The sequence below is a fragment of the Dendropsophus ebraccatus genome, chromosome 6 (genome assembly GCF_027789765.1).
Source record: "Dendropsophus ebraccatus isolate aDenEbr1 chromosome 6, aDenEbr1.pat, whole genome shotgun sequence".
In the NCBI taxonomy this organism is placed as follows: domain Eukaryota; kingdom Metazoa; phylum Chordata; class Amphibia; order Anura; family Hylidae; genus Dendropsophus; species Dendropsophus ebraccatus.
In genome coordinates, this window is record NC_091459.1 from 147,373,764 (window position 1) to 147,445,590 (window position 71,827).

The 71,827-nt window shown below is 49.0% G+C and overlaps 3 protein-coding genes across 8 annotated transcripts in view; 1 reads left to right on the plus strand and 2 right to left on the minus strand.

Moving 5' to 3' along the window:
* Positions 1–815: 815 nt before the first annotated feature.
* Positions 816–34,810, minus strand: LOC138795149 (adhesion G-protein coupled receptor F3-like). Of its 3 annotated transcripts, XM_069974126.1 has the most exons (19): positions 34,516–34,810; positions 34,085–34,176; positions 33,823–33,991; positions 33,554–33,725; positions 32,125–33,043; positions 30,393–30,434; positions 28,573–28,626; positions 12,330–12,378; positions 10,455–10,601; positions 8,779–8,952; positions 8,352–8,570; positions 7,670–7,885; positions 6,020–6,160; positions 5,700–5,893; positions 4,944–5,135; positions 3,061–4,440; positions 2,776–2,817; positions 2,580–2,666; positions 816–972 (listed from the first exon to the last, which is right to left on the minus strand). In XM_069974126.1, the coding sequence occupies exons 5-19, from the start codon at positions 32,302–32,304 to the stop codon at positions 916–918; spliced, it is 3,174 nt and encodes a 1,057-aa protein (XP_069830227.1). In that variant the 5' UTR covers positions 32,305–33,043; positions 33,554–33,725; positions 33,823–33,991; positions 34,085–34,176; positions 34,516–34,810; the 3' UTR covers positions 816–915. The 3 variants fall into 3 exon arrangements, with proteins under 3 accessions (XP_069830227.1, XP_069830229.1, XP_069830228.1); XM_069974128.1 differs by lacking the exon at positions 8,352–8,570; XM_069974127.1 differs by lacking the exon at positions 8,352–8,570 and having other exon boundaries at positions 8,767–8,952.
* Positions 34,811–51,525: 16,715 nt separating this feature from the next.
* On the plus strand, positions 51,526–59,418 carry LOC138794529 (transcription factor 23-like). The gene is made up of 3 exons (XM_069973221.1): positions 51,526–51,718; positions 56,109–56,387; positions 59,178–59,418. The coding sequence occupies exons 1-3, from the start codon at positions 51,557–51,559 to the stop codon at positions 59,280–59,282; spliced, it is 546 nt and encodes a 181-aa protein (XP_069829322.1). The 5' UTR covers positions 51,526–51,556; the 3' UTR covers positions 59,283–59,418.
* A 4,786-nt stretch (positions 59,419–64,204) lies between these two features.
* The window catches only part of SLC5A6 (solute carrier family 5 member 6), a 17,926-nt gene continuing 10,303 nt past the window's right edge, over positions 64,205–71,827 (minus strand). For 3 of the 4 annotated variants that reach the window (XM_069973222.1, XM_069973223.1, XM_069973224.1), the window contains exons 8-16: positions 71,591–71,720; positions 70,819–70,907; positions 70,626–70,738; positions 68,373–68,440; positions 67,479–67,565; positions 67,204–67,391; positions 67,027–67,130; positions 66,624–66,778; positions 64,205–65,396 (exon numbers count right to left, since the gene is read on the minus strand). In XM_069973222.1, coding sequence (XP_069829323.1) covers positions 65,241–65,396; positions 66,624–66,778; positions 67,027–67,130; positions 67,204–67,391; positions 67,479–67,565; positions 68,373–68,440; positions 70,626–70,738; positions 70,819–70,907; positions 71,591–71,720 — 1,090 coding nt within the window. In that variant the 3' untranslated portion in view covers positions 64,205–65,240. The remainder of the gene's footprint in view (positions 65,397–66,623; positions 66,779–67,026; positions 67,131–67,203; positions 67,392–67,478; positions 67,566–68,372; positions 68,441–70,625; positions 70,739–70,818; positions 70,908–71,590; positions 71,721–71,827) is intronic. The other variant, XM_069973225.1, reaches the window with a different exon arrangement.

A 71,827-nucleotide genomic window follows, 5' to 3' on the forward strand; every position in this document is an offset into this window, starting at 1 on the left:
GGCGAGAAGCGTGCGGGGGTCAGGACAGGCAGGAGGCGAAAAGCGAGCGGGGGTCAGGACAGGCAGGGTGGGGGCAAGAAGCGTGCGGGGGTCAGGACAGGCAGGAGGCGAGAAGCGTGCGGAGGCAGGGGGCAGGCAGGGGGGTGGCGAGCGTGCTGAGGTAAGGACAGGCAGGGGGGTGACGAGCGTGCGGAGGTAAGGACAGGCAAGAGGCGAGAAGCGTGCGGAGGTAAGGACAGGCAGGGGGGTGACGAGCGTGCGGAGGTAAGGACAGGCAGGAGGCGAGAAGCGTGCGGAGGTAAGGACAGGCAGGGGGGGGTGGCGAGCGTGCTGAGGTAAGGACAGGCAGGGGGGGGTGATGAGCGTGCGGAGGTAAGGGCAGGCAGGGGGGTGACGAGCGTGCGGAGGTAAGGGCAGGCAGGGGGGTGATTGAGCGTGCGTAGGTAAGGACAGGCAGGGGGGTGACGAGCGTGCGGAGGTAAGGGCGGGCAACGAGCATGCGGAGGTCAGGACAGGCAGGGGGACTAGTACACCTATGCAGAGTTCTGGAATGACATGGATCTTATTATTCAAACCCAATGAAGAAGAATGAGCAGGGGATAGGAAGATGACCGGAGAGTTTAACGTCAAAAGCATAACCAGCATGCAGGGGATATTTGGGAATGTGGCCCCGAGCAGGGATAGACCTGCACGGCCAAGAACAGTGACCGATTGAGGATCCCACAGTCGGAGACTAGAAGGGTAGTGGGTGTGATTGGAGTAGAAGACATGATGTGGATGAGGGATAGTACAGGTAGTTTATTCTTCACAGATTTGCTATAATACGTGTACAGTGTTTATATGTAGCTTTCTCCTTCGGGACACAGATTCCATATTTTGCAGTAGTGTTGGTCACTTTGTCACGTGGCGGTGGCTCTAGCTGATATCGATTTGTCTGTAAGTCTCAGGAGCTTCTGGTTCACTGGTCTGCTCCTAGAATACAAGAATAGAAAGGTTATGGTTTTGTATGTAGCCGTTGCCAAGAGCGGTTTCTGCGTCACTTGTTTAGACATAAGACTTTATTCTGTGCTTTATCGGTCAGTCAGACTGTCCTGTTGTCCTGCACTGGGTGACCGCACTCTGTTACTTTGGCCAGTCATAGCTCAGGATCTCTGGAACACCGGCTCCTTCAGGACATCACATTTAGGTGAGAGTCCATTTTCCTATATGTGACAGAGACTTTGACTCCTTACCTTCATTTACAGCGACCATTATCTCAGGTTACGGCCATCACTATTGTTCTTTTTAAGACATTACAATTCAGTGTCAAACTGACAAAAAGTACGACAAAACGAACATTCGATGCCTGTAGTCACTAGAGTGCGTCCATCAAAAAGGAATATGAGCTTCATGGATCAGGCCCAGTCGCTGCCTCCTCTACGGAGGATCAGACTGAAGCTCATCATCGGCTGTTTCTCAAGAAGACCCAACGCATTGAAGGAAACCAAAGAGACCTCAAGTCCCAAATAGAATGTAGAGAGGCTGTGATTCTACAAGGGGGTCCAGAAGGATGTGGACGGTGACATCATGTTCATCACTCGGCCTCTGTACTGCATCACAATGGGTGGGAAAGAAGCAGTCAGTATGTCACAGACTCACCTAGCTATATAGAATACCGATGATGCCGATACTTTTGCTAGTCAGTGTCTGAGATTTTCCAGCATTTGCCTAAAGTCTGAAGGTTTCACTCTGTAGACTAAAATATTCATCCTGCTTCACCTGCGTTAGATCTCTGGGCCACCTGTTTATAACTTCCATGAACTGCACTTTGTTGGGATCCTATGCAGGGATGGGGAACCTTTGGTGGGATCCTATGCAGGGATGGGGAACCTTTGGTGGGATCCTATGCAGGGATGGGGAACCTTTGGTGGGATCCTATGCAGGGATGGGGAACCTTTGGTGGGCTCAAATGCAGGGATGGGGAACCTTTGGTGGGCTCAAATGCAGGGATGGGGAATCTTTGGCCCTCCAGCTGTTAAACGCTTTGGCTTTTCAGGCACGATGGGGATTGTAGTTTTGCAACAGTTGGAGGACCGAAGGTTCCCCATCACTGCCCTAGTGCAGATCTTTCATTGCATGGGACTGAGCTGCAATACTAGGTATACTAGTGCTGTGGTCCCATCGATCGGCTGATCAGCGACAGTGCCAGGGGTCAATCCCACCTCCATATCTGACATCGTTTTTGTAGTCCCTGGATATCTTTGGCCATGAAACTACTTATTGGTCAGTTAAACCTATGAAAATGGAGGAACTATATCCAAATGGAATTCCTAAGTGGATGGGCAAGAACTTCAGTCTCATCTCTATCGCTTTGATCCATTGTGATGATGAACAGAAAATAAAGTAGGACATTTGTGTCCTTGTCAAAATACTTCTGGACTCTGGACCAGATGATTAAATGTTGGAAGATCTTATAGCACAGAAAGGGGTAATCAATTAACAAAACTGACATGAAACTAGATGCCGTCAGTGAAGTCTGGAGCATCGTACTCTGACCTGAAGTTTGTGACAATAGTTGTAGCTGGTGATTGTTCTCTTACCACATTGTACGAGTTACATTCGCAGCAGTTCAGGCAGGAGAACAGAGCTAGGAACTTGAGGATCATTTTCCACAGAGCTTCCCGAATCTGAAACCATAAGAAACACTGAATGTCGGAGGACTTGCTGGTATATTTGAGAAACTTGACCTCAACCCATCAATGTACAACGTATCTGTGCAATATTGTTGTCACTTACTCTTTTGTCCAGGAGACAAACGATGATAAAGATGATCACACCCTGAAGAAGGAAGACCTGGTGTTAGCCGGAGAACTTACTAGACAAATACTGCAGTGCTTATGGTGGGGGGGTATACCTTCAAAATTCAACATCCAATGGAACATGGGAATAGTCCTAACAATGAGCTCTGTAGGCTTTGGATTCTTGGAATGATGCTATGTAGGGGATCATTTTTATGGCATTGTGGACTGGGGCTTTAGCTGATACTGCCTGGAGTAATATGACTGATTCTACCAACCTTACCTGGAAAGTATTTATGATCTCAAGGGCAGTATGAACGTCTTCGTGCACTTCATCTATCAGTGCTGCCGTCTCCAGAAACCATATTATCCCAAACACAGATGTTAAAATGGTGAGCCCCTTGGCCACCCAAGCTTTCCTGTCATCCTCCTCTTCTTCCAGCTCTATGGTGTTTGGAGGTTGGAAGGAATTCCAGATTATCGCACCAATCGGGAAGCAGTTCAGCACAACAATCAGAAGAACCGGCCCCGAAAAGGCAAAGACTGCTCCGTCTTCTTGATTGAGGAAGCAGCCTCCCTCCGTAATGTATCCTTCTTTGGGATAATCTATACCTATCGTCACACTGGCAACTATGAATGGACAGATATAGCCGATCCCAACCATGACTGAAATCACAGCAAGCCTGATGAGCTGGTAGGAAGAGAAGAGGAGCTCGTAGAGGAGAATGAGCCCCTGGATCTTCATCCAGAACATTGTGGCAAGATAGAAGTAGTGCTGGAAGAAGGCTGCGGAGATGCACAGCTTGTTGGCGTGGCTACTGTCTCTTATAAAGGTAGATCCTAAGAACCAGAGGTCTGCAATTAACATGGACAGGCTAATGTTGATCAAGGCGACTTGACGATAGAAGGTGATGTCGTCCTTAACCACCCACTTCCACTCTATGATGTAGATTATGAGGGAGATGAGTAGACTCAGAATGGACAAACTAACTCCAACCTGTCTGACGGTCTCCAAGATGTCGTCCTCGGAAACACCGAGTGACATCAAGACTGAGAAGGCCGCCACACGTCTGTATCTGCACACGACACTGTCATTTACATGGATTGTCCGGCATCCTTCTGCTGACCATCCTCCAGCTCCGTCAAATAGGCCATTGTCCCAAAATACACACTGGGCCATAGCAGTCCTGTTAGGGTTCTTTCTATGAGCGAAGATCATATCTAAATTGGCTTGGCTTCTGCTCTGGTTTCTGATCTTAATGGTGTTGACCAGAATATAATTCCCCACAATGTGTCCATGTCCTTTAACACTTTCTCCAATTCTCCGTGGGAGAATCTTAGTGAGGTTCTTAAGGAGCATATTTATCGCAGTAACATTATCACCGTTCCTCATATTCACATACTTTATGACCACAGAAATGCTGGAGTTTCCATTGAAGGATTTGTAGTACTTGGTCCATACCAAGGGGCTCAAGACCACAGTACTCATCTGGGCGTTAGGTCTGATGAACATGAAGGAGTTGGAATCTGGTTCAAAAAGTCTGGATATGTTTTCGACTGACTGTAGGAACATGGACCCCAGGATGGGTTGTCGGATAAGTGCTGGTGTCCAGAAGGTTTCCATATGAAAGTTGAGCAGCCGACTCCACACAGTAACAAGATCCTGCACAGAGAGAAGAAAACTAGTTTGAGGGTATCCAAAACTTTCAACAAAATTGATCCACGCATGCCATCAGCACAGTCTATGGCACAGACTTGTGTGGGGGTTACCTTCACCCTTACTTTGCCAGAGTTCCTAGCAGCCCACACATTCTATAATTTACTCCTAGCATTCGGATCATCCACTAACCCCCACAGCTGCTCCTTCTCCCCTCTCACAGCATACAGTCTCAGAGAAGCTGCATTATAGCTGCTTCTAATAGACAGTAGGAGATTGAAGTCATCCACCCAACCTTTCATACTTTTACCTACAAAACATGGGAAAGCCGCCTCTTCGCAGGTTTTTTGGGGTATAAGGGAACAAGAAGGCTATAAGCACAATATGTAACTACACTGTCTTTGGTGCACCGTATGTATGGTTCCCCGGTCCTCAAGGCTCCCCAATATCTAGATGGCTTTATTTTAGTAAATCTCATAATGAAGACGGAGTTTTGATGACCTCCTTACCGACATAGTAGCAGCATAAAGCTGTATGTTGCTCTCTACTGCTGTCATGGAGAGCACCTTTATGGTTTCCACCACGGTGATGATGTCTGCGGGGTCAGTGATGTAGTTCAGGCTTGGTGAGGTATAGTTCCTTAATCCCTGTATCATCTGAGGGATATCCGACTCTGGTGATCCCAGGCCGCCATTCAGCCTCTGATGGGAGAAATAATCACACAGTATATACATATAGAGGAGGTGCCCCCTGTTTCTGAGTTGTATCCTATACATGTGTCCACCCTCATCTTATCTAGTTATACATGTTGTTAGTATCTTATCACAGCAACTAGAGGCCATGATCTTCTCTAACAAAGTGTGAGCTATGCGAGGGGACACAAATGCCTCTGAGTGCCCTGATAACATGTTGGGATATTGAGGTAAGACTGTAATAAAGAATTCCTTTCCTTATCTAAGAGAAGGGTGAGGCTGGACACATCTGTATACTGGACTCCATTTGCAGGAAAAGCTAAATTTACAATTCTGTAGGCTTCCTACTCTTTGTAATACCACCCCCTGCTAATTCAGTGTCTGTTCGGATTAGGATTGCAGTACATTATGGGATTTCAGCTAAACTGTATATATGATAAAGCTGCAGTCATGCATGCAGCTCTGGATGTGGAGTATAATACAGGATATAAGTCAATATGTGATTTATAAAGTTTCTTAGCATTATATGGAGATGATTTCTATATAAATCAGATGAAGGATAGTTGGGCGGACCTGACTCTGCTCCAGAAGAGCCTGTAGCTTGATGTCCACACAAGAGGTTTGTGGTGTTGCCCACTGACCAGTCATCAAGCAGCTTCTGGTAATTTGTCCACTTTTACCGCTGGCACAGAGGATTTCAGCAGTGTATCCGGCTTTGGTCACCCTCCATCTATCATCTCTGTTATCGGCGCACACCCTCTCTGTGTCTGGAAAGGGAAATCGGAGGATACAAGAGGATAAACCGATCAGAAAGGATTCCCCGACATCCTGATAATCCAGACCTAAAGATGTAACAGGTCGTGGGAACTCCAAGAAAGACACAAATATCTCACCAGTAATAACACCAACGTGGACTCGAGACTCCACCACTGTGTCCAAGTCATCCCGGAAAATACATCTGTAATCCATGTCCTCCCCCGGGACATTACTGATAGAGAGCTGGTAACATAGCGACCTACCTCTGTATACCAGATCTACAGAAGAGAAACACATACAGATAATCATCCACCAGATCTATAGGGGTATTATTATAGTAGTATATTCCTGTATATAGGAGCAGTATTATATATAGTTATATTCTTGTATATAGGAGCAGTATTATAGTAGTATATTCCTGTATATAGGAGCAGTATTATATATAGTTATATTCTTGTATATAGGAGCAGTATTATAGTAGTATATTCCTGTATATAGGAGCAGTATTATATATAGTTATATTCTTGTATATAGGAGCAGTATTATAGTAGTATATTCCTGTATATAGGAGCAGTATTATAGTAGTATATTCCTGTATATAGGAGCAGTATTATAGTAGTTCTATCCCTGTATATAGGAGCAGTATTATAGTAGTTATATCCCTGTATATAGGAGGCAGTATTATAGTTGTTATATCCCTGTATATAGGAGCAGTATTATAGTAGTATATTCCTGTATATAGGAGCAGTATTATAGTAGTTATATCCCTGTATATAGGAGCAGTATTATAGTAGTATATTCCTGTATATAGGAGCAGTATTATAGTAGTTATATTCCTGTATATAGAAGCAGTATTATAGTAGTTATATTCTTGTATATAGGAGCAGTATTAAAGTAGTATATTCCTGTATATAGGAGCAGTATTATAGTAGTTATATTCCTGTATATAGGAGCAGTATTATAGTAGTTATATTCTTGTATATAGGAGCAGTATTAAAGTAGTATATTCCTGTATATAGGAGCAGTATTATAGTAGTTATATTCCTGTATATAGGAGCAGTATTATAGTAGTATATCCCTGTATATAGGAGCAGTATTATAGTAGTTATATTCTTGTATATAGGAGCAGTATTATAGTAGTTATATTCTTGTATATAGGAGCAGTATTAAAGTAGTATATTCCTGTATATAGGAGCAGTATTATAGTAGTTATATTCCTGTATATAGGAGCAGTATTATAGTAGTTATAACCAAGTCGGTAGAGAGCAGAGCCCGCACTAGAGGTGTATAAGGCTATACAGGTGGATAGGTATGTAGACAATATCCAGTGGACCTGGAGCTGGGGTGCAGCGGAGGAAAGAGAGACTATGTATGGCAAAAGCAGGTAGAAGCAGAAATCCAATGCACTCACCAGCAGATGCGGTCTTCAAAGGTTTATTGGATACAAATCACCATCGGGAGGGGAAGAGTGGAACAGGTGCGGGAGCGTAGGCAACACAACAGTTTCACGCCGCAGCGCTTTGTCAAGTTAGAGTAACTCTAACTCTAGAGTACTCTAACTTGACAAAGTGCTGCGGCGTGAAACTGTTGTGTTGCCTACACTCCCGCACCTGTTCCACTCTTCCCCTCCCGATGGTGATTTGTATCCAATAAACCTTTGAAGACCGCATCTGCTGGTGAGTGCATTGGATTTCTGCTTCCACCTGCTTTTGCCATTATAGTAGTTATATTCTTGTAAATAGGGGGCAGTATTATCGTAGTTATATTCTTGTATATAGGGGGCAGACCTGCTATGACATGGCCGGGCTCCCAGTATACATAGTATGATCGTCCATCATCTGGGATGCAGCACTCCACAGTGATCCCTGAGAACACAGTGAGGTTTTTCCAAAGAAAAATGTTGGGTGGATTTGAAGCAATATCCGAGGACCTGAGCGGGAACTCCACCATGTGACTTGCCTGCCAGTGTAAGCTTCGGTAATCGAATCTGCAGACGTAGAGTCCTGGGAGGCAAGAGGCAAGAATGTTATCTAGAACCAGAGGACAATGAAGGGTTTTCAACCTCTGCAAAGTGCTTCCTCGCTCTATTTATACTGTGATATAGCGTTATTTACCCACCACCTGCTAGTAATACCACCTGCCCACCAGAGATTGGGATGCTACCATCCATCAGAGGGAAAGCAGTGGAGATCAGTGACTGTGGATGGAGCTGCTGGCATCGGCAGGTAGTCACCAGGGATCGTACAACTAAACTACTAAGCATCATGAACTGTGTCCTCAGACCAATGGACACCAGAGACTCTGGAGCTAAACCCCCGGATACTGAGACTCTACAAGATTGATAAGTTTCTACATTCTATATAGTGACTTTTTTTTTTTTTTTAGAGGCAGCCATCACTATAGAAGACCACCTTCTGGGTAATTTTGTGTGATAAAAGTAACACCACAACTATGATAAAGTAGCAGTACCTCCCCAGTATCTGGCAATGTTCTTGATGCTCAGCGTTGACTTCCTGCTGGAGGTCTCCACCGTGGCTATAGAGCCATTGTGAACCTCCATGATGATATTCAACAACACGTTGACCAGGAACCACTGTATGTTGGTGACATCATCCACCGAGGAGAACTCCAGGACTACATTGCTCCCCACCATAGCTGGTTTGGGGGATAAGGTCACTTTACCTGGAGCTAAAGAAAGGAGAACAGAGCATATATGTATTATCAGACTTGTACTAAAGCTTAGAAGGAGAACGGTGACATCCCAGCGATGTCCACCCATATATCCACAGCCATAATCCATCGGCTTACTAACCTATCAGGCAGCATAGATACACATAAAGTAGGTTATTACTAAGGAATTGCAGGTAGCTATGTTATATATCACCCCATGACGCACGTGGTGGGGGCTCCTCGCAGTACACAGTGTTGCTTGCGTTCAGACTGGGACAGAAGCAGTACGATTCGATCTCCATTGGGATATAACACGATGTGTGGGATTTGCACTGCTCCATGTTAAACTGGAATCCGGGTTCGCACTGGCACTGCATGCTCCACTCTCTCTTGGTGCATTCTGATGGACACAATAAGACAAGTTAAGCAAATAACACAATGGTCGCTAATATGGTAACATTGGGTCACAAGCTGCAAAGTCACAACAATAGGATTCAATGTGACATGGACGTGAAAGAACATAACCTTCCTTTCCTCTATCCTTAGTAGTTCACCTCTGTTATAGTTATGTTCTTATACATCTTTGGCCATGACGTGAGCCCATGATGTCAGAGTGATGGAAATCTAAAGCCTCAAACAGCAACACCACCAGCTCCCGATCCTAGTCCCTCTTGTCTGTTTTCTGGTCAACATTTGGTGGAGGATGCGGGCAGCTGGTGCACCTTCTCTCGTATTCCCATGTTCACCCGCCCAGACTGTGTGCCTTCTATCTACTGGTCAGGGCAGCTGGGGCACCTTCTCTGGTAATCCCATGTCCACCCACCCTAACTGTGTGCCTTCTATCTACTGGTCAGGGCAGCTGGTGCATCTTCTCTGGTATTCCCATGTCCACCTGCCCAGACTGTGTGCCTTCTATCTACTGGTCAGTGCGGCTGGTGCACCTTATCTCGTATTCCCATGTCCACCTGCCCAGACTGTGTGCCTTCTATCTACTGGTCAGGGCAGCTGGTGCACCTTCTCTGGTATTCCCATGTTCACCCGCCCAGACTGTGTGCCTTCTATCTACTGGTCAGGGCAGCTGGTGCACCTTCTCTCGTATTCCCATGTCCACCTGCCCAGACTGTGTGCCTTCTATCTACTGGTCAGGGCAGCTGGTGCACCTTCTCTGGTATTCCCATGTTCACCCGCCCAGACTGTGTGCCTTCTATCTACTGGTCAGGGCAGCTGGTGCACCTTCTCTCGTATTCCCATGTCCACCCACCCTAACTGTGTGCCTTCTATCTACTGGTCAGGGCAGCTGGTGCACCTTCTCTCGTATTCCCATGTCCACCTGCCCAGACTGTGTGCCTTCTATCTACTGGTCAGGGCAGCTGGTGCACCTTCTCTGGTATTCCCATGTTCACCCGCCCAGACTGTGTGCCTTCTATCTACTGGTCAGGGCAGCTGGTGCACCTTCTCTCGTATTCCCATGTCCACCCACCCTAACTGTGTGCCTTCTATCTACTGGTCAGGGCAGCTGGTGCACCTTCTCTCGTATTCCCATGTCCACCTGCCCAGACTGTGTGCCTTCTATCTACTGGTCAGGGCAGCTGGTGCACCTTCTCTGGTATTCCCATGTTCACCCGCCCAGACTGTGTGCCTTCTATCTACTGGTCAGGGCAGCTGGTGCACCTTCTCTCGTATTCCCATGTCCACCTGCCCAGACTGTGTGCCTTCTATCTACTGGTCAGGGCAGCTGGTGCACCTTCTCTCGTATTCCCATGTCCACCCACCCTAACTGTGTGCCTTCTATCTACTGGTCAGGGCAGCTGGTGCACCTTCTCTCGTATTCCTATGTCCACCCGCCCTGACTGTGTGCCTTACATCTGCTGGTCAAGATAGTAGAACCAGTACGTCTCTGACCTGTGGTTGCCGCTATACTGGTGATTTCAGTCGATGGATCTTTAAATGGGAAATTCCCATTTGTCAAAAGGTTCTTCACGTTATTCAGATCGGCAGCGTCTTCATTCAGGGGGATGACTTGTATATACGCCATTCCAGTTAACCCACCTATAAGTAACAGGAGTCACATGACCATCATATGATATATATGTCCCTTTTGTATATATATATATGTTGCAGTGAAATGATAGATCAGGGATTTGATCAAATCCCGGAAAATAATGAAATGACCACGCCGTTCCATAATTTCCCTAGGGATTTGATCAAATCACTGACCCCTTTCAGGGAAATGACTGAATAAAGGATCGTGGAGTCGCCCGGCTCTATGTTTGGCAGTGGAGGCGGACGGAGGAGCAGAACGGCACACCTCCCCGGCAGGCATATGGCGGCGGGGGCGGACGGGAACTCCCGGCAGGCATATAGCGGCAGGGTGGACGGGGGAGCAGAGCGACACACCTCCCAGTAGGCGTATGGCGGTGGAGGGAGCGGACAGGCCAGGGGAGCAGGAGGCATGTAACGGGAAACGAGCAGAACGGGGAGCAGAGCGACACACCTCCCAGTAGGTGTACGGCGGCGGGGGCAGACGGGGAGCGGACAGGCCAGGGGAATGGAAGCGGCGGCAGCAGACAGCCGCTGTATGCTATGGGCTGCCCGGACAATCTAGCGATCACCCGGGCAGCCCCCCCCCCCCCCCCACCTCCCCACGGCCCCTGAGCTGTTTGCCAGCAGTACTCTCACCTGGACTTTCTTTTCCCGACTTCTTTGGCTAAAAAGCACTGGACTAGACAGGCTGCAGTGTTCTGGGGGAAGGATTTACAGTGCACGACTATAGATTTCATGTGGGGGGAGAAGAGGTGAGTGATGCGCTGACTTTGCAAGATGCTATCCAAGCAGAAAGGAAATCACAGCAACAGGTTACATCACAAAAAGCAGCCCTGGTCAGCAGCAGCTAGCAGCTAACCACTGTGGGTGATGGTGAAGGGATTACATTCAGGAGGCAGCACTGTGCTCATAGTAAGAAGTTTGTTATTGTTTTTTTTTTTTATATACAAGGGAGAGTTATTGAGAACATTGTAAGTGATGAGAGATGAGATGGCAGCCTTGATTTACCTTTCAGGCACAGTGATTAGGGGCAGACGGTCACCTGTGCAGCCGGGTTAGGAGCAGTGAAGGGGGCCGCCAGGCTCGGACTCCAGTAGGACCCTAGCTAGACTGGGCCCCCCACAGCGGTGTCACTTGCAGCTCCCAGTGGATCCTCCCAGGAGACGTCTCCTAATGAGCGTGCTGTGATTGACAGAGCGAGGAGCTATGTGATGCTTACATGGAGAAGGGGTGGTAACTACCAAGGGGGATGTCTAACATGGCGGGAGAGGGGGGGGGTCTATCTAACAGGACAAATGCCTCATATTGAGGATGCTATCTGGTACAGGGTCCCTACTATATTGGGGGATACTCCATACTGGGGGCTAACTGCCAGGGGGATTTCCTAATGTAAGATTACCTACAGGGGGGGATTACGTACGGATGGTGCCTACTGAGGAGGGGGATTACATACAGGGGGGGCCTACTGAGGAGGGGGATTACATACAGGGGGGGCCTACTGAGGAGGGGGGATTACATACAGGGGGGGCTTACTGAGGAGGGGGGATTACATACAGGGGGGGCCTACTGAGGAGGGGGATTCCCTACAGGGGGGACCTACTGAGGAGGGGGATTACCTACAGGAGGTAACACAGTGATCCCACTTCTAGATTCCATGATGTTGCCGCTATTACATTGCTCCCCCTGTAGTCGGCTTTGTACCCGGGTTCCCTCAGACATCATTTAGGCCGTTACCTGAGGATTTCCTTAGTCTCCTCTCAGGCGTCTTCCCAGTGATTTCCACCTGAAAAACAAAAAGTCAAAATTTTTTGGCCACATTAGCACCTGGGGGAGCCTTATATTCCTGTGCAATGTCCTCGGGCATCTGAGATCCCTAATGTAGCCCGGGTGCCAGGGTGGGGAGATGGCGGCCCCTTATACTCAGCGCTCAGCACATGTACAGATGGTGCAGGGGAGGAGAGGAGATGACGGCCCCTTATACCCAGCGCTCAGTACATGTACAGATGGTGCAGGGGAGGAGAGGAGATGACGGCTCCTTATACCCAGCGCTCAGTACATGTACAGATGGTGCAGGGGAGGAGAGGAGATGACGGCTCCTTATACCCAGCGCTCAGTACATGTACAGATGGTGCAGGGGAGGAGAGGAGATGACGGCTCCTTATACCCAGCGCTCAGTACATGTACAGATGGTGCAGGGGAGGAGAGGAGATGACGTGCCCCTTATACCCAGCGCTCAGTACATGTACAGATGGTGCAGGGGAGGAGAGGAGATGACGGCTCCTTATACCCAGCGCTCAGTACATGTACAGATGGTGCAGGGGAGGAGAGGAGATGACGGCTCCTTATACCCAGCGCTCAGTACATGTACAGATGGTGCAGGGGAGGAGAGGAGATGACGGCTCCTTATACCCAGCGCTCAGTACATGTACAGATGGTGCAGGGGAGGAGAGGAGATGACGGCCCCATATACCCAGCGCTCAGCACATGTACAGATGGTGCAGGGGAGGAGAGGAGATGACGGCCCCTTATACCCAGCGCTCAGCACATGTACAGATGGTGCAGGGGAGGAGAGGAGATGACGGCCCCTTATACCCAGCGCTCAGTACATGTAGAGATGGTGCAGGGGAGGAGAGGAGATGACGGCCCCTTATACCCAGCGCTCAGTACATGTACAGATGGTGCAGGGGAGGAGAGGAGATGACGGCCCCATATACCCAGCGCTCAGCACATGTACAGATGGTGCAGGGGAGGAGAGGAGATGACGGCCCCTTATACCCAGCGCTCAGCACATGTACAGATGGTGCAGGGGAGGAGAGGAGATGATAGCCCCTTATACCCAGCGCTCAGCACATGTACAGATGGTGCAGGGGAGGAGAGGAGATGACGGCGCCTTATACCCAGCGCTCAGCACATGTACAGATGGTGCAGGGGAGGAGAGGAGATGACGGCCCCTTATACCCAGCACTCAGCACATGTACAGATGGTGCAGGGGAGGAGAGGAGATGACAGCCCCTTATACCCAGCGCTCAGCACATGTACAGATGGTGCAGGGGAGGAGAGGAGATGACAGCCCCTTATACCCAGCGCTCAGCACATGTACAGATGGTGCAGGGGAGGAGAGGAGATGACGGCGCCTTATACCCAGCGCTCAGCACATGTACAGATGGTGCAGGGGAGGAGAGGAGATGACGGCGCCTTATACCCAGCGCTCAGCACATGTACAGATGGTGCAGGGGAGGAGAGGAGATGACGGCGCCTTATACCCAGCGCTCAGCACATGTACAGATGGTGCAGGGCAGGAGAGGAGATGACAGCCCCTTATACCCAGCACTCAGCACATGTACAGATGGTGCAGGGGAGGAGAGGAGATGACGGCGCCTTATACCCAGCGCTCAGCACATGTACAGATGGTGCAGGGGAGGAGAGGAGATGACGGCCCCTTATACCCAGCGCTCAGCACATGTACAGATGGTGCAGGGGAGGAGAGGAGATGACGGCCCCTTATACCCAGCGCTCAGCACATGTACAGATGGTGCAGGGGAGGAGAGGAGATGACGGCGCCTTATACCCAGCGCTCAGCACATGTACAGATGGTGCAGGGGAGGAGAGGAGATGACGGCGCCTTATACCCAGCGCTCAGCACATGTACAGATGGTGCAGGGCAGGAGAGGAGATGACAGCCCCATATACCCAGCGCTCAGCACATGTACAGATGGTGCAGGGCAGGAGAGGAGATGACGGCCCCATATACCCAGCGCTCAGCACATGTACAGATGGTGCAGGGGAGGAGAGGAGATGACGGCCCCTTATACCCAGCGCTCAGCACATGTACAGATGGTGCAGGGGAGGAGAAGAGATGACGGCCCCATATACCCAGCGCTCAGCACATGTACAGATGGTGCAGGGGAGGAGAGGAGATGACGGCCCCATATACCCAGCGCTCAGCACATGTACAGATGGTGCAGGGGAGGAGAGGAGATGACGGCGCCTTATACCCAGCGCTCAGCACATGTACAGATGGTGCAGGGCAGGAGAGGAGATGACAGCCCCATATACCCAGCGCTCAGCACATGTACAGATGGTGCCGGGCAGGAGAGGAGATGACAGCCCCATATACCCAGCGCTCAGCACATGTACAGATGGTGCAGGGGAGGAGAGGAGATGACGGCGCCTTATACCCAGCGCTCAGCACATGTACAGATGGTGCAGGGCAGGAGAGGAGATGACAGCCCCATATACCCAGCGCTCAGCACATGTACAGATGGTGCAGGGCAGGAGAGGAGATGACGGCCCCATATACCCAGCGCTCAGCACATGTACAGATGGTGCAGGGGAGGAGAGGAGATGACGGCCCCTTATACCCAGCGCTCAGCACATGTACAGATGGTGCAGGGGAGGAGAGGAGATGACGGCCCCATATACCCAGCGCTCAGCACATGTACAGATGGTGCAGGGGAGGAGAGGAGATGACGGCCCCATATACCCAGCGCTCAGCACATGTACAGATGGTGCAGGGGAGGAGAGGAGATGACGGCGCCTTATACCCAGCGCTCAGCACATGTACAGATGGTGCAGGGCAGGAGAGGAGATGACAGCCCCATATACCCAGCGCTCAGCACATGTACAGATGGTGCCGGGCAGGAGAGGAGATGACAGCCCCATATACCCAGCGCTCAGCACATGTACAGATGGTGCAGGGGAGGAGAGGAGATGACGGCCCCATATTCCCAGCGCTCAGCACATGTACAGATGGTGCAGGGGAGGAGAGGAGATGACGGCGCCTTATACCCAGCGCTCAGCACATGTACAGATGGTGCAGGGGAGGAGAGGAGATGACGGCCCCATATACCCAGCGCTCAGCACATGTACAGATGGTGCAGGGGAGGAGAGGAGAGGACGGCCCCTTATACCCAGCGCTCAGCACATATACAGATGGTGCAGGGGAGGAGAGGAGATGACGGCCCCATATACCCAGCGCTCAGCACATGTACAGATGGTGCAGGGCAGGAGAGGAGATGACAGCCCCTTATACCCAGCGCTCAGCACATGTACAGATGGTGCAGGGCAGGAGAGGAGATGACAGCCCCTTATACTCAGCGCTCAGCACATGTACAGATGGTGCAGGGGAGGAGAGGAGATGACGGCCCCTTATACCCAGCGCTCAGCACATGTACAGATGGTGCATGGGAGGAGAGGAGATGACGGCGCCTTATACCCAGCGCTCAGCACATGTACAGATGGTGCAGGGCAGGAGAGGAGATGACAGCCCCATATACCCAGCGCTCAGCACATGTACAGATGGTGCAGGGCAGGAGAGGAGATGACAGCCCCATATTCCCAGCGCTCAGCACATGTACAGATGGTGCAGGGGAGGAGAGGAGATGACGGCCTCTTATACCCAGCGCTCAGCACATGTACAGATGGTGCAGGGGAGGAGAAGAGTTGACGGCCCCATATACCCAGCGCTCAGCACATGTACAGATGGTGCAGGGGAGGAGAGGAGATGACGGCCCCATATACCCAGCGCTCAGCACATGTACAGATGGTGCAGGGGAGGAGAGGAGATGACGGCGCCTTATACCCAGCGCTCAGCACATGTACAGATGGTGCAGGGCAGGAGAGGAGATGACAGCCCCATATACCCAGCGCTCAGCACATGTACAGATGGTGCAGGGCAGGAGAGGAGATGACAGCCCCATATACCCAGCGCTCAGCACATGTACAGATGGTGCAGGGGAGGAGAGGAGATGACGGCCCGTTATACCCAGCGCTCAGCACATGTACAGATGGTGCAGGGGAGGAGAAGAAATGACGGCCCCTTATACCCAGCGCTCAGCACATGTACAGATGGTGCAGGGGAGGAGAGGAGATGACGGCCCCTTATACCCAGCGCTCAGCACATGTACAGATGGTGCAGGGGAGGAGAAGAAATGACGGCCCCTTATAGCCAGCGCTCAGTACATGTACAGATGGTGCTGGGGGTTAGAGGAGATGACAGCCCCATATACCCAGCGCTCAGTACATGTACAGATGGTGCAGGGGAGGAGAGGAGATGACGGCGCCTTATACCCAGCGCTCAGTACATGTACAGATGGTGCAGGGGAGGAGAGGAGATGACGGCCCCTTATACCCAGCGCTCAGCACATGTACAGATGGTGCAGGGGAGGAGAGGAGAGGACGGCCCCTTATACCCAGCGCTCAGCACATGCAGAGATGGTGCAGGGGAGGAGATGACGGCCCCTTATAGCCAGCGCTCAGTACATGTACAGATGGTGCAGGGGAGGAGAGGAGATGACGGCCCCTTATACCCAGCGCTCAGTACATGCAAAGACGGTGCAGGGGAGGAGAGGAGAGGACGGCCCTTATACCCAGGGCTCAGCACATGTACAGATGGTGCAGGGCAGGAGAGATGACGGCCTATATACCCAGCGCTCAGTACATGTACACATGGTGCAGGGGAGGAGAGGAGATGACGGCGCCTTATACCCAGCGCTCAGCACATGTACAGATGGTGCAGGGCAGGAGAGGAGATGACGGCCCCTTATACCCAGCGCTCAGCACATGTACAGATGGTGCAGGGGAGGAGAGGAGATGACGGCCCTTATAGCCAGCGCTCAGCACATGTACAGATGGTGCAGGGGAGGAGAGGAGATGACGGCCCCTTATACCCAGCGCTCAGCACATGTACAGATGTGCAGGGGAGGAGAGGAGATGACGGCCCTTATACCCAGCGCTCAGCAACTGTACAGATGGTGCAGGGCAGGAGAGGAGATGACGGCCCCTTATACCCAGCGCTCAGTACATGTAGAGATGGTGCAGGGGAGGAGAGGAGATGACGGCCCCTTATACCCAGCGCTCAGTACATGTACAGATGGTGCAGGGGAGGAGAGGAGATGACGGCCCTTATACCCAGCGCTCAGTACATGTACAGATGGTGCAGGGGAGGAGAGGAGATGACGGCCCCTTATACCCAGCGATCAGCACATGTACAGATGGTGCAGGGGAGGAGAGGAGATGACGGCCCTTATACCCAGCGCTCAGCACCTGTACAGATGGTGCAGGGGAGGAGAGGAGATGACGGCCCTTATACCCAGCGCTCAGTACATGTACAGATGGTGCAGGGGAGGAGAGGAGATGACGGCCCCTTATACCCAGCGCTCAGCACATGTACAGATGTGCAGGGGAGGAGAGGAGATGACGGCCCCTTATACCCAGCGCTCAGTACATGTACAGATGGTGCAGGGGAGGAGAGGAGATGACGGCCCCTTATACTCAGCGCTCAGCACATGTACAGATGGTGCAGGGGAGGAGAGGAGATGACGGCCCCTTATACTCAGCGCTCAGCACATGTACAGATGGTGCAGGGGAGGAGAGGAGATGACGGCCCCTTATACACACACATAACACACAGTTCCTTGACTTTGATTTACACCTGGGAAATTTCCAGAAACCGGAGACGACTTGTAACCTGCTGATCTGCGGCTGCTGAGGATTTGTATAAATCCTTTTTGTTTACTCCTCACTTCACATCCGAGGAGCATAAGACGTCATTTCCATATGCAAAACAGGTGAATCCCTGAGCTTCATGTATCACACAGGCCTGGTGACCGGCAGGAGGACTGCTCCAAGCTACACCTTCCCAAACTCTACCCCCCCCCCCCCCCCAACATTTTTTTTTATCTTCACTTTTTCTGCCCCTCCTTCCTTTCTCTCTTCTCCTCTAGACTCTTCTGTCTCCCTTTACACCGCCCCCTAGTGGTGGCTTATCTCACTCTGAGTACAGATAATGTAGTAGTCACCTGCAGTCCTATGTAACACCACAGATAACAGTGATATCTCTGAGTACAGATAATGTAGTAGTCACCTGCAGTCCTATGTAACACCACAGATAACAGTGATATCTCTGAGTACAGATAATGTAGTATGACACCTGCAGTCCTATGTAACACCACAGATAACAGTGATATCTCTGAGTACAGATAATGTAGTAGTTACCTGCAGTCCTATGTAACACCACAGATAACAGTGATATCTCTGAGTACAGATAATGTAGTTGTCACCTGCAGTCCTATGTAACACCACAGATAACACAGTGATATCTCTGAGTACAGATAATGTAGTAGATGTCACCTGCAGTCCTATGTAACACCACAGATAACACAGTGATATCTCTGAGTACAGATAATGTAGTAGATGTCCCCTGCAGTCCTATGTAACAGCACAGATAACACAGTGATATCCCTCTGAGTACAGATAATGTAGTAGCTGTCACCTGCAGTCCTATGTAACACCACAGATAACACAGTGATATCCCTGAGTACAGATAATGTAGTAGTCACCTGCAGTCCTATGTAACAGCACAGATAACACAGTGATATCTCTGAGTACAGATAATGTAGTAGTCACCTGCAGTCCTATGTAACACCACAGATAACAGTGATATCTCTGAGTACAGATAATGTAGTAGTCACATGCAGTCCTATGTAACAGCACAGATAACAGTGATATCTCTGAGTACAGATAATGTAGTAGTCCCCTGCAGTCCTATGTAACACCACAGATAACACAGTGATATCCCTGAGTACAGATAATGTAGTAGATGTCACCTGCAGTCCTATGTAACAGCACAGATAACACAGTGATATCTCTGAGTACAGATAATGTAGTAGTCACCTGCAGTCCTATGTAACAGCACAGATAACACAGTGATATCTCTGAGTACAGGTAATGTAGTAGCTGTCCCCTGCAGTCCTATGTAACAGCACAGATAACACAGTGATATCTCTGAGTACAGGTAATGTAGTAGCTGTCCCCTGCAGTCCTATGTAACACCACAGATAACACAGTGATATCTCTGAGTACAGGTAATGTAGTAGCTGTCCCCTGCAGTCCTATGTAACACCACAGATAACACAGTGATATCTCTGAGTACAGGTAATGTAGTAGCTGTCCCCTGCAGTCCTATGTAACACCATGTATGTCACTTACTGTGCGGTGTATGAAGCAGGTGAGGAGGATGAGATGGAGCGGGGATCCTGGCGCCCTCATCCTGGTCAGTGTGCCCGCTGTGTGTTGGTGTCAGGTCGGGTGATGCCAGGACTCAGGATTATTTGAATATTAGAGACCTGGATGACACAATAACAGGAAGGATCCGGTGTCTGTGGTCACAGGAGCGGCACGTTATATCTTCCTTAGGGCTCGTTCCCACTGAGCAAAAGCAGCTGAATTTCTGCGCTGAATCAGCGCAGAAATTTCAGCCGTTAAAATAGGTGCAGAGCTCATTTCCATTGTGTTGAATGGAAATTCTGCTCTGCAGTTCACACAGTGGAATTTCCGCACTGAACTAATCCGCTTTCCGCCAGAAGAATGAACATGTTCATTCTTCCACTAGCGGAAGCCTATACAAATCAATGGGGCTCTGATTTTCTGTTTCAGCGCGGAATACGCGCGGAATACGCGCGGAATACAAGCGGAAATTACTCGCTGAATCAGCGCGGAAATGGGGAAAAGGGTGGGGAGGAGGATTCTAGTATATGTTCTGGTATAGTCTAGTTTACTCGCCAAATACTCACTGAATTTCAGCGCTGAATGCATGCAGATTCAGCGCGGATTCCTCGAGTATTCCGCGCTGAATTTGTCAAGAGCTGATTACGAGCTGAACACTTTCCTAGCGGAATACGCAGGGATTCTGCTTACATTCTGCTTATATTCTGCTCGGAATTCAGCGTCAGTTGATTTCAGGCGGAAATATTTCCTTGCGTAATCCGCTCCTTTTGCTCTGTGTGAACGTAGCCTTACACAGAGGGTCATGGGTTATGGAGGACGATATCCGTGACAGATATCCTACAAGCAACATTCCCATGCGGTGGGACACTGCACAGGTGTCAGCCATTTTGAGGGTGTAAAGTTTAAAGGACAAGTCCGGCCAAAATTTATTTGTTATATGTTATTACTTATGGAAAGTTATACAATTTTCTAATGTACATTAATGATGGGAAATGCTCATATACTGCTATTTCCCTTAATTTAGTGTATCAGGAAGTGTTAGAATTATCTCTGACGTCACGACGAAAGGTGTAATTCCTATGGAGTGTCCAGCAGGGGGCGCTCTACATATAGAAGTCAATGAGTACCATTGACTTCTATATATAGTGCGCCCCTGCTGGACACTCCAGTGGAATTACAATGGATGTGTATGTAAATGTAGTGTACAGTGTTTTTGATTGAATACATTTATGAAATACTTTGGGGAGCAAGTGTCCTTGCTCCCCAAAGTATTCCATAAAAGTAAGCAATCAGTACATAACAGTAAGCCCGCCGAACCGCCGCCGCCCGCCCGCCGCTACCGAATGCCCGCCGCTCTGGACTACTGAACTACTACTCTCCCCACCTGCTCATAGCATGCACAGGTGATGGGAGAGTAGTAGCTGGGTTATATCTGCGAGATCGCCGCCGCCGCTGATGCCACTAATCACTGCAGCCATCATCCCCCTCCGCTCCCCCCTCCTGCTGCTTCCTTACTCTGTCAGAGATATAATCCGGCTACTACTCTCCCTACTACTCATCTCATCATTCATCTACATTTCGGTTCTTGGTTTTACCCAATTTCTTATAGCAGTCACATAAATGTAATACCTGTTAGGGTGAAGGTATCGGCTGACACGGAGAGTGAGTATGGGGGTTGTGGGTGTGGTGTCCCACCACGGGTGTTGCTCATAGTTTTATCCTTTGCAAAAGCCTGTATTCATTGTAGGTAAGTGGTGATGAAGTAGTGTTAAAGTTTCGCCACAAGATGTCGCTATTACAAGTGTATATACTTAGTGATGCACAGCTGTAGAACTGTAAGGGTTATTGTTTATTGGTATGTCACATGGATCTGTAGACCAAAGAGCATGTTCTCTTCTTCCGTTCTATCATTTCTCTCTTTACTTTTTCTGTATGCACTCTTCACCCATTCACAGCGGAAGTCACATGGGTAGAGGAAGTGTAGAGGTCTTTTGTCACTGGGCTCTGAAAAGGAAGGACACAAGCCAGTACGCTCCCTGTAGCAGCCTAGTTGGGCCCTGGCCCTTTGCCAGGTCCCCTCTCAGAAGAAGAACCAGTCCAGAAGAGGTCTTTGTCACTAGACTCCTTAGAGACAAGATTCTCCTCAAGTCACTCCACTCAGCACTATGCAGTGTTAAACCCTTCCTTAGAGAGGACAAGTCAGAGATCATCTTAAACCACACCGTGGACAAGGAGAGTCACAGTGCAGGACAGTATCCACAAAGCAGAAATCTAGGAACTGATCCGGATAGAGCAAAGTTGCTAGAAGCCTATGAACTCTATCTCGCATCGCGGGTGTAAGCAGGGAACCCTCAGCATTCTGCTCATCCCAGGTAACAAGGTCTGGGGCTTGTGTCACCCGCTAGGATGGGTCCTAGTGGACCCATAGAAGACAGTCCTTTACCAACCAGCAGAGAAGACAGCCCTTTAGCAACCAGCAGAGAAGACAGCCCTTTAGCAACCAGCAGAGAAGACAGCCCTTTACCAACCAGCGGAGAAGACAGCCCTTTACCAACCAGCGGAGAAGACAGCCCTTTACCAACCAGCGGAGGAGACAACCCTTTACCAACCAGAGGAGAAGACAGCCCTTTACCAACCAGAGGAGAAGACAGCCCTTTACCAACCAGAGGAGAAGACAGCCCTTTACCAACCAGCGGAGGAGACAGCCCTTTACCAACCAGCAGAAACCAGCAGAGAAGACAGCCCTTTACCAACCAGCAGAGAAGACAGCCCTTTACCAACCAGCGGAGGAGACAGCCCTTTACCAACCAGCGGAGGAGACAGCCCTTTACCAACCAGCAGAGAAGACAGCCCTTTACCAACCAGCGGAGAAGACAACCCTTTACCAACCAGCGGAGGAGACAGCCCTTTACCAACCAGTGGAGATGACAATCCTTTACCAACCAGCAGAGGAGACAGCCCTTTACCAACCAGCAGAGAAGACAGCCCTTTACTCGTCATCAGAGAAGACAGCCCTTTACTTGTCATCAGAGAAGACAGCCCTTTACCAACCAGCAGAGAAGACAGCCCTTTACCAACCAACAGAGAAGACAGCCCTTTAATCGTCATCAGAGAAGACAGCCCTTTACCAACCAGCAGAGGAGACAGCCCTTTACTCGTCATCAGAGAAGACAGCCCTTTACTCGTCATCAGAGAAGACAGCCCTTTACCAACCAGCAGACAGCCCTTTACCAACCAACAGAGAAGACAGCCCTTTACCAACCAGCAGAGAAGACAGCTCTTTACCAACCAGCAGAGAAGACAATCCTTTACCAACCAGAGGAGAAGACAGCCCTTTACCATCCAGCAGAGAAGACAGCCCTTTACCAACCAGCAGAGGAGACAGCCCTTTACTCGTCATCAGAGAAGTTAACCCTTTACCAACCAGCGGAGAAGACAGCCCTTTACCAACCAGCAGAGGAGACAGCCCTTTACTGATCATCAGAGAAGACTATCCTTTACCAACCAGCAGAGAAGACAGCCCTACAGCCCTTTACCAACCAGCGGAGGAGACAGCCCTTTACCAACCAGCGGAGGAGACAGCCCTTTACCAACCAACGGAGAAGACAGCCCATTAACAACCTGCGGAGAAGACAGCCCTTTACCAACCAGCAGAGAAGACAGCCCATTACCAACCAGCAGAGAAGACAGCCCATTACCAACCAGCAGAGAAGACAACCCTTTACTAACCAGCAGAGGAGAAGACAGCCCTTTACCATCCAGCAGAAAAGACAGCCCTTTACCAACCAGCAGAGAAGACAGCCCTTTACCAACCAGCAGAGAAGACAGCCCTTTACCAACCAGCAGAGAAGACAGTCCTTTACTAACCAGCAGAGAAGACAGCCCTTTACCAACCAGCAGAGAAGACAGCCCTTTACCAACCAGCGGAGAAGACAGCCCTTTACCAACCAGCAGAGAAGACAGCCCTTTACCAACCAGCAGAGGAGACAGCCCTTTACCAACCAGCAGAGAAGACAGCCCTTTACACGTCATCAGAGAAGACAGCCCTTTACCAACCAGCAGAGGAGACAGCCCTTTACACGTCATCAGAGAAGACAGCCCTTTACCAACCAGCAGAGAAGACAGCCCTTTACCAACCAGCAGAGGAGACAACCCTTTACCAACCAGCAGAGAAGACAGCCCATTACCAACCAGCAGAGAAGACAACCCTTTACCAACCAGCAGAGGAGACAGCCCTTTACACGTCATCAGAGAAGACAGCCCTTTACCAACCAGCAGAGGAGACAGCCCTTTACCAACCAGCAGAGAAGACAGCCCTTTACCAACCAGCAGAGGAGACAGCCCTTTACCAACCAGCAGAGAGGACAGCCCTTTACCAACCAGCAGAGAAGACAGCCCTTTACCAACCAGCAGAGGAGACAGCCCTTTACTCGTCATCAGAGAAGACAGCCCTTTACTCGTCATCAGAGAAGACAGCCCTTTACCAACCAGCAGACAGCCCTTTACCAACCAACAGAGAAGACAGCCCTTTACCAACCAGCAGAGAAGACAATCCTTTACCAACCAGAGGAGAAGACAGCCCTTTACCATCCAGCAGAGAAGACAGCCCTTTACCAACCAGCAGAGGAGACAGCCCTTTACTCGTCATCAGAGAAGTTAACCCTTTACCAACCAGCGGAGAAGACAGCCCTTTACCAACCAGCAGAGGAGACAGCCCTTTACTGATCATCAGAGAAGACTATCCTTTACCAACCAGCAGAGAAGACAGCCCTACAGCCCTTTACCAACCAGCGGAGGAGACAGCCCTTTACCAACCAGCGGAGGAGACAGCCCTTTACCAACCAACGGAGAAGACAGCCCATTAACAACCTGCGGAGAAGACAGCCCTTTACCAACCAGCAGAGAAGACAGCCCATTACCAACCAGCAGAGAAGACAGCCCATTACCAACCAGCAGAGAAGACAACCCTTTACTAACCAGCAGAGGAGAAGACAGCCCTTTACCATCCAGCAGAAAAGACAGCCCTTTACCAACCAGCAGAGAAGACAGCCCTTTACCAACCAGCAGAGAAGACAGCCCTTTACCAACCAGCAGAGAAGACAGTCCTTTACTAACCAGCAGAGAAGACAGCCCTTTACCAACCAGCAGAGGAGACAGCCCTTTACCAACCAGAGGAGAAGACAGCCCTTTACCAACCAGCAGAGGAGACAACCCTTTACCAACCAGCAGAGAAGACAACCCTTTACCAACCAGCAGAGAAGACAACCCTTTACCAACCAGCAGAGGAGACAACCCTTTACCAACCAGAGGAGAAAACAGCCCTTTACCAACCAGCAGAGGAGAAGACAACCCTTTACCTACCAGCAGAGGAGAAGACAACCCTTTACCTACCAGCAGAGAAGACAGCCCTTTACCAAGCAGCAGAGAAGACAGCCCTTTACCAACCAGCAGAGAAGACAGCCCTTTACCAACCAGCAGAGAAGACAGCCCTTTACCAACCAGCAGAGGAGACAACCCTTTACCAACCAGAGGAGAAAACAGCCCTTTACCAACCAGCAGAGGAGAAGACAACCCTTTACCTACCAGCAGAGGAGAAGACAACCCTTTACCTACCAGCAGAGAAGACAGCCCTTTACCAAGCAGCAGAGAAGACAGCCCTTTACCAACCAGCAGAGAAGACAGCCCTTTACCAACCAGCAGAGGAGACAACCCTTTACCAACCAGAGGAGAAGACAGCCCTTTACCAACCAGCAGAGAAGACAACCCTTTACCGACCAGCAGAGAAGAAAACCCTTTACCGACCAGCAGAGAAGAAAACCCTTTACCGACCAGCAGAGAAGAAAACCCTTTACCAACCAGCAGAGAAGACAGTCCTTTACCAACCAGCAGAGAAGACAGCCCTTTACCAACCAGCAGAGAAGACAGCCCTTTACCAACCAGCAGAGAAGACAGCCCTTTACCAACCAGCAGAGAAGACAGCACTTTAGCAAACAGCAGAGAAGACAGCCCTTTACCAACCAGCAGAGAAGACAACCCTTTACCAACCAGCAGAGAAGACAGCCCTTTACCAACCAGGAGTCCAATCCTGACAGTGCTTGGAATACTGAAGTCTTTTTTTGCTGATATTACTTGGTTATCAGAGGAGCACTGACCATCGGTCGCACTGACCATCCGTCTCCTCCAGAGCCTCATGTACAGTATGGATCACTGATCTGTTGTGTTACATTTTGTCATTATGCTTCTCCTCTGTAGCGTGTTGTGCACTCTCCGCACCGTCATAGCTGACATTAACATCTCACATCAATGCTGCGTTGTGTTCTACAGTTGTCAGGTCACTTATTCACAATTACGCCATTTATCCGCTCACCATACGGAATACCGCCACCCTGGCCTAAAAGCCAATATTTATCCCAACAACTCTTATAAACCTCTCCTGTTACCCATGAGGGATATGTGTGTAGACTATTGCACCCCTTATATACTCACTGAGCCACATGTGACTCGTCGCCAGCAAGAAAGCGGTGATAATAAAGTGACTTTACTGTGTATGATAAATAAATGGCAGAATATTAGAGCAATATATTGTTATATTCTTCTCTAGAACTCACTATCGTATCTGCGGCTATAGGTGAAAGGACAGCTGGTAGTGAGGGTATGTGGTGTCCCACCACTGGTGTTTTTGTCTCTTCTGTGCGCCTGTCAAAAGCCTTTTCTCTCAGGTTAAAGTGGTGATGAGGTATTCTTAAGTTTCACCACTAGGCGTCAGTGTTTTCTATGTGTTACTACTATTGCACAGCTAAAGCCAGTATTGGGATAATGTTTTATGTGTGCCATGTGTTTGTTGCTTACCAATAGGAAGTGCAAGTTAGTTCTAGTCAGATTTTCACAAGGAGAGGATACACAAGACAACAGTTCCTGCTGTAGTTAAGCCAGGGCCTGGCTGCTGCCAGGACCCCTGACAGGAACCGAGCTCAGATGCAGCTAAAGACAGAGATTTCTTCTATGCAAGCAGCTAGTTCTATTATGCAGTGCTAAACAACAGTGAGGGAGAAGAGTCCAAGAACACCCTAGCCCTCGCTAGGAACTCCAGGGCCATTGCTGAGGGACTATTCTTAAAACCCTGTAAGAAACAGGAAGAAAACACTGCAAGAAGCAGGAGGTACATCTTTTCAAATCGCCAGCTGAAGGAACTTACACAAGGCCTTTACTCTCACAGCCTGGTCAGACACAGTCTATACACGAGTACAAGTAACACTTCACTATTGAAGATATCTCCAGGTTCCAGCAGAGTACATCGGTACACTGGGTTAGGGCTCCTCTGGCAAACTCCTCTCCTCTACTCTACAAGCACTGCTACAACTACCTCTCTCTTACTTCTCTACAAGCACTGCTACAACTACCTCTCTCTTACTACTGTCAAGCACAAAGGTCAAACACTCCAGTGTGTAAAGATTTATCTACTTGTGAAACGTGTACTGTTATATGGAAAAGCCTGACAGTAAAGCAGTTCTATTTTTTATACTACCAAGACTCCGTCATCTTCTATCCACACCAGCACCTATACACACAACCGTACACCTTGGGCCATTCTTCCCCTTTCTGTGGGTGGCGGTATCGACAGTCTGGGTGGGTAAGGATTGTCCCACTGTCCCAGCATGACCGGGGGGATGTGGCCGCACCCTGATTCCTCTACAGTCAGTGCTTCCCGCCACCAGGACAGGAGGCTTGTAGAGGAGCAGCCGGTGCCGGTGGCTGCGGATGTGAGCGCCCTCATCCTGACAAGCACCCCCCACACCATACTGTCAGTATTTACTAGGTTTGTTAGTTTTATCTGTGGTGGTGGGGGATCACTGGGGGGGGGGGGCGTATATCTTCATATCTTACTGTATTACTGGATTTCTTGGTGGTCTCTCCCCTCCAAAATGCATTGTTATTGTTGGTGGATGGTGCCGTATGGGCCTCTGTGATGTCATTGGCCCACTTTGCTGCAATATCGGAATGGGCAGATCTAGAGGCCCCCTCTGACCTGGCCGTCACAGAGAGGACATGGCCTATGTCTCTAGGTCGTCCCATTCCAGTGACGGTGCTAAGGGTTAAAGTGTCACTGTCGTGAATTTTTTTTTGCAGAAATCAATAGTCCAGGCGATTTTAAGAAACTTTGTAATTAGGTTTATTAGCCAAAAAAATGCATTTTTATCATGAAAAAGCAGTTTGAAGCTCTCCCCCCTGTCTTCATTGTTCTCCTATGGAGAGAGCTAAAGAAAAGACCAAAACAGGACAACAAAGAGTTAATCCACAAATACCTCACCGTTATCTCCTGGGACAGTCACCACTGACCTCTCTGAGCTCTGATTACAGCTGTCACCCAGCTCCTGCCTGTAATCCTCTGTTATCTGCTTTCTGCTGTCGGCTAACTCCCTCCTTCCTCCTCCCCCCTCCCCTCTCTATAGGAACAGACAGGGTACGTCTGATGCAACAAGTCACAATTTCCTGATTTTTTGCAGTGGATGGAAAAGAGGAAGGAGGGGGGACCTGGGAAAAGGCTTTTTACATGCAGATAATGGCATATTTGGCTAATAAACCCAATTACAAAGTTTCTTAAAATCGCCTGGACTATTGATTTCTGCAAAAAAAAAAAAACAAAAAAACGACAGTGACTCTTTAAGGCCTAAGCGCCAATTATGTCACTGAGGGGGCAGGGCCTACATTGCCGATGTAGGCAGGGAAATGGGGGACGGCGGCTGTGAAGCCTCGCCCATACGGCACTGTCCACCAACAATAACATGCATTTTTGAGGGGAGAGACCACCAAGAAATCCTTTATACAGTAAGATATGAAATGTCCAGGACAACCTGCGGCCCTCCACCAAAACTACAATCTGCTCTCCCTACTATAAGACGTGGACCCCATGAATCCTGGCTGGCCCCTAATACCACAGTATGTGTAGGGGTAGTATTCATATTGTTCTTACTGTACTGCTGAATACACGGCTCTGGGACATCCTCTTCTTTATCACATCCATTACCTGGGATATAACATGTATAGTATTATATTCAGTTATAGTCTATTCCATCCCAGCCTAATCTAATGCAGATCAGTGTCATCCAGTCTAATTTAGTCTCATCTATTCTAATTCAGTTTAGTCTAACTTTGTGTGGTCTAATGTAGACCGGTTTAGTCTAATCTAAAGCAGTTTAATTCACTCACATGTAATCTGGTGAATTACAGTTTTAACCATTTTATTCTATGTCCAACCTATCCTAGCCTAATTAAGTCCAGTCTAACCCTCTGCAGTCCAGGTTTACCTAGTTTTGTACTTTTTATTCATATTGAATCTAGTCTAATTTATCCTAATTCCAATTTTGTCCAGTGTAAGGGGCCTAATACACAGAAAGATTATTGTGCAAAAAATCGTAATATTGCTTGTAGAGATGATCGAACCTGGAGCATGCTAAGTCCATCCGAAACCCGAACTTTCGGCATTGGATTAGTGGTGGCTGCTGAACTTGGATAAAGCTCTAAGGTTGTCTGGAAAACATGGATACAGCCAATGACTATCTCCATGTTTTCCACATAGCGTTAGGGCTTTATCCAACTTCAGCAGCCGCGCTAATCACATGCCAAAAGTTCGGGTTGGGATGGACTCAGCATGCTCCAGGGTCGCTCATCTCTAATCACTTGCATTTAAGCGATCATCCCGTGTGAATGCGGCGATGGTCAAACGACTAACGAAAAATTTGTTCACATGTCGTTGATCGCATCTTTGTTATGTTTTATCTAGTTTTATGCATAGTCTCATCTATTCAGGTTTAGTCTGGTCTAATCTAATTTAGAAAAGTGTAAACTAATGTAGTGTTTAGTGTAATCTGTTTAATGTAGTCCTGTCTAGTTTGGTCTTGGATTATTTAGTGTAATCTAGAATGGTTTAGTCTAATTTAATTATTACATTTTAATTTACTCTAGCCCAATATAATATAGTCTAGTCTTACCTATTCTAATCAACCCTAGTGTAGTCTAGTCTAAACCTAGTGTAGTCTAGTCTAATGTCTTTAGGGTCCGTTTACACAGAAAGATTATTTGCCAAAGATTTGAAGCCAAAGCCAGGAATGGATTTGAAAACAGGAGAAATCTCTGGCTTTCCTTTATGACCTTAGAGTAGTATAGACTAATCTTATCTGGGGGTTATCTAGTGTTTAGTGCAATCTAGTTTAATGTAGTTGTCCTATCTAGTCTAGTTTAGTCCAATGTTTTTGAGAGTAGTGCAGACTAATCTAGAGTTTAGAGTAATTTAATGCATCAAAACACAAATTATATATAAAATCCCTTGCGTATCACTTGCCGAAGGATCCACATCAGGTGATCATAACCCAATTGTCTGACACGTTTTGATTTATTGTCATCTAGTTTAGTGTAGTCTAAATGAATATGGCATAGTTCATTCTAGGCTATAATATATTATATATAATTTATATAATTATCCATATCATTTAGTCTAGCTCAGTATAATTTCATGTAGTTTGTTAGCTGTAAACACATCTATTATAATCCACTCTACAGAAACGTAATAAACTCAAGATTTATATGTGGCTTAGTCTAGCCTAATATTGTGTGTGCCAAAAATAATAAAAAGTGTGTGATGTAGAAACTGCATGGACTGTCATGAGGCTGAGGAGGGTGAGGGGGGTCTTGAGGCTGAGGAGCGATCAGGGGGGCTAAGGATTCACAATGTTCCTCAGCTTCACGAGTACTATGATAATGTCAGTCTCTATATGACAACATGAAGCAGCTCACCTTCTTATCAAGCAGGCAGCCAGAGATGAATAAGAAGAACACCTGGAGGAGAGAAGAAGAAGAGGGTGAAGACATCTAAACACCATAGAGAAGGTCAGTATTTCCTGCACTTGTCCAGCTGACCTGCTGTCCTGGTCTCCTAATAGACTAAGAACACAAGCTTGATGGGACCCCGGATAACCTGTGACAGTGAGGGGACACTACGGCCTACCTTCTGCTCGCACCTTGATTCCTCCAACTCACTGATCTTCTCTTAGCTGAATAAGATTCCATCAATCGGTCACAAACAGAGCGAGCAGGTTCTTCTTGCTGTCTAACCCTCACAATGGCTCATCTGTTCTTATCCAGAACACAGGTCCCTGTTTTTTACCTACAAAGCTCTTCTCAGATCTGCACCCTCCTTCATCGCTTTGTTCATCTCACGTCCTCCATTGTAATCATGAACCAAGACCCCTTCTCCCTTCCCCACTCTAAGACTCCTCCTGTGCTGCACCTATGCATTGGGGCGCTCTTCCTCCATCAATTTAGATTGACCGCTGATGTTTGCTTTTCAGGAGGCTTCGACCCTCTATACACAAAGACATTTGGGTAAAACCAATCCTATTGTCTTCTGCTTAGTCCTTTAAGAGCAGATACCATGGATGGAATATGTATGGGAGGAGATGGGTTTCTATACTTTGAATTCACTATCATTCTTCTATTTTGGCCTATTGTTTGTCCATGTCTTCTCTAAGGTCTATGGGCCACATGTATCATCCGGTGAACGGATGAATTTCGGCGGAAAGTGCCGATTTGCGTATTTTTTTATTCGCAAATGGCCGATTTGCGGATAAAATATTCGCAAATCGGCACTTTCCGCCGAGTACGCCAGGGGGGCGGAAAGGGGGCGTGTAGTGGGCGGAACGGAGGGCGCGGACTCAGAGTCCGCGCGATTTACCATCCGTTCCGCCCACATGTACGCCAAAAACCTACTCCAGTCCTCAGCTGGCGTAGGTTTTCGGCGGTGCGCACGGGATTTATGTAGAGGCAGGTAAAAAACGCCGGACTTAATAAATGCCACCCTATGTCTTCTTTGTTTCTTCTGATCTTCTTACACATCTCTTTATGGGAACTGAGGGGTTTGAGGGTCTTTCTGGAAATGTCACACATTGCTAACCACTAGAGTCTTAAGGGGGTATATAAAGAGTGCACTAAGCAGGGGGGCTCTTTGGAACCCGATTATTGGTATTGGGTGGAACATGGCTCCTCAAGTTCAGCCATGTTCAGAATATATTACCCTCATATCGGGTGTGTGTTGGTTATGGCTTTCTCCCCACCAACCGACAACTGTATTCTTCACTTATAGTTAAGTATATCTTGTCCTTGTTTAGTTCTGTTGATTTTGTATTTGGCTTCTTGTAGTCCTTTTGGTTCTGTCTTTGTATGTTGGTGTGGACCTTATTTTGGTGGGATCTTAAAGCAAAACTTTACAATCCCATAAAACATCTAAAGACCCTAAACTCATTGTCCCATCCCACTTCTCTCATGCCGCACCTGGACTTTGGAATACTCATCCTTGGAGAATAAGATTGTAATTTAATAAAGGGTCTACCTCATCACTATGGTCTATGGATCTACAATATATCTATCAGCACCGGAGGTGACCCACAAATCTCGATATGCCAGTTACCCACAACCCATCGAGTAGGCACATTTATTCCAAACCCAAGAAAGATAAGAGGACAGCACTCACCTGGAGGGGATTGAGGATGACAAACAAATACTGAAACACCACCGAGCTTCCATCTGACATTAAAGGGAGTCCAACAGTCCATGTCAACCCAAACTGGGGTGTACAGAAGACCACAGCCTTCACTAGCTTCTTGATGACCTCCTCATTCTCATTCTCAGCATTGAGTGTAGCCGTGTGCATGTAGTAAGCTACAAGGTTCAAGGGAAACCTCAGGATGTAGACCAGGAAAGTAATACACAACGTAAGGGAAGCTATGGAGATATAAGACCAGCGATGGTGATGTAGTCAAGGATGGAGCTGTTTCTCAAGGCGCTGGGTATGAATTTTGCAATCAGCACAGAAAATGATGTTAGATGATGGCATTAGCAGTGGGTCAGTCCGTCATCGATCTCAGTCATGCAACCCTCTGAAGACTAACTACTAGTCGTGGAATTCCAGAAAACACATATAGCCGTTCCCACTGGAGTGTTGAAAAGTCAAGTTAACATTAGGGTTGTGGAAACTCTTATTACCGATTCGCATGACATTGGTCAAGATATCGGTGTCTACGTGGAACATATAGCTGGAATCTTCTTCTTCTCCTTCATATTCACCAGGAAAGTCCATACTCAGGGTGTTGCAGGACAATAACAAGATGTTGACCAAACAGGCTGGAGGAAAGGTTTGTTGAGTGTCCTCGGGGCCAGAGCTAAGCTAACATGGAGCTCAATCCTTAGGGCATTCTGATCACTCATGTTGGCACAGGGGCAACCAAGCAATGGAACTCAATGTTTTTGTAGGACACTCTAAATGACGCATTTACCATCTCAATTCTTTGTAAGAGATTTTCCAAGCAGTGTACAATCTGTGGGCCGAGTACGGCGTTGGCTTGTCTCTAAAATGTTTCATTGAGGATTTCATTGGTAATGTTCAGGATATCCTCGAAAGAAGAAAGATGAAAACATGAATATCTGTTTTATATAGTAAAGGATGGTAAAACCTCTCCAAGGACCACCCATGTATCCAGACCAGATTTCACCTCATGGAATAGACCACCCCCATAAAGACCAGAATTTAAGTAATTTTGGGTGGTCTTTTCAAGAAATTTTCACTGTATTCACTACTGACAGTGATGCAAGGTGAGGTAAGCTTGGTCAGACAATGGTGTTGAGAGAAAGCAGGAATGGGCATGTTTTGTATTTCTACTGCCTGGTCCTTTTGTCCACTAGGAGATGAGGCACCACCAGAGGAGCCTGGCAGCGGCTCTTTCCCCTCTCCATGGTCACAGTCTTGTGTAGGGGGGCACTGACAAGGAGAGTTGGTTTTCCAGCCAACAGCTATCTTACGTGCATGGCCAGCTGTATTCTGTTGGATCATTCCTAGATTTTACAACATGGTCTCCACCATCCGCCATATTGTAAACATCTTGAGAATAAATTCCTTTACTCACCATCACAGCGCCCACAGGGAAGCTCAGGATATACTGGGCCACAGTTTCTGTTATGTTCCCCAGAATATACAGCTAGTTCCTCCTCATCTCTAAGGAATCCAGAACGACCGATGGAGGAGACATATTTCTGTAGATCTGGAATGAGGCCGAGTCCTTCTTCTGCAGAAAAGTTCTACAAAACCAAAGAAATACCATAATAGCCAAGACCTTTGCCTAAAGCTACACAAGTCCAGGAGAGGGAGCTTACTACATACAGATTATATACTGACCTGAACAATAAGCCTGTATACAATAGACTCCTGAGCTCCCCCTAGTGGTGGCTGCAGGTAATCAGAATTTAACTCTATGTCTACTCTTATTTCAACTCTTTATTTCCAAGACTTCTGGCGTCCATATATGTCCATTATTTTTCAGCAAATATTGCAACGTCCCCAAACACTGCAATGTACGAAAGGAAAATGGAAGTATGGCATACCGTATTCAGGAGAATCAGAAGTAATAACCCACCGTTACCATGTAAAATAAACTCACAATAGATGCTTGGTGTAACCAATCAATCAACTGATTCCAGATGGCGGTGGAATTTTCGGAGGAGGCGGTGAAGGAGGAGGATTCTGTAGAAACTAAATGTTATGGTCACTGATATAGTGGGCACAATCTGCAAGACAGACAGATCAGCCAGTGTCCCAATAGGGGGTCTCCCGTAATCATGGGCCCTCAACTCTACATCTTTACACCTTGACCCAATATCTCCCCAGGAACACCCATAAACACGGCGCTGAGGTCACGGTGCTGAGGTATTGGGTGACATTTGGGTCAGACTCCCTGACCTCCATATTGTCAACCAAGTGTCCACAGAATGTAGCGACAACCCTGGCACAGAGTGTTTCAGGAGAGGATTCTGGTCAGCTTCAGAAGGGAGTAATGTATGGTAGGAAAGATACAGCTGTATATTCACTTACCTGAGCTCAGGATATCTGTGGTCGTCATACGTCCCATGTCTTGTAGATTGGACGAGAGCGGATGAAGGCTGGTATTGGGCTGGTAGGTGTGGGCTGTGGCGTGGGTGGACGTTACGGTTGTGAATGGTGATGGGGACAGTTATGTGGATGGTGATGTGGCGGATGATGTGGGCGATGATGTGGATGTTGATGTGGGCAGTGATGTAGATGTTGATGAGGATGGTGATGCAGACAGTGATGTGGATCGTGATGAGGATGGTGATGTGGACGGTGATGTGGATCGTGATGAGGATGGTGATGCGGACAGTGATGTGGATCATGATGAGGATGGTGATGCGGACGGTGATGTGGACGTTGATGCTGACTGTGATGTAGATGTTGATGAGGATGGTGATGCGGACAGTGATGTGGATCGTGATGAGGATGGTGAGGCGGACGGTGATGTGGACGTTGATGCTGACTGTGATGTAGATGTTGATGAGGATGGTGATGCGGACAGTGATGTGGATCGTGATGAGGATGGTGATGCGGACGGTGATGTGGACGTTGATGCTGACTGTGATGTAGATGTTGATGAGGATGGTGATGCGGACAGTGATGTGGATCGTGATGAGGATGGTGATGCGGATGTGATGGGGACGGTGATGCGGATAGTGACAAGACTCTCCAGCTGACTGTGCTCACAGTGGTAGTGGGTGGGTGTGAGGCCGTACTGGAGGCTGCGGTTGTGCTGGATATTGGCACAGTGGTCACAGACGTTCTTTCTTATAGTAAACTGGATGTGATGGTTCTGCAATCTTCAAAAGAATGCAACAAAAGAAGAAAAAGGGCACAAAAATACAAGGAAGGGAGGGAAAAAGAGAAGGAAGAAGGAAATGAGGAAGGAGGGAAAGAGGGGGAAGAGGGAAAGAGGGAGGAAGAGGGGAAGAAAGAGAGGAAGGAAAAAGGGAGGAAGCAAGGGGGAGGGGGAAGAGGGAAAGAGGTAGGAAGTCTCTCAGTGACATGACATGCCGAGGCTAGTAATGCAGATGGTAATGGGGGGGGGGGGGGGGTTCTATGACAGTACCAACTTCCAGACAGTAGATGCCTTTGCTGTCTCGGTCGTAGTCGGAGGTGATGGCGCACCAGTTGTCCCCCGTGGTATCCAGGATGCACTGTGTACGCAGCACCCCCAGATACTGGAAGGGGAACATATAAATAGCTGTTAGTTACATTAAACATAACATTCGTCAGGGCTGTGGACACTGAACATAACATTATCTTCAGGGTATGGTGGCGAACCAACATGACTACATGACTGTACCAGGTGATCTTCTCATCAGTCATGGAGTCACGGACCTCGTCTGGCGACGTACTGATGACATACGAGAAAAGGTTCTCCGATCCCGCTGCTGGAAATCCCATATTTTATATAACACACGTTGTAATTATTATAAGCTGTGCCCTTATTATAATACTGTGCCCTTCTCTGTAGTCAGGCCCCTCTACTGTACCTCCGCTTTGTGGTTAGCCCCTATACTGTACCCCAGCTTTGTAGTTAGCCCCTATACTGTACCCCCGCTTTGTAGTTAGCCCCTATACTGTACCCCCGCTCTGTAGTTAGCCCCTATACTGTACCCCCGCTCTGTAGTTAGCCCCTATACTGTACCCCCGTTTGTGGTTAGCCCCTATACTGTACCCCCGCTCTGTAGTTAGCCCCTATACTGTACCCCCGCTCTGTAGTTAGCCCCTATACTGTACCCCCACTTTGTAGTTAGCCCCTATACTGTACCCCCGCTCTGTAGTTAGCCCCTATACTGTACCCCCGTTTGTGGTTAGCCCCTATACTGTACCCCCGCTCTGTAGTTAGCCCCTATACTGTACCCCCGCTCTGTAGTTAGCCCCTATACTGTACCCCCACTTTGTAGTTAGCCCCCATCTGTGCTTTGCTTAGTAGTTAGGCCCATAATTTGCCACTGCTTTGTACAGAAATAAGTATTTAATAAGCTTTCAGTTTTCCTAACAACACAGAATGGGGGGAGATTATAATATTTCTGGTCGGTGACATCACCTGTGAGGGACAGAATCTATAGAACATTCCAGATAATCACATTGTAGGATTCATAGATATTCATTCACCATTTTATTCCATGATATAAGGATGTGATACAATAGAAGAAGAGAAGTTCCTATTTGGAGACAGGAGACACCATTAAGATTTTGGCTATTGGGAGCAAAGCCTAATAGGTGCAATCAAGAGAATAATGGTGGACCTCAGGGAGATCAGCCAAACACAGCAGTATTAGGGTTGATCTCTCTGAGGTCCACCAATATTCTCTTGAATATTTGGTGCAGAAACCTTTGTTTGCAGTTATAGAGGTCGGATGGTTCTGGGGGTCTTCACCAGGTTTGCAGACCCTGCAGCAGGGATTGTGTCCCCCTCCTCCATACACATCTTATCCACAGCTTTCAGGTTTCAGGGATTTCACCGGGGGCAACACTGAGTTTCAGCTCCTCCATGGATTCCTATTGGGTTCACGAGACTGGCGGCCGCTCCAGGACCATGAGATGCTTCTTACAGAGCAGCTCCTTAGTTGTCCCAGCTGTGTGTTCCCTCCTTAGTTGTCCCGGCTGTGTGTTTCCTCCTTAGTTGTCCCCGGCTGTGTGTTTCCTCCTTAGTTGTCCCGGCTGTGTGTCTCCTCCTTAGTTGTCCCGGCTGTGTGTCTCCTCCTTAGTTGTCCCGGCTGTGTGTTTCCTCCTTAGTTGTCCCGGCTGGGGGTCTCCTCCTTAGTTGTCCCGGCTGTGGGTTTCCTCCTTAGTTGTCCCGGCTGTGTGTTTCCTCCGTAGTTGTCCTGGCTGAGTGTTTCCTCCTTAGTTGTCCCGGCTGGGGGTTTCCTCCTTAGTTGTCCCGGCTGTGGGTCTCCCCCTTAGTTGTCCCGGCTGTGTGTTTCCTCCTTAGTTGTCCCGGCTGGGGGTCTCCCCCTTAGTTGTCCCGGCTGTGTGTTTCCTCCTTAGTTGTCCCGGCTTTGTGTTCCCTCCTTAGTTGTCCCGGCTGGGGGTTTCCTCCTTAGTTGTCCCGGCTGTGTGTTTCCTCCTTAGTTGTCCCGGCTGTGGGTTTCCTCCTTAGTTGTCCCGGCTGTGTGTTTCCTCCTTAGTTGTCCCGGCTGTGTGTTTCCTCCTTAGTTGTCCCGGCAGTGGGTCTCCTCCTTAGTTGTCCAGGCTGGGGGTTTCCTCCTTAGTTGTCCCGGCTGTGTGTTTCCTCCTTAGTTGTCCCGGCTGTGGGTCTCCTCCTTAGTTGTCCCGGCTGGGGGTTTCCTCCTTAGTTGTCCCGGCTGTGTGTTTCCTCCTTAGTTGTCCCGGCTGGGGGTTTCCTCCTTAGTTGTCCCGGCTGTGGGTCTCCTCCTTAGTTGTCCCGGCTGGGGGTTTCCTCCTTAGTTGTCCCGGCTGGGGGTTTCCTCCTTAGTTGTCCCCGGCTGTGTGTTTCCTCCCTAGTTGTCCCGGCTGTGGGTTTCTTCCTTAGTTGTCCCGGCTGGGGGTTTCCTCCTTAGTTGTCCCGGCTGTGGGTCTCCTCCTTAGTTGTCCCGGCTGGGGGTTTCCTCCTTAGTTGTCCCCGGCTGTGTGTTTCCTCCCTAGTTGTCCCGGCTGGGGGTTTCTTCCTTAGTTGTCCCGGCTGTGTGTTTCCTCCTTAGTTGTCCCGGCTGGGGGTCTCCTCCTTAGTTGTCCCGGCTGTGTGTTTCCTCCTTAGTTGTCCCGGCTGTGGGTCTCCTCCTTAGTTGTCCCGGCTGGGGGTTTCCTCCTTAGTTGTCCCGGCTGGGGGTTTCCTCCTTAGTTGTCCCGGCTGGGGGTCTCCTCCTTAGTTGTCCCGGCTGTGTGTTTCCTCCTTAGTTGTCCCGGCTGGGGGTCTCCTCCTTAGTTGTCCCGGCTGTGTGTCTCCTCCTTAGTTGTCCCCGGCTGTGGGTCTCCTCCTTAGTTGTCCCAGCTGTGTGTCTCCCCCTTAGTTGTCCCGGCTGTGTGTCTCCTCCTTAGTTGTCCCCGGCTGTGGGTCTCCTCCTTAGTTGTCCCAGCTGTGTGTCTCCTCCTTAGTTGTCCCGGCTGGGGGTCTCCTCCTTAGTTGTCCCGGCTGTGTGTCTCCTCCTTAGTTGTGCCATCTGTGTGTCTTCTCCTTAGTTGTCCTGGCTGTGTGTTTCCTCCTTAGTTGTCCCGGCTGTGTTTCCTCCTTAGTTGTCTCGGCTGTGTTTCCTCCTTAGTTGTCCCGGCTGTGTTTCCTCCTTAGTTGTCTCGGCTGTGTGTCTCCTCCTTAGTTGTCCCGGCTGTGTGTCTCCTCCTTAGTTGTCCCAGCTGTGTGTTTCCTCCTTAGTTGTCCTGGGGGTTTCCTCCTTAGTTGTCCCGGCTGTGGGTTTCCTCCTTAGTTGTCCTGGGGGTTTCCTCCTTAGTTGTCCCGGCTGTGGGTTTCCTCCTTAGTTGTCCCGGCTGTGTGTCTCCAATTCCTTTCTTTGTCCCTCCCTTCCTCCCTCCCTTTCTTCCTTTCTTCCTAATAAGCGATCGGTTGTACAGGAAATGTTTCATGTTTTGGTTTAAATGATGATGCTGTGCGCGAAGACATGTACAAACCTTGTCACACAGTTAGTTAATAGTCGCTCTACACTAAGACTAGACGCTCCACAGACAGTCTGATACACTGCGACAAAGCTGCCTCATTATAGTCTAGTCTAAGCTTCTAAGAATCAGTTTTAGTTAAATGCCCCAATGAATAAAAATGGCCAATATCACAGTATCTATGGGCGTCCTAACTCAGAAACCCTAAATGACACATAGACCCTCAGTGTCAGTCCTTACTGCAGATCCGGCATTGTACTCCCTCATCCAGTAGCTTCTACAGACTCCTATAATAAATGTATGCATCTTGTCAAATTCCAACTATAGGAAACAGCACAGAAGGCAAAGAGACCGATAGGTCACAAGTGTGGCAGAAGATTATTATTTGTCTTGGTATCACACTGAACCTTCCTGACATTATATGAAATAAACACAGCGCACAAACAATGGAGCCGCTGCTGTGTGCTCAGCAAATAGAGGTCGTATGTCACCCGCTTACATGGCGGCCTCATTTCCCTGATCTCTATACTCCATAACCACCAGGAGGAATAAACAAATCACATCTACTCTCATAAACAACTGATCAAATACGATGACCTGAAGTCACATGGAACATAACTATAGAACTATAATACTGCTCCTATATACAGGAATATACCTACTATAATACTGACCCTATATACAGGGATATAACTACTATAATACTGCTCCTATATACAGGGATATACTACTATAATACTGCCCCTATATACAGGAATATAACTACTATAATACTGCTCCTATATACAGGAATATAACTACTATAATACTGCTCCTATATACAGGAATATAACTACTATAATACTGCTCCTATATACAGGAATATACCTACTATAATACTGCTCCTATATACAGGGATATACTACTATAATACTGCTCCTATATACAGGAATATAACTACTATAATACTGCTCCTATATACAGGAATATAATTACTATAATATATTCCTGTATATAGGAGCAGTATTATAGTAATTATATTCCTGTATATAGGAATATAACTACTATAATACTGCCCCATATATACAGGAATATACTACTATAATACTGCTCCTATATACAGGGATATACTACTATAATACTGCTCCTATATACAGGAATATAACTACTATAATACTGCTCCTATATACAGGAATATAATTACTATAATACTGCTCCTATATACAGGAATATAACTACTATAATACTGCCCCATATATACAGGAATATAACTACTATAATACTGCTCCTATATACAGGAATATAACTACTATAATACTGCCCCATATATACAGGAATATAACTACTATAATACTGCTCCTATATACAGGAATATAACTACTATAATACTGCTCCTATATACAGGAATATACTACTATAATACTACTCCTATATACAGGAATATAACTACTATAATGGTGTGAGGTGCAGCACTCTTTTTCTTCCCTGAACCGTATTTTGTTTCTCTCTTTTCTCCGTGTTTTGCACTCCTCCTGGTGAGACCCACATGACCGCAATTAGCAGGAGACACCTGAGTGCTCATGGTTTTAATCCCTCCTGTCTGTCCCATTCTATCTGTGATAGCTATGGTGAGTGCAATACCTTATCCAGACTTGTGCTGTTTGGGGGCAGCTTCCTCCGCCGGCGGTGCTGGCCGGGTTCTGGTGTGGTGTTTTTGGGTCTGGTCCTGTGGCATGGGGGTTGCAGGGCCGTTCCATGGCCTCCCTTCCCTGACTGTGCGCGCCTGCGGGGGTGGTGGTCACTGACCGGCACAGTGTGGACTTAGTGTAGGGACCCATGTGTATCAGATACCTGCACGAGGTACATGGGGCAGTGTGGCTTGATCAATTCACATACAGAATTCTGATGTTTTTTATGCAGCCGAGAGGTACTAGTATCAGCCATAGGTGTGAGGTGCAGCACTCTTTTTCTTCCCTGAACCATAACTACTATAATACTGCTCCCTATATACAGGGATATAACTACTATAATACTGCTCCTATATACAGGGATATACTACTATAATACTGCTCCTATATACAGGAATATAACTACTATAATACTGCTCCTATATACAGGAATATAATTACTATAATACTGCTCCTATATACAGGAATATAACTACTATAATACTGCTCCTATATACAGGAATATAACTACTATAATACTGCTCCTATATACAGGAATATAGCTACTATAATACTGTCCCCTATATACAGGAATATACTACTATAATACTGCCCCCTATATACAGGAATATAACTACTATAATACTGCTCCTATATACAGGAATATACTACTATAATACTGCTCCTATATACAGGAATATACTACTATAATACTGCCCCCTATATACAGGAATATAACTACTATAATACTGCTCCTATATACAGGAATATAACTACTATAATACTGCTCCTATATACAGGAATATAGCTACTATAATACTGTCCCCTATATACAAGAATATAACTACTATAATACTGCTCATATATACAGGGATATAACTACTATAATACTGTCCCCTATATACAAGAATATAACTACTATAATACTGCTCATATATACAGGGATATAACTACTATAATACTGTCCCCTATATACAAGAATATAACTACTATAATACTGCTCCTATATACAAGAATATAACTACTATAATACTGCTCCTATATACAGGAATATAACTACTATAATACTGCTCCTATATACAGGAATATAACTACTATAATACTGCTCCTATATACAAGAATATAACTACTATAATACTGCTCCTATATACAGGGATATAACTACTATAATACTGCTCCTATATACAGGAATATAACTACTATAATACTGCTCCCTATATACAGGAATATAACTACTATAATACTGCTCCTATACAGGCCTGTATTTAGAGTTCATGCTGCCCTAGGCACTTTGCATGCCGAGGCGCCCCCCCCCCCCCTTCCCCGGCGAACTAGTGCCCCCTTCCCCTCGGCACTGGCAGGTTACATGCATGGTGTATACCCTGGCACAGCTGGCAGGCCGGCACTCCAGCACCCAGTACTACTGAGCGGCACCCCCTGACTGTCAGTAGTACTGGGGTGCCCTTTTGCTTGATGCCCGCTCTTCTCATCATCAGACGTGACGGAGGAAGGAAGGAGGGCGGGGACTTAATTTGGGGACAGCTTCTGTCCAGTGTCGGACTGGGGCACCTGGGGCCCACCAATATAGAACCAGTGAGACGCGACAGGCTGACCCGCTCCTCTCCTGGATTCATCTGTATCTGTGACAAATCTCAGAACACCCTCCATTTATACAGCTCTCAGGGTATGCTGGGAGTTGTAGTCTCTGAGAGGACAACCCTATAATAAATCACTGTGTGCAGAGTCTCCTGGTGGCTGCAATCTGTGGGTGACAACCATCAGCCCTGAAGGTCCAGCAATACATCTGTCTACAGCCGCAGTTATCATAGGATTGTACTACTGTACTACAACTCCCAGCATATCCTGAGGGCTGCAGACTGTCAGTACATGCTGGGAGTTGTAGTGCATGCAACTGTTAGGTCCTAGGAGGCTTGGTGGAAGATCAGAATACATAGATCTGTGGGGGCTCAGTGCAGGGAAGTGACCCCAGAACATCACTAATAGGGGATAGAACAAAAACATCTCCCCCTATCCCCTATTAGTGATGTTCTGGGGTCACTTCCCTGCACTGAGCCCCCACAGATCTATGTATTCCTATGTGTCGTATAATGCACCTAGGACCCAACTAGAACAGCTGCAGGCACTACAACTCCCAGCATATCCCGAGGGCTGCAGACTCAGTACATGCTGGGAGTTGTAGTGCCTGCAGCTGTTGTAGTTGGGTCCTAGGTGCATCATACACTGGATGATTTGTGGGAGATCAGAATACATAGATCTGTGGGTGCTCAGTGTAGGGAAGTGACCCCAGAACATCACTAATAGGGGATAGGGGGAGATGTTGTTGTTCTATCCCCCATTAGTGATGTTCTGGGGTCACTTCCCTACACTGAGCCCCCACAGATCTATGTATTCTGATCTCCCACAAAGCACCTAGTGTATAGGACCCAACTACAACAGCTGCAGGCACTACAACTCCCAGCATGTACTGAAAGTCTGCAGCCCTCAGGATATGCTGGGAGTTTTAGTACCTGCAGCTGTTGTAGTTGCATTCTAGTTTAAAAGTTTGTGCTAGTGTACTGTAGTGACCGCAGGGCTGTCAGTACACTACCGCAAACCATACACTGACCCATTTAGACCCCAATGGTACACAGGCTCTGCACACTATAGAAGTGATTACAGTGCAGTTACTAATGACTCACAGGTGACGTCTTCTCCGATTGCCATTGCTCACTTTTTTCTTTCTTCTCCATCTGGTGCAGCATCATGATGACTTCTCCGACCACAACTCGTCTGCAGGCGGGCAGAGCAGGGTGACTGGGGAAGGGAGGCAGCTGGGGGTAACTGGGGAAAGGAGGCAGCTGGGGATGGCAGGAGGAACAGCTGGGGTGATAGGGGGAGGGGGAGAAGCTGGGGAGTAGCTGGAGTGACAGGGGGAGCAGGAGAAGCTGGGGAACAGGGGGAGCAGCTGGGGCGATGAAGGCAGCTGGGGCAATGGGGAGAAGCTGGGGCGACAGGGGGAGAAGATGGGGTGGCAGGGGGAGGGGGAGAAGATGGGGTGGCAGGGGGAGGGGGATAAGCTGGGGTGACAGGGGGAGGGGGAGAAGCTGGGGAACAGGGGGAGCAGCTGGGGCAACAGGGGGAGGGGGAGCAGCTAGGGGTGGCAGGGGGAGAAGATGGGAGGGCAGCTGGGGTGGCAGGGGGAGAAGCTGGGGTGACAGGGGGAGAACCTGGGGCGACAGGGGGAGAAGCTGGGGAATGGGGAGAAGCTGGGGAACAGGGGGAGCAGCTGGGGCGACAGGGGGGCAGTCGGGTTAACAGGGAGGGGAGAAGCTGGGGAACAGGGGGAGCAGCTGGGGCGACAGGGGGGCAGTCGGGTTAACAGGGAGGGGAGAAGCTGGGGAACAGGGGGAGCAGCTGGGGCGACAGGGGGGCAGTCGGGTTAACAGGGAGGGGAGAAGCTGGGGAACAGGGGGAGAAGCTGGGGCGACAGGGGGAGGGGGAGAAGCTGGGGAACAGGGGGAGCAGCTGGGGCGACAGGGGGAGGGGGAGCAGCTAGGGGTGGAAGGGGGAGAAGATGGGAGGGCAGCTGGGGTGGCAGGGGGAGAAGCTGGGGAACAGGGGGAGAAGCTGGGGCGACAGGGGGAGAAGCTGGGGAATGGGGAGAAGCTGGGGAACAGGGGGAGCAGCTGGGGCGACAGGGGGAGGGGGAGCAGGGGGAGAAGATGGGAGGGCAGCTGGGGTGGCAGGGGAGCAGCCGGGGGGGCAGAGGGAACAGCCGGGGGGGCAGAGGGACCAGCCGGGGGGGGCGCAGAGAGACCAGCTGGAGGGATGGCAGAGGGACCAGCGGGGGGGGGGGGGGGATGGCAGAGGGACCAGCTGGAGGGGGGCAGAGGGGGGCAGAGGGACCAGCGGGGGGGGGGGGGGGGTGGATTAGCCGGCCGGCAGGAACAGAGGCAGGCTGGGAAGGAAGGTCCCCCTATGCAGGGCCGGCGTGAGCTTCCGGCACAGACTGTCACACAGGCCGGAAGCTCACATTGCAGCCCCGCGATGCCCGAACTTCCCTGCTCAGCAGCGTGCGTGTGACGTCATCACGCCGACCCTGCATAGGGGGACCTTCCTTCCCAGCCTGCCTCTGTTCCTGCCGCCCGACTGATCCCCCGGCCGACTGATCACAAGACCCACCATATAACTACTATAATATTGCTCCTATATACAGGGATATAACTACTATAATACTGCCTCCTATATACAAGAATATAACTACTATAATACTTCTCCTATATACAGGAATATAACTACTATAATACTGCTCCTATATACAGGGATATAACTACTATAATACTGCTCCTATATACAGGAATATAACTACTATAATACTGCTCCTATATACAAGAATATAACTACTATAATACTGCTCCTATATACAGGGATATAACTACTATAATACTGCCCCCTATATACAGGAATATACTACTATAATACTGCTCCTATATACAGGAATATAACTACTATAATACTGCTCCTATATACAGGAATATAACTACTATAATACTGCCCCCTATATACAGGGAATATAACTACTATAATATTGCTCCTATATACAGGGATATAACTACTATAATACTGCCCCCTATATACAGGAATATAACTACTATAATACTGCTCCCTATATACAGGGATATACTACTATAATACTGCTCCTATATACAGGAATATAACTACTATAATACTGCTCCTATATACAGGAATATACTACTATAATACTGCTCCTATATACAGGAATATAACTACTATAATACTGCTCTAATATACAGGAATATAACTACTATAATACTGCTCCTATATACAGGGATATAACTACTATAATACTGCTCCTATATACAGGGATATAACTACTATAATATTGCTCCTATATACAGGAATATAACTACTATAATACTGCTCCTATATACAAGAATATAACTACTATAATACTACCCCCTATATACAGGAATATACTACTATAATACTGCTCCCTATATACAGGGATATAACTACTATAATACTGCTCCTATATACAGGGATATAACTACTATAATACTGCTCCTATATACAAGAATATACCACTATAATACTGCTCCCTATATACAGGAATATAACTACTATAATACTGCTCCTATATACAGGGATATAACTACTATAATACTGCTCCTATATACAGGAATATAACTACTATAATACTGCTCCCTATATACAGGAATATAACTACTATAATACTGCTCCTATATACAGGAATATACTACTATAATACTGCTCCTATATATACAGGGATATAACTACTATAATACTGCTCCTATATATACAGGAATATAACTACTATAATACTGCTCCTATATACAGGAATATACTACTATAATACTGCTCCTATATACAGGAATATACTACTATAATACTGCTCCTATATACAGGAATATACTACTATAATACTGCCCCCTATATACAGGAATATACTACTATAATACTGCTCCTATATATACAGGGATATAGCTGCTCTCGGCCTGTAGTTTGAATAGTTCCTGAGACATCAGGAGGTTGCGGTGCGGTTCTGGTTTCCTATCTCTCTGGTTCTGGATTTTCCTTCTTGTTAGGAGTCTGGAATCCTTATTGTGGAGCAGTCAAGGCCTCGGGTGTCAGTGTTGGGGTCCTCGGGACTTGGCCGTTCTTCCCCATCAGTCATTGTGCTGTCATCTCTTCCTCGGTATAATGATGTCTCTGGCCTTGAGTCCGTTCTTTCTTCCGCCTGTGATTTACAGCTGAGATCTGCTCCAGAGTCGGGACCGGCAGCAGAAATGTCTCAGAGACGGCAATACTTGTATCTCAGGAGTGCGGAGAGCTGAGCGGCAGCCATGTTGGTACCACAGCCGCATTTAGCATTTTCAGGGGATGTTGAGAGATCAAGAAGCAGATGAGGTTTCTGGAATTCTCCGAGGACGAGGACGGCTCCGGCTTTTGTTGTTCTCCTCTTTAGACCTTTTCACTCTTTGACCACATGAAAGCTTCTTGTTTGGGATTCCTGGAATATCCCGTCTGCCGCTACGTCTTCTCCCTGATAGAACTTGGCCGTGGACGAGACTGTTTACAGCAGGGGATTCTGCACAGTCTGTTCTGGAATCACAACAAGTCGATGAGTCAGGCCGCCCGTCGTGTGCAAGGAACGTCCGCTCTTCATGATACGGGGCATCAATGTCACTACTGTGTGCGATGAACGTCCGCGCTATATGATACGGGGCACCAATGTCACTACTGTGTGCGAGGAACGTCCACTCTATATGATACGGGGCACCGATGTCACTACTGTGTGCGAGGAACGTCCAATCTATATGATACGGGGCACCGATGTCACTGCTGTGTGCGAGGAACGTCCGCTCTTCATGATACGGGGCACCGATGTCACTGCTGTGTGCGAGGAACGTCCGCTCTTCATGATACGGGGCACCGATGTCACTGCTGTGTGCGAGGAACGTCCGCTCTTCATGATACGGGGCACCGATGTCACTACTGTGTGCGAGGAACGTCCGCGCTATATGATACGGGGCACCGATGTCACTACTGTGTGCGAGGAACGTCCCATCTATATGATACGGGGCACCGATGTCACTGCTGTGTGCGAGGAACGTCCGCTCTTCATGATACGGGGGCTCCGATGTCACTGCTGTGTGCGAGGAACGTCCAATCTATATGATACGGGGCACCGATGTCACTGCTGTGTGCGAGGAACGTCCGCTCTTCATGATACGGGGCATCAATGTCACTGCTGTGTGCAAGGAAGAACGTCCGCTCTTCATGATAGAGGGCACCGATGTCACTACTGTGTGCGAGGAACGTCCACTCTATATGATACGGGGCACCGAAGTCACTACTGTGTGCGAGGAACGTCCGCTCTTCATGATACGGGGCATCAATGTCACTACTTTGTGCGAGGAACGTCCAATCTATATGATACGGGGCACCGATGTCACTGCTGTGTGCGAGGAACGTCCGCTCTTCATGATACGGGGGCTCCGATGTCACTACTGTGTGCGAGGAACGTCCGCTCTTCATGATACGGGGCACCGATGTCACTACTGTGTGCGAGGAACGTCCGCTCTTCATGATACGGGGCACCGATGTCACTACTGTGTGCAAGGAACGTCCGCTCTTCATGATACGGGGCACCGATGTCACTGCTGTGTGCAAGGAAGAACGTCCGCTCTTCATGATAGAGGGCACCGATGTCACTACTGTGTGCGAGGAACGACCGCTCTATATGATATGGGGCACCGATGTAACTACTGTGTGCGAGGAACGGGCACTGTATATGATACAAGGACACCGATGTCACTAAGTGTGTAAATACTATACCAATGATCCAACACAGAGAAAAAGCTAGACACTACATATATTTCAGCGCACACCTCCAAGTAAAATATAATCAATTATTACATGATCCAAGAAAAGAAAACGCCATAGCAAACATGATTAAAAACAATTTAAGAACCATCTAGGTATATAGAAAAATCAAAGTAAGGGGATATGCTAATCCTCCCACTTCCCCGGGATATCAAACAATCATCACGTTCCTCGTGCTCAAACAATATTTAGGTGTATACACCTACTTACATCCCCAGGACTGGCACGCAGTATACTAACAATAAACCTGGGAAATAAATAACTATAAGGGAGAAACTAAGAACTAGACCTGATTAAGACAATTGCATCCTTATACACTTATATACAAATACCCCACAAAGTATCAATCTATTGCACGTGAAAAAAGAAAAAAAAAAGCGCCAGATCAGTTTGCACAAGGAAAATTATCTAATCACCCTACGACCATGGGGTCTGATAGCCTGAAGACCCAACGCATGTTGTCACACACAGTGACTTCATCAGGGGTGGAGACTTGTGTGCAACGGTGTGTTTTATATACCCAACATCACACATTAAACACATGGTAGAGTAAACATTGATGCAATGTAAATACCTGTGTGGCCGGAGAACATGGAGCGTGCACCCAGAATGACAGTCAACATGGCACAGTTAGCTTCTATGTCCTGTAGTGCGCATAAGCGGAAAAAGAATGTGTCACAGGGGCACAGAGGGGGTCTAACTACTATATGGGGGCACAGAGGGGGTCTAACTGCTATATGGGGGCACAGAGGGGGTCTAACTACTATATGGGGGCACAGAGGGGGTCTAACTACTATATGGGGGCACAGAGGGGGTCTAACTACTATATGGGGGCACAGAGGGGGTCTAGCTACTATATGGGGGCACAGAGGGGGTCTAACTACTATATGGGGGCACAGAGGGGGTCTAACTGCTATATGGGGGCACAGAGGGGGTCTAACTACTATATGTGGACCCAGAGGGGGTGTAGCTACTATATGGGGACACATAGGGCGTCTCACTACTATATAGGGGCACAGAGGGGGTCTAACTACTATATGGGACCACAGAGGGGGTCTAACTACTATAAGGGTGCACAGAGGGGGTCTAACTACTATATGGGGGCCCAGAGGGGGTCTAACTACTATATGGGGGCAAAGAGGGGGTCTAACTACTATATGGAGGCACAGAGGGAGTCTAACTACTATATGGGGGCACAAAGGGTGTCTAACTACTATATGGGGGTGAGAGGGGGTCTAGCTACTATATGGGACATGGAGGGGGTTTAACTACTATATAGGGCACAGAGGGGGTCTAACTACTAAATGGGAGCACATAGGGGGTCTTACTACTATATGGAGGCACAGAAGGGGTCTAAATACTATATAGGGGCACAGAAGGGGTCTAAATACTATATAGGGGCACAGAGGGGTCTAACTACTATATGGGGGTACAGAGGGGGTCTAACTACTATATGGGGGCACAGAGGGGGGTCTATCTACTATATGGGGGCACTGAGGGGGTCTAACTACTATATGGGGCACAGAGGGGGTCTAACTACCATATGGGGGCACAGAAGGGGTCTAACTACTATGTAGGAGCACAGAGGGGGTCGAACTACTATATGGGGGCACAGAGGGGGTCTAACTTCTATATGGAGGCACAGAGGAGGTCTAACTACTCTATGGGGGCACAGAGGGGGTCTAACTACTATATGGGGGCACAGAGGGGGTCTAACTACTATATGGGGATCCAGAGGGGGTCTAGCTACTGTATGGGGGCACAGAGGGGCCTACTTACTATATGTGCTGGAACATGGGACCTAATATTTTTCTTTGGCAAATTCTAAAGAGAAGAATTGTGGTCATGGCCGGTTGGAAAAGTAAAATAACAGACGCCACCTGTGGTCACTGGATATAAATCACTGTCATCATTTATACAGGTTGCAGAGAATGTAATATCTGCCAATATACGATCAATATATGGGGGGGGAGGGTGTTGTTGTGTATAGTGCAGGATTGCAACCCGCTAAAAAAAATAATTATATATATATTTAATGGGGTGGGGGTGGGGGGACATCACCCTGGGGACATCACCGCCATCAGTGCCTGACCCCAGGGACATCACTTGCATTAGTGCCTAACCCCGTGAACATTACCAGCATCAGTACCTGCCCACGGGAACATCACCTTCATCAGTGCTTGACCCCGGGGACATCACCGCCATCAGTGCCTGACCCCGGGGACATCACCGCCATCAGTGCCTGACTCCGGGGACATCACCGCCATCAGTGCCTGACTCCGGGGACATCACCGCCATCAGTGCCTGACCCTGGAGACATCACCTCCATAAGTGCCTGACCCTGGGGACATCACCGACATCACTGCCATCAGTGCCTGACCCCAGGGACATCACCGCCATCAGTGCCTGACCCTGGGGACATCACTGCCATCCGTGCCTGACCCCAGGGACATCACTGCCATCCGTGCCTGACCCCGGGGACATCACCGCCATCAGTACCTGACCCCGGGGACATCACTGCCATCCGTGCCTGACCCCTGGGACATCACTGCCATCCGTGCCTGACCCCTGGGACATCACTGCCATCCGTGCCTGACCCCGGGGACATCACTGCCATCAGTGCCTTACCCCGGGGACATCACTGCCATCAGTGCCTTACCCTGGGGACATCACCCAGCCATCAGTGCCTGACCCCGTGGACATCACCTCCATCTGTGCCTGACCCCGGGAACATCACCTCCATCAGACCCCACTACAGAGCAGGATTCTCTCTCTTATATGATGGATATGGTTTCTCTTATAATGACGGCTGCATCTCTGGTTTCCGGAGTATTGGTTATTGGTCCAGGACGGTAGAGGGCAGAGAATTATATAAACCCCCCTACATGCCAGACAGGTGTTATTGGATCCCACCAGTTTGGCAGGGTTGGCCAACTATATTATGTGTATGGGGGCCTCTGGTGTGTTCCTTTTGTCTTCAGGGAGATAAGCCGCTGCCAGAGAGCTGAGTGCCCATGTACATATGGGAGCTGGAAGAGCCAGCTGTCGGTGACATCTCTACCTGCCAGCAGCCCCCCACCTATCACTGCCCCCCGCCTGAAGCCATAGTGGACACTGACTCACCAGGCGGCCATCTTTCCTGTAAGGAGGAGAACATGAGGTGGATACTTAGATAAGAGCGAAAGCCAAACACATGGCGATCTCCCTCATTACACAGCTCAGATAATTATTACACTGTGACCCCCCCGCTATCTGCTCCGCCCGGGGGACGCTCAGGCCCATAAATCACCCCCTCAGATTCCTCTCATGTATCCGCACTCATTTACAGAGGAAATTCCTGGCAGAGCCCTGAATGGAGGACGGAGAAGCTTCACTTCTAGCTGAGCGGCGACATGGAGAGGATGGAACCAGAAGTGGTGCTAAGCGGGTGGCAAGTCCCTGCGCCAGGACTGCTCACCTCTATGGCAGGTGGAGAGAAGGACGAGGCGCTGCCAGGAGGACACCGGACCACCACATGGAGGAAGAGCAGGCAGAGGGTCACCACCAAACCCACTGTAAGTTCTACAGGTAGCAGAGCCGGGGCTGCCAGCTTGCTGTCTGGGCTTTTCCATAGAGCGGGTAACATGCCCCCACCTCTATGTCCTGGGCACATTATTGGGGTGGGCAGGAATTATAGCTGCGCCAAGACGTCTCCATGCAGAGATAAAGTCCTCACTGAGGTCTCGGAGTCCTGAGCGTTAGATGGGGTCATGTGACCCTCTCGGACTGATGGATGTCACAGACTCCTAGTGATCCTGTTCTTTTATATCTCCCCTGACTCATTGCGCAGTGTCCACTGCTGGTATATAGTATATAAATGTATATGTATATACAGTGGTGTCTTGGATTACGAGCATAATTCATTCCGGGACTGTGCTTGTAATCCAAATCCACTCTTAAACCAAAGCAAATTTTCCCATAAGAAATTATAGAAATGCAGACAATTGGTTCCACCCCCCAAAAATAATGATTTATTACTCTGAATAACATGTAAAACAGATGAAACAAACATTCAGAAACAGCAGAATCTGTGATATCATAAGTTACTGTACAGTAATGGAGAGGATGGGAAACACCAGGGCGGACAGAGACTGCAGGGAGCAGGAAGGAATGAGCAGGACAGATGTGGGCACATACATGCAGCACTCTCTGTCCGGGGAGAGAGGGGTTATGAAGAGATTACCTCCACAGTCCTGTCCCCTGATGTAAGCCCCAGCCTGAAATGGATCTGCTGTGATTTGGAAGGTGAGGGAGACTTCCTGGGTCAGAGTACAGTGCTGTAGACCCTGCTATACAGGCCATGCCCCTCCTCCACTCGCACTCCCACCCAGTACAGGGAGCTCTTAAACCAAAGCAATGCTCTTAAACCAAATCAAAATTTTGAAAAACTGTGAGCTCTTAAACCAAAACGCTCTGAAACCAAAATGCTCTTAAACCAAGGTACCACTATAATAAGTATCTGACCTGCTGCCGATCACCTACACAGGATGGAACGGGGGGGTAATAGTTCTGGTCGGTAACGTCACCTGTGAGAGACAGAATTTATAGAACATTCCAGATAATCACATTGTAGGATTTATAGATAATTATTCACCATTTTATTCCATGATAAGGATGTGATACAATAGAAGGAGAGAAGTTCCTATTTGGTGCAGAAACCTTTGTTTGCAGTTACAGAGGTCGGACGTTTGCAGACCCTGCAGCAGGGATTGTGTCCCCCTCCTCCCTACACATCTTCTCCACAGCTTTCAGGTTTCGGGGCTTTCGGGCCTCCATAGATTTCCTATTGGGTCAGGAGACTGGCGGCCGCTCCAAGACCATGAAATGCTTCTTATGGAACCGCTCCTTGGTAGTCCCAGCTGGGGGGTCTCCTCCTTGGTTGTCCCGGGTGTGGGTTTCCTTCTTAGTTGTCCCAGCTGGGGGTCTCCTCCTTGGTTGTCCCGGCTGGGGGTCTCCTCCTTAGTTGTCCCGGCTGGGGGTCTCCTCCTTGGTTGTCCCGGCTGGGGGTCTCCTCCTTGGTTGTCCCGGCTGGGGGTCTCCTCCTTGGTTGTCCCGGCTGGGGGTCTCCTCCTTAGTTGTCCTGGCTTTCAGGTCATTGTCAGCTGGAAGACCCGGCCACCACCCATCTTCACTGCTCTTAGGGTGGTATTACACGGGCCGAGCAGGGCCCGATAATACCTGTAAACGAGCAGCGATCTGCTAGATCATTGCTCGTTTACTGGACCTATTACACGGCCCGATAATCGTTTGACAAGAGCTGCAAGGACATCGTTACCGATGTCCTTGCAGCCCTTGCTAAACTGGCATACATTACCCATCCACGTTCCAGGGCTGCTCCTGCCGTCCGCTTCTCCCGGGGGTCCCGCGCGCTCTCTAGCGTCACAGCAGCCTGTCAGCTGGTAGGCCGCTCAGCCAATCACAGGCCGGGACCGCCGCGGCCTGTGATTGGCTGAGCGGCCTATCAGCTGACAGGCCTCTGTGACGCTAGAGCGCGCGCGGGACGCAGGGAGAAGCGGACGGCAGGAGCAGCCCTGGAACGTGGATGGGTAATGTATATCGTTAGTCGCCGGCCACGCACCGCTATTACACGCAGCGGTGCGCGGTCGGCGCCCGACGAAAATAGGTTCTAACCTATATCAACGATCAGCCGATGATCGTTGTCATCGGCTGATCGTTGCATTTATTACACGGAGCGATAATCGGCCGAATCGGGCCAATTCGGCCGATTATCGTTCCGTGTAATACCACCCTTACTGAGAGAATAAGGTTGTTGTATCTAGTGATACATGGCCCCATCCTCTCTTCAATACACTGCAGTCATCTTGTCCCCCCCAAAGTATATTGTCCTCCCCACCATGCTTCATGGTTAGGACTGTATTATTGAAGGTTGTACTCATCCTTATTCTTTCTCCAACCATAGCAAGTTGTTTCCTTCTCACCAAGCTGCGGCCTATTGTCCTGTAGCCCATCCCAAATTGGTGCAGGTTTACAGTGTTGTCCCTGGTGTCCTTTGACAGCTCTTTGGTCTTGGCCATGGTGGAGAGGTTGGAGTGTGATGTGTGTGAGGACAGGTGATTATTATACAAGTAACAAGATGAAACAGGTGCAGGTATTCCAGGTAATGAGGGTGGAGTCTCCCAGCACCCACGGAGAAGCTGCACGAAGCCTGATGAGCAGAATACAGATAGGAACAAAGCAATTCACTTTGTTACTATTGTAAATTTGCTCATCTGTAATCAAATCCTTATTTAATGTAATAAAATGTAAATTAATTATTTATAAATCCTACAACGTGCTATAGATTCTGTCTCTCACAGGGGAAGTGTACCTATGATACCTCCACAAAATCCACAGCTCCTCCATAGTATCTACACTCACCGGCCACTTTATTAGGTACACCTGTCCAGCTGCACGTTACCACTTAATTTCTAATCAGCCAATCACATGGCGGCAACTCAGTGCATTTAGGCATGTAGACATGGTCAAGACAATCTCCTGCAGTTCAAACCGAGCATCAGTATGGGGAAAAAAGGTGATGTGAGGCCTTTGAACGTGGCATGGTTGTTGGTGCCAGAAGGGCTGGTCTGAGTATTTCAGAAACTGCTGATCTACTGGGATTTTCACGCACAACCATCTCTAGGGTTTACAGAGAATGGTCCGAAAAAGAAAAAACATCCAGTGAGCGGCAGTTCTGTGGGCGGAAATGCCTTGTTGATGCCAGAGGTCAGAGGAGAATGGGCAGACTGGTTCCAGCTGATAGAAAGGCAACAGTGACTCAAATAGCCAACCGTTACAACCAAGGTAGGCAGAAGAGCATCTCTGAACGCACAGTACGGCCAACTCTGAGGCAGATGGGCTACAGCAGCAGAAGACCACACCGGGTGCCACTCCGCTCAGCTAAGAACAGGAAACTGAGGCTACAATTTGCACAAGCTCATCGAAATTGGACAGTAGAAGATTGGAAAAACGTTGCCTGGTCTGATGAGTCTCGATTTCTGCTTCAACATGACAATGAGGTCACTGTACTCAAATGGCCTCCACAGTCACCAGATCTCAATCCAATAGAGCATCTTTGGGATGTGGTGGAACGGGAGATTCGCATCATGGATGTGCAGCCGACAAATCTGCGGCAACTGTGTGATGCCATCATGTCAATGTGGACCAAAATCTCTGAGGAAGCTTCCAGCACCTTGTTGTATCTATGCCACCAAGAATTCAGGCAGTTCTGAAGGCAAAAGGGGGTCCAACCCGTTACTAGCATGGTGTACCTAATAAAGTGGCCGGTGAGTGTATATCTACATCTCCTCCATAACATCTACATCTCCTCCATAACATCCACATCTACATCTCCTCCATAATATCGACATCTCCTCCATAACATCTACATCTACTCCATAACATCTACATCTACATCTCCTCCATAACACCTACATCTCCTCCATAACATCTACATCTCCTCCATAACACCTACAGCTCCTCCATAACATCTACATCTCCTCCATAACACCTACATCTCCTCCATAACATCTACATCTCCTCCATAACACCTACATCTCCTCCATAACATCTACATCTCCTCCATAACATCTCCATCTCCTCCATAACATCTACATCTCCATCTCCTCCATAACACCTACATCTCCTCCATAACATCTACATCTCCTCCATAACATCTACAGCTCCTCCATAACATCTACATCTCCTCCATAACATCTCCATCTCCTCCATAACATCTACAGCTCCTCCATAACATCTCCATCTCCTCCATAACATCTCCATCTCCTCCATAACATCTACATCTCCTCCATAACAGCGGTCAGTACAGTGTGACCAGTGAAGCCCCTCTTCCTCTACAGACTAAACATCTGGTCATATGGCTCTGTCTGATGATGTTGTATTTTTCAGGTCACACAAGTTGCCACATCTAGCAGACCGATTCAAGGGAAACATTCCCCAGAGAACAATGTCCGAGAGAGGAACCGTGTCCGGACCCTCAGAGAAGCCTTCCTGTCTCTACAGGCCGCTCTGCCCTCTGTGCCTCCTGACACCAAATTATCTAAGCTAGATGTCCTAGTCCTGGCCACCAGTTACATAGCCCACCTGACTCAAACCCTGGACCAGGAGAGACCTCCTCCTACCAACTCTCAGACTGGGAGAGGCCCGGGGTACCTGCACCCTATGAAGGTAACAGGAATTATCATTAGAGGGAGGGGTCAGCAGTCATCTCATTATCATTAAATGGGGGGTCAGCAGAGTCATCTCATTATCAGCAGAGGGCGGGGTCAGCAGAGGCATCTCATTATCATTAGAGGGCAGGGTCAGCAGTCATCTCATCATTAGAGGGAGGGGTCAGCAGTCATCTCATCATTAGAGGGAGGGGTCAGCAGTCATCTCATAATCATTAGAGGGAGGGGTCAGCAGAGGCATCTCATTATTAGAGGGCGGGGTCAGCAGTCATCTCATTATCATTAAATGGGGGGTCAGCAGAGTCATCTCATTATCACCAGAGGGCGGGGTCAGCAGTCATCTCATTATTAGAGGAAGGGGTCAGCAGAGGCATCTCATTATTAGAGGGAGGGGTCAGCAGTCATCTCATTATCATTAGAGGGAGGGGTCAGCAGAGGCATCTCATTATCATTAGAGGGAGGGGTCAGCAGTCATCTCATTATAATTAGAGGGAGGGGTCAGCAGAGGCATCTCATTATTAGAGGGAGGGGTCAGCAGTCATCTCATTATCATTAGAGGGCGGGGTCAGCAGTCACATCATTATCATTAGAGGGAGGGGTCAGCAATCACATCATTATCATTAGAGGGAGGGGTCAGCAGTCATCTCATCATTAGAGGGAGGGGTCAGCAGTCATCTCATTATCATTAGAGGGAGGGGTCAGCAGAGGCTTCTCATTATCATTAGAGGGAGGGGTCAGCAGAGGCTTCCCATTATCATTAGAGGGAGGGGTCAACTGTCATCTCATTATCAGTAGAGGGCAGGCGTCAGCAGTCATCTCATCAGTAGAGGGCGGGGTCAGCAATCATTTCATTATCAGTAGAGGGCGGGGTTAGCAATCACATCATTATCATTAGAGGGAGGGGTCAGCAGTCATCACATTAGAGGGAGCGGTCAGCAGTCGTCTCTTTATCATTGGAGGGAGGGGTCAGCAGAGGCATCTCATTATCATTAGAGGGCGGGGTCAGCAGTCACATCATCATTAGAGGGAGGGGTCAGCAGTCATCTCATCATTAGAGGGAGGGGTCAGCACAGTAATCATTATCATTAGAGGGAGGGGTCAGCAGAGGCATCTCATTATCATTAGAGGGAGGGGTCAGTCATCTCATTATCATTAGAGGGTGGGCTCAGCAGTCACATCATTATTAGAGGGAGGGGTCAGCAGTTATCTCATTATCATTAGAGGGCGGGGTCAGCAGTCATCTCATCATTAGAGGGAGGGGTCAGCAATCATCTCATAATCATTAGAGGGAGGGGTCAGCAGAGGCATCTCATTATCATTAGAAGGCAGGGTCAGCAGTCACATCATCATTAGAGGGCGGGGTCAGCAGTCACATCATCATTAGAGGGAGGGGTCAGCAGTTATCTCATTATCATTAGAGGGAGGGGTCAGCAGTCACATCATCATTAGAGGGAGGGGTCAGCAGTTATCTCATCATTGGAGGAAGGGGTCAGCAGTTATCTCATTATCATTGGAGGGAGGGGTCAGCAGAGGCATCTCATTATCAGCAGAGGGCGGGGTCAGCAGAGGCATCTCATTATCATTAGAGGGCGGGGTCAGCAGTCATCTCATCATTAGAGGGAGGGGTTAGCAGTCATCTCATAATCATTAGAGGGAGGGGTCAGCAGAGGCATCTCATTATCATTAGAGGGAGGGGTCAGCAGTCACATCATCATTAGAGGGAGGGGTCAGCAGTCATCTCATCATTAGAGGGAGGAGTCAGCAGTCATCTCATTATCATTAGAGGGAGGGGTCAGCAGAGGCATCTCATTATCATTAGAGGGAGGGGTCAGCAGTCATCTCATTATTAGTAGAGTGCGGGGTCAGCAATCATCTCATCAGTAGAGGGAGGGGTTAGCAATCATCTCATTATCAGTAGAGGGCGGGGTCAGCAGTGTCATCTCATTATCAGTAGAGAGCAGTGTCAGCAGTGTCATCTCATTATCAGTAGAGGGCGGGGTCAGCAATCATCTCATTATCAGTAGAGGGCGGGATCAGCAATCATCTCATCAGTAGAGGGCAGGGTTAGCAATCATCTCATTATCAGTAGAGGGCGGGGTCAGCAGTGTCATCTCATTATCAGTAGAGGGCGGGATCAGCAATCATCTCATCAGTAGAGGTCAGGGTCAGCAATCATCTCATTATCAGTACAGGGAGGGGGTCAGCAGTCATCTCATTATCAGTACAGGGAGGGGGTCAGCAGTCATCCCATAGCCCTTCCTCTCTATGGCAGTCCCTGCTCTGTTTATCATACAAGGCTTTGCTGCATAGACTGGTACAGAATTATCTGAGCAGTCTTTTCCTCCTTAGAGGGGGAATCCTCACACATCCCATAGAGCTTTCTGATTGTTCTCTATTGGGGACACTTATTGTTGAGTCTAATAGCTGTGATTTTTCTATCTAGCCGCAGCCAGTTGTAGATCTCCTTGTACTGGGTTATCAGAAACTGTGCGCAGCGTTTTATCTGTAAGGTGTACTCACCTGGTCCAGACCACACCTAGTCCTGCCATAGGAGGTGGGAAGTTTTAATATTTGTGCACATGATAAATAAGGCGCTGATCCCACTTTAGGGGAATATTTAGGTGAATGCACAAAACAGATAGATCCTAAAAAAATATCTAATAATTATTGGCACGTCAAATCATCGAGACTGAAAAACAAACAAAATCAGTCAGCGGAACCAACACTTATTCACCGAAGAACAGGCGCAAAGCCCTCAATAAATGTCCCCTATTACCTTGTCTTATAGAAATGGCCAATGAGGTCCCGACTGTACGCGGAAGCCCCGGAGTGTGAGGTGTCCCACAGATCTGCAGCCCACCAGGACTCAAGAGACCGAAACGCTGCCTGCTGACAATAAGACGGAAACCAGGACATGACACAATAACTATGTCCAGTATTATGCTCCAGAGCTGCACTCACTATTCTGCTGGTGAGAGCACTGTGTAGATACATTACATTACTGATCCTGAGTTCCATCCTGTATTATATCCCAGAGCTGCACTCACTATTCTGCTGGTGAGAGCACTGTGTAGATACATTACTGATCCTGAGTTCCATCCTGTATTATATCCCAGAGCAGCACTCACTATTCTGCTGGTAGGGTCACTGTGTACATACATTACATTATTGATCCTGAGTTACATCCTGTATTAATAATACAGGATGTAACTCAGGATCAGTAATGTATGTACATAGTGATCCCACCAGCAGAATAGTGAGTGCAGCTCTGGGGTATAATACAGGATGGAACTCAGGATCAGTAATGTATGTACATAGTGATCCCACCAGCAGAATAGTGAGTGCGGCTCTGGAGTATAATACAGTATAAAACTGCTGTTGGGGTCACTATGTACATACATTACTGATCCTGAGTTACATCCTGTATTATACTGCAGAGCTGCACTCACTATTCTGCTGGTGGGGTCACTGTGGGAGATACCATCCGACCACAGACTGTTAAGATTTTTTATTACATCAGATTCTGGAATGACATCACACACTGAGAATATGACATCATTTACAAACAAAGAAAACATATTACAAAAATACAACATCTGGGGAAATTCAGTGCAACCAATAATCGGGAGCCGTGGCAGCGGCCGCAGAGTCAGTGACCTGCAGGATGGGGGCGCCAGAGGCCGATGGGATCTCCAGTCAGGAACATAAAGCGTTATAACCATGTAATGACACAGAAGCAGCAGGATCATGAAATGTATTGGTGCAGGAGTGTATGTATAATATATATATATATATATATATATATATATATATATATATATATATATATATATAATGTATACAGGGGTGTAGTGTGAACACAGCAGCAGTGCCCCCCACCTCTAAGAATAGATCCAACAAAGCCCCTCTGCTGCCCCCATGGAATTGCAGGACCTCTCTCACCCCCCGTTATACTTCCTGGGGGGGGGCAGTCCCCTGTAGGGTAGAATCTCCCGTCAGGATCTGGGGGTGGCGCGGGACACGTTACTGATCGCTTAGATTCTTTTATTATCTTTCTCTTTTTTTTTTTTAACAATTGCTGCATTGTGAGAGATGTAGCTTGTGCCTTATGCAAACACAACATCTACCACAATGCAATACAACCATACATGCACTGTAGTAGGACTGCTCAGCAGGGGGCAGTGTGGAGCTCTGGATGGAGCAGGAGGTGAAGATGTCACTCTGGATAAGATAAGGAGGTGACGGATTTAACATCCGGATATCTAGGATAAATACAAAACCTTCAGTCTCACAGCCAGTATGATATTATGGGAGCAAATCATAAGAGTCCTATTCCATGGGCCGAGGAGGGCCCGATCAACGATGTAAACGAGCGGCAATCAGCTAGATCGCCGCTCATTTACTGGACCTATTCCACGGCCGGATGATCGTTCAGCGAGGGCTGCAAGGACATAGTTACCGATGTCCTTGCAGCATCATACATTACCTGCACGTCTTCTCCCCGGATCCCGCGCGCTCTATCTTCAGAATGGTCCGTCAGCTGACAGGCCACACTCGGCGGTGGTCCCGGCCTGTGATTGGCTGAGCGCTCCGTCAGCTGACCGGCCATTCTGAAGATAGAGCGCGCAGGACCCGGGGATGAAGACAGCGCGGAGAAGACCTGACAGGTAATGTATGCTGCTGCTTGTTAAATCGTCGGTCGCCCGCCGCGCACCGCTATTCAACCATAGCGATGCGCAGTTGGGGGAACGATGATTTTAGGTCTGGCCCTAAATGAACGATCAGCCGATGACACGATCATCGGCTGATCGTTCTCTCTATTTCACCGAACGATAATCGGACGAATCGGGCCAAATGGGGCCGATCATCGTTACTGTGAAATAGGGCCCTAACTCCTCATAACTCCAGGAGTCACCTGAGGAGCATCTGCCCCTATAATATCCTGGCCGCGCCTAACCCTAAACATAGAAACCGCACTGTGTGTGTGTGTGTGTGTGTGTGTGTGTGTGTGTGTGTGTGTGTGTGTGTGTGTGTGTGTGTGTGTGTGTGTGTGTGTGTGTGTGTGTGTGTGTGTGTGTGTGTGTGTGTGTGTGTGTGTGTGTGTGTGTGTATATATATATATATATATAAAAATGTGGGTCAAAAAAACCTGTGTCCCCTGAAGAAGCAGTGTCTATGGTGAAACACGTCGGTCTGCATCTGAAATTTAATGTTAAAGTCTAATGGGGGCGAATCTGGATACTAATACAAGGGAGATGTGAGTACGGCACCGAGAAGACGAGAATAACAGCGACTTTAGCTTCTCAATCATGATTTGTTGCTGCTTGATCCACATTTATATAATGGAGAGATATACACACGCACTGATATATATATATATATTAGTGTACCCTCTCACAGACGTATCGCTTCCTAGATTACTGGTATTTTGCTCCATTCACAGTCCTGTTTCCTGAGACTATTACCTATTATAATATATTACACAAGGATTGCAGATTACTGATCAACGGCCATAATCACATGACTGAACGGACTCGCCCAGATCACAGAGGTTTCTTGCACCGGCCATAATCATAATAATTATAATTTTTTCTTTTTTTTAATAACCTTACAATTTCACATCAGTATCCTAAAATAAATTAAAGTTTCATTGGTCAAAAGTTTCTGTCTACAAAAATAAAGCACAATAGGGAACAGAGGCTCCACCCCCAGGGGAGGATGGCACTATATAGTAGAGAATCCGACTCCAGGGGAGGCAGTACTATAAGTTACAGAGGCTTGGACCCCAGTGGAGGGTGGCACTATACAGTAGAGGCTTCGCCCCTGGGGGGAGGGTGGCACTATAAAGTAAAGAGACTCCACCCCCCCGGGGAGGAGGCACTATACAGTACAAAGGCTCCACCCCCGGGGGAGGGCGGCACTATATAGTAGAGGCATGGACCCTGGGGGGGGGTGCACTATAAGTTACAGAGGCTCCACCCCCAGGGAGGGCAGCATTATAAAGTACAGAGGCTCCGCCCCCAGGGGAGGGGAGGGGAGGCAGCCCAAGGAATCCCAAATGAATCAAGACAGAACACACACAAGCCTCCCCTGGACAAACTTTTGGCAAAGCCGTTATACCCCAGTCCCATCCAGAGCTGAGAGCAGTGCATGCTGGGAGCTCAGGTAGAGCTCTTATGGTACATGCCTGCGCATGTAGGGAGGGTATGGCGGTAACCGTAGCCTCGCTCGTGCTCTGGATGTGACTGGAGGAGACGACGTGATCGAACTCCACATCAATGAGACTCCAGTGTATAAAGACGTGAGCCAGGATGAGGTGAAGATGGCGGCAATCTCCAAGACAGCCGGCGCTCTCTGTGGTTGGTGGCGCTCTCCTAGGCCGGCGGCAATCTCCAAGGCCGGCGGCGCTCTCTGTGGTTGGTGGCGCTCTCCTAGGCCGGCGGCAATCTCCAAGGCCGGCGGAGCTCTCCGAGGTTGGTGGCGCTCTCCTAGGCTGGCGGCAATCTCCAAGGACGGCTGAGCTCTCTGAGGTTGGTGGCACTCTCCTAGGCTGGCGGCCATCTCCAAGGCCGGCTGAGCTCTCTGAGGTTGGTGGCGCTCTCCCAAGGCCGGTGGAGTTCTCTGAGGTTGGTGGCGCTTTCCTAGGCCGGCGGAGCTCTCTGAGGTTGGCAGCAATCTCCAAGGCCGGCGGAGCTTTGCTTTTCTGTACCACAACAATATCTTCTTGTGTAAACTCTTCTTAGTATGGCCCAACCTCGATGTCCAGCAGAGTCTCACAGCGTTCTTAGGGTCAGCCAAGCCATCGGGTCCAGGTAACACTTAACTTGACCTTTGTCATGTTGGAATCTATTGAAGCCAAAGTAGTGGTAGACTGGTGTCCAGCTGGAGGACCTCTAGCTCAAGACCGTGAGGTACTCTCTGGAGAAAGGTAAAAGGTCAGCTGAGTTCTTGACCTAGTCACGGGCCGGCCAGGCGGATAGTCAGAGCTGAAGAGATCACACAGTGGAGAACAGGCAGGTCTGGGGTCACCTGTATGGCACTAGAGAATAGTCGTGATGTCTTAAGCCACTGTGTAAGCCCACCCTGACTGGAGGACAACGACCCTTACTCCTTAAGGTGAGGGGTACCTCATAATAGAAGACATTCATTTGGATTCTGATCCAATGAGTTTGGCAACAATGAGATTAAGGGACAACGTAAGAGTCACAAGGTCCTCCAAGACCAGGAAGAGTCAATGTCCCGCTGGAGATGGAGGACAAGAAGAGCCTTAAAGGGTTTATCCAAGATTACGCAGAGCACAGCCACATTCATACAAAACAGCGCCACCCCTCTCCTCAGGCTGCGTGTGGTATTACAATTCAGCCCCATTTGTGAGCAGTGAGACAGAGGACAAGAGGAAAGCTGCCGTGTCTGTCTAAGCTTGGACAACTCCTTTAACCCTCAGTAAGGGGGAGGAGTGTGACCACCATGCTCCTAGTCACTCCAGAGCTGCGTTCCTAATGCTGATGACAGCATTATGTAACACCGCTGCTGTGCTTTTAGGTTCTGCACCATTCTACAGGGCAGCACCTCCTCCAGCACCACCATCACCTGTACATAAAGCTACATCTACTACAATGCAAGGCAGCAGACAGGGCCAGAGATTATATACAGCAGTGTTATAAAGCTCTGGAGGTGATCGGAGGATAGTGCCCTGGGGCAAAGTACTGAAGCCACTGCTAGAAGAGGGCGGGAATGGAGATAAAGGAGGCGGGGGCAACTATTACATTGGGTAGGGAGGGATAGGCAGGTACACCAATTACTGGGAGGGGGGGGGGGGGGGGGGGGGGGAGATAGGCAGGTGCACCCATTACATTGGGGAGGGAGATAGGCAGGTGCACCCACTACTGGGGGGGGGGAATAGGCAGGTGCACCCACTACTGGGGGTGGGGGGGGGGGGGGGGGAATAGGCAGGTGCACCCACTACTGGGGGGAGATAGGCAGGTGCACCCACTACTGGGGGATAGATAGGCAGGTGCACCCATTATTAGGAAAGTGGGGGGGATACCATGTGTCACTGGCTCATCCTGATTATTACAGGTTTATACACATCCATATGCGGTACTTAAAGCTACAGTATAGCAGCGATGAGGGGGTCACAATACAACATGGCCCCCAACACTGTCACCCCAATCCGTGACCACAACTCATGGAGCGCACAATAATAGGAGACTGAGGAGATCAGGTCCAGACACACACGAGCAGGCTGGTAGCAATGGCTGATCCTCACTGGTCACACAGTGGAGAGCCCCTTTAAGGAGAACACACAGCCCCCTACCAAACAGTCACACAGGCTGCACGGGGAAACAAAGCTGCAGTACGGCGCAGCCCAGAAACACAACAACAGTATAAAGGGGACAGATGGTGAGAAGTCACAGTGGACGGGTCACTGGTATCATCCCGAGTCCAGCTCAGGACTAAGATCAGCATCATCTATAGATGGCGGCCATCAGATGTCCTTTCCATCAGGGAATGCGGCGACAGGATGGACTCCTGATGTGGAGCACGTATGACGACTCCCAGGAGCCCTCAGTCTAGGAAAGGGCGGGGGTGAGTGCCCAGGTGACGTGGTCCCTTTAAGGTGGTGCCGCACTACCCTGTGCTGTATAACCACCGGCAACAGGAGATGGCACCCACCTGTAATCCTGGTATCCCCCAGCAGCAGCAGAGCCAGACCCCCATAGCCAGCACCTCCCTGCTGGTAACCAGGGGAGGAGGATGCTGGGAGCAGATGGACGAGGTCATAGAAATACCCAACACCCCCCCCTCCTCAGGGCACGGACACGCCGGCCTCACTCTGTGTTACGGCTGGTCACAGCGAGGTCTCCTGGACAACATAGGAATGGCCGCCGTCAGTCCTAGAGAAGCCAATGGCGCTTTCTTCCATGTCATCTTTCTCCGACCCTTTCACATTCCCGTTTAGGAAGCCGTTGCAGGATTTCTCCTCCACAATGAGATTCGGATTATCCTGAGGAGGAAGGGACCAGTGTTAGGAGGATTTTAGTTTAGTCCCCCCCCTTCAGGTGACATCCCCCATCCCCCCCCCACCACACACAGGGCTCCACCCTCCCCAGGTGACATCACCAGCCTCCCCCTCCCTCACATTAGCCATCACTGCAGGCTGTAACCTGGGATAGCTCTGCAGTACATCTTCTGGCCACTAGATGTCAGGACAAAACTGCAGATTTTCAAATGCATCAATACAGGAGATGGTGGCAAAGCAGGAATAAGTGACCGGTTCCCTGACTACGGCTTCTTTATCTCCACCCACAACATAAGAAAGAACAGGTAACCCAGAAAAGGAGAAGCCACGTCATACATGAATGGGTGGCACATCCGCAAAAAACAGTATGCTCAAGTGTAAACCATTACATTTTATTAGTACATTAGTACTACAAGTGCAAGACATACATAATAAAATTATTTAAAACCACAACACGGTACCAGAACATACCGACATGTACCAATATTATGACCCCTCCTACTGGGGCCATTATTATCAGCTGTAGAAGGGTCATAATATTTGTACATGTCCGTATGTTCTGGTACTGTGTTCATCAGACACGGTCCTTTGTATGCAGTTTTAAATTATTTTATTATGTATGTCTTGCACTTGTAGTTCTATGTACTAAAAATTTAATGGTTTACACTTGAGCATTCAGTTTACTATTATGTTTTTTGTGGATGTGCCACCCATTCATGTATGACATGGCTTCTCGTTTTCTTTTCTGGGTTACATGCTTTTTTTCATGTCATATTTAGAGATGAGCGAACCGGGTTCGAGTCCATCCGAACCTGAACGTTCGGCATTTGATTAGCTGGGGCTGCTGAAGGTGGATAAAGCTCTAAGGTTGTCTGGAAAATATGGATACAGCCAATGACTATATCCATGATTTCCACATAGCCTTAGGGCTTTATCCAACTTCAGCAGCCACCGCTAATCACATGCCGAACATTCGGGTTCGGATGGACTCCAGCTGCTCCAGGTTCCCTCATCTCTAGTCATATTGTGTTGAGCACCCTGTATTACTGTTATCAGCAATTATATATATATCCTTGAGGAGTGCCTTGTCCACCTTCTGTTTTTGCAGATTTTTATAAGGAAGAGCAGGGACCTCTGGGAGATGACTCCTCCTGATATAACTCCATGAAACCAACCAAGACAGGAAGAGGAAAACACAAGAGTGCAATATACCTTTAAGAGTCTGGTGGAGTGACGCTCCCCTACCTCAGCAACATGGGGCACCCCGAACCTCAGCTTCTCCTTGTATCTCTCCGGGAGGAAGAACAGCAGCTTGGGCAGCACGAGGTACACAGTGCGGGGGTCCACGTCCCTCCCCTTCATAGGCCCTGCAACACAGACATATGGGGGGGGGGGGTCAGATCCTACAGATACATGTATAACCGGGGGCGGGGGGGGGTGGATGATGGGGGTAATGAGTGTGAGCTCCCAGGGTCAGGGATGATGGGGGTGATGGAGTGTGAGCTCCCGGGGTCAGGGATGATGGGGGTGATGGAGTGTGAGCTCCCGGGGTCAGGGATGATGGGGGTGATGGAGCGTGAGCTCCCAGATGATGGGGGTGATGGATCACACTGACCGGTGAGCAGGCTGACGATGATGCCCACGATGACCACGGTGGTGGAGTTATGGGCGCTATACCACATGTAGGACAGGGCGTGGAACCTCTTCATGCCAGTCGGGCTGTGAGGAGAGAAGAGGAGGTCAGGGCATGCTGAGGGTTGTAGTAGTTTTGCAGACCCACAAGCCTTCTTACCCCTTGGGGGCCATAGTGGAGGTCAGCAGGGTGGTCAGGACGGTGGTGGTCAGGTTCCCAACATCCGGGGCGCTGGTGACATTCAGAACGGGGGAGGAGGAGGCGCCGGCCGCCATTCTGTCCACAAAACTGCTGATACCGATCCAGAAAGCCATGACTAGCCCAGCCAGCAAACCGGTGACCGCGCCCTGCGGGGGGAGGGGGAGACGTTACCGGGACGCTCTGCAGTGCTGTGTCACACCGCAGGGGGCGCAGGACAGCGACCAGACACTCACTATGGAATTGGTGAACGGGAAGAAGAATCCCAGACAGAAGATGCCGAGCAGCGGTCCTCCGACAATGCCGAAAATACTGAGCGCCGCCTGCAGGGGAGGAGGGGGGGAGGTTAGAGAGCGCACCACACAGACAGCAACAACAGACATCCTCTGTGCTGCTGGGGACTCCTCCCACATAGCCCAGCACCCACAGTCCTCACTGACTGAAATACTCTGTGCTGCTGGGGACTCCGCCCACATAGCCCAGCACCCACAGTCCTCACTGACTGAAATACTCTGTGCTGCTGGGGACTCCGCCCACATAGCCCAGCACCCACAATCCTCACTGACTGAAATACTCTGTGCTGCTGGGGACTCCGCCCACATAGCCCAGCACCCACAGCCCTCACTGACTGAAATACTCTGTGCTGCTGGGGACTCCGCCCACATAGCCCAGCACCCACAGTCCTCACTGACTGAAATACTCTGTGCTGCTGGGGACTCCGCCCACATAGCCCAGCACCCACAGCCCTCACTGACTGAAATACTCTGTGCTGCTGGGGACTCCGCCCACATAGCCCAGCACCCACAGTCCTCACTGACTGAAATACTCTGTGCTGCTGGGGACTCCGCCCACATAGCCCAGCACCCACAGTCCTCACTGACTGAAATACTCTGTGCTGCTGGGGACTCCGCCCACATAGCCCAGCACCCACAGCCCTCACTGACTGAAATCCTTTGTGCTGCTGAAAATTCTATTTCTTATAAGCCAAGCGATGCCTCCAGCAGCACAGAGTATTTCAGGAGAGGAGTTACACAGGGAGGAGAACAGGCTCTTTCCACTCCTCTCCTGAATCCCTCTGTGCTGCTGTGGGAGCTCTGTTCCTATTACAGAGAGAAGGATGAGGCCCTTACCTGGAGCACGGAGCCCATCAGGGAGGAGATGTACGCCATCCCCAGGCACAGGAGTCCATAGGTCAGAGCTGGAAGGAGAGCATACATTAGAGGCAGCAGTGGGGGTCCCGTCCTGGGGGGGTGGGATGTATGGGGATGAGGGGGGCTACAGGGGTACAACGTCACCAGAACAGTTCAGCCCTCCACATCACTAGCCTCCCCTACAGGCACCAACCGGCACTGCCCCCAGGGAGTGGCTGGGAGACTGGTTATATCTTATATTGTAAGAAAGGAGGATCCTGGGAGAGCTGGGTGACCCTGCCTGTGCCGGCTATAAGGACATACAGCACCATAGATCTGCCATTCAGGATCCTGGGAAAGCTGGGTGACCCTGCCTGTGCCGGCTATAAGGACATACAGCACCATAGATGTCATTCAGGGTCCTGGGAGAGCTGGGTGACCCTGCCTGTGCCGGCTTTAAGGACATACAGCACCACAGATGTCATTCAGGGTCCTGGGAGAGCTGGGTGACCCTGCCTGTGTCGGCTATAAGGACATACAGCACCATAGATGTCATTCAGGGTCCTGGGAGAGCTGGGTGACCCTGCCTGTGTCGGCTACAAGGACATACAGCTCCATAGATGTCATTCAGGGTCCTGGGAGAGCTGGGTGACCCTGCCTGTGTCGGCTATAAGGACATACAGCACCATAGATGTCATTCAGGGTCCTGGGAGAGCTGGGTGAACCTGCCTGTGTCGGCTACAAGGACATACAGCTCCATAGATGTCATTCAGGGTCCTGGGAGAGCTGGGTGACCCTGCCTGTGTCGGCTATAAGAACATACAGCACCATAGATGTCATTCAGGGTCCTGGGAGAGCTGGGTGAACCTGCCTGTGTCGGCTACAAGGACATACAGCACCATAGATGTCATTCAGGGTCCTGGGAGAGCTGGGTGAGGCAGTGGCGGAGGGCTGAAGCGTTCACACACTGGACACGGATATGAGGGGTGCGGAGCAGATGCTGGAGAGATGGTGGAGACGTAACAGTGACATCATGCGCCACTTGGAGCTTTCATACCCAGAATCCAGTGGGCCGTCAGTCAGGATACCACAAACTGTATGTGGCTGTATGTCCGCGGTAGGCGGGACCTGCGCAGGACATGAGCGTTTACCACACAGTTGTAAAGTATACACTGTACGTGGGATGGCGAGGGGGGCGGAGAGTAATAGGACAGACACGGATGGAGGAGACGGATCATGGACAAAGCAAGGAGAGTCATTAACCAAGGGGGCCAATCCTGGTGGGGGGGAAATCTGCTGGTGGCTGGAAACCATCAACAAGCAGGATAGCCACTGCTGATGGACCCGACGCTATCCAGGACTGGAAAACCTCCAGGAACAGCGCCACACTTATCCTCAGGTTGTGTCTGGTATTGCATCTCAATTCCATTGAAGTGAATAGAGAAACTGCAATACCGCACACGACCTGGATACAAGGGTGGAGCTGTGTTTGGGATGAAAGCCAGTGTGCTGCTCTAATCCTGGATAACCCGTCCCAGCTTAGTAACAGGAAAGTATCCGATATTAATGTCCAAGCGCCATCTGCTGGATACAGTAAGATTTTCATAAAATAAAAAACTACGCACAGGCGTCCCGTGCAGAGGGCTTTTTAACCCTCTCTGTGCTGCAGCCTGACTATTCAAAGGGATTATTCACACAAATCTTTTTTCTTTCAAATCAACTGGTGCCAGAAATTTGTAATTAACTTCTATAAAAAAAAAATCTTTAGTTTTTCAGTACTCATCAGCTGCTGTATGTCCTGCAGGAAGTGGTGTATTCTCTCCAGTATGACACTGTGCTCTCTGCTGCCACCTCTGTCCATGTCAGGAACTGTCCAGAGCAGCAGCAAATCCCCATAGAAAACCTCTCCTGCTCTGGACAGTTCCTGACATGGACAGAGGTGGCAGCAGAGAGCACAGTGTCATACTGGAGAGAATACACCACTTCCTGCAGGACATACAGCAGCTGATAAGTACGGGAAGACTGGAGATTTTTTAACAGTTGATTTGAAGGAAGGTTTTTTTTGGGAACCACCCCTTTAAGCTCTATCATTTACATGCTGAGCCTATAATAAAACAAAATGCGAAAGAAAAAAAAATTAATTTCATGAATTTAAAAGCAAGAGTGTGATCACAATATCCCCCCTCCTCCCCACAGACACCTAGTACAGCCAATGCCCACCCCCTGACACTTGGTATGGTCCAGTAGACTCACCCAGACCCTTGGAGAGCAGCGTGGCTCGGGACTCGGTCAGGCCTGGGTAGTACGGCTTGATCAGATCCTCCATGGTTACTGTAGCCAGAGAGTTAAAGGCGGAGGAGATGGTGCTGAGGGCGGAGCAGAGCGTACAGTTATCAGGCGTCATACAACAACTATTAGCCATGTACTCTAAGGGCCAAACACTCACCTGAGGGCCCCGCTGAAGAGACAGGCCACAAAGAGTCCGGGGAGACCGGGGAAGTCCTGCAGGATGTCCATGACAAAGTACAGCACCATCTACACCGGGGAGACCATAGGCAGAAGAGGGCAGTCAGCAGAACAAGGGCCTGCCCTACTATAGGAAAGAGGAAAATAACTCCGCCCCTAATCGCAGGCTGGAGAGGTCAGTCAGCAGAACAAGGACCTGCCCTGCCACAGGAAACAGGAAAATAACTCCGCCTCTAATCACCCGGGAAACCACAGGCAGAAGAGGTCAGTCAGCAGAACAAGGACCTGCCCCACTGCAGGAAACAGGAAAATAACTCCGCCCCTAATCACCGGGGAAACCACAGGCAGAAGAGGTCAGTCAGCAGAACAAGGACCTGCTCTACCACAGGAAACAGGATAATAACCCCGCCCCTCATCACCAGGGAAACCAAAGGTAGAAGAGGTCAGTCAGCAGAACCAGAACCTGCTCAACCACAGGAAAAAAAACTTTGCCCCTCATCACCGGGGAGACCACAGGCAGAAGAGGTCAGTCAGCAGAACAAGGACCTGCCCTACCACAGGAAACAGGAAAATAACTCCGCCCCTAATCACCGGGGAGACCACAGGCAGAAGAGGTCAGTCAGCAGAACAAGGACCTGCCCTACTGCAGGAAATGGGAAGGCAGGACACAGCGCACTGTGTGTGTGTGTGTGTGTGTGTGTGTGTGTGTGTGTGTGTGTGTGTGTGGGGGGGGGGGGGGGGTTGGGACTCACCTGGTCTGGAACTGCAATCATTTCTGGGTTCTGGATTTCATTTTTCTGGTAATAAGCGAACATCACCAGACCGGTCAGACATCCCAGACCCAGGACCAACTGCTGACAGGGGAAAACCGCATAACACGACCTGGAGGAGGAGGGTGGAGAATGGAGGTCAGAAGAATATATTCTTTACTACATGACCAGCAGGGGGCAACAGTAAGATCCCACAGCCTGAGAGCCAACAGGAAAGCA

Excerpts from the sequence above, each read along its gene's own strand:
- LOC138795149 (XM_069974126.1), bottom strand. The coding sequence starts at position 32,304 with ATGCACACGGCTACACTCAATGCTGAGAATGAGAATGAGGAGGTCATC. Across the intron at positions 30,435-32,124 it reads TCATCCTCAATCCCCTCCAG|GTGTTCTTCTTATTCATCTC; the intron begins GTGAGTGCTGTC and ends TCTCTCCTCCAG. Across the intron at positions 7,886-8,351 it reads CATTGCCAGATACTGGGGAG|GACTCTACGTCTGCAGATTC; the intron begins GTACTGCTACTT and ends CTTGCCTCCCAG.
- LOC138794529 (XM_069973221.1), top strand. The coding sequence starts at position 51,557 with ATGGAGAGGATGGAACCAGAAGTGGTGCTAAGCGGGTGGCAAGTCCCT. Across the intron at positions 51,719-56,108 it reads GGGTCACCACCAAACCCACT|GTCACACAAGTTGCCACATC; the intron begins GTAAGTTCTACA and ends TGTATTTTTCAG. Across the intron at positions 56,388-59,177 it reads GGTACCTGCACCCTATGAAG|AAATGGCCAATGAGGTCCCG; the intron begins GTAACAGGAATT and ends CTTGTCTTATAG.